Source organism: Malaclemys terrapin, chromosome 1 (assembly GCF_027887155.1).
Source record: "Malaclemys terrapin pileata isolate rMalTer1 chromosome 1, rMalTer1.hap1, whole genome shotgun sequence".
Lineage (NCBI taxonomy): Eukaryota > Metazoa > Chordata > Testudines > Emydidae > Malaclemys > Malaclemys terrapin.
The window spans coordinates 194,066,101-194,133,227 of record NC_071505.1 but is presented as its reverse complement, the minus strand read 5'-3'; the positions used below and the strand labels follow the sequence as shown (position 1 = coordinate 194,133,227).

The following is a 67,127-nucleotide window of genomic DNA, read 5'->3' as shown; positions in this document are numbered from 1 at the left end:
CTGCTCTTGATCTAACTCCTGATTTACTTCTGAGACATTAGACAGACATTCAGAAACTTCATTTACAGACAAACAGCCCTTCTCCTCAGACAAACCTTTGGAGAAACCCTCCCCAGGCAAATCATTGCCCACAATAGACACAGGTTTAAGATCATTCCCGTCCTGTGACTGGCTACCTGGACTGAACAAAGCTTTAACATTTTCTCCAATCAAAAGATCCTTAGGCAATAACTTCCTTACACCAGCTATAACTTCATGCTGAGTACCATTCCATTCAAGGTGGATTCTGGCTAAAGGCACACTTACAGTAAACTCATAGAGGACTACAACATTCACACTCTGATTTGGTAAGTAATCTTCCTCTTTGACAAGATCTGCTTTAACAAGAGTGATGTTAGAAGCCATAATTTGCCCTAAACAGCTTTTACCATTGACTTTTACACACACTATGAATTTTTCATTACCACTCCCATACATAGCATTGGCACCCTCTACTGAACACACAGTAACAGCATTTACATAAAAGCTGGCAGTGTTGGGGTACATTTGGTTACACCCAGACAACAACATACTAACATTGTTAGAACCTGGACTTTTAAGAGGATACAGTTTCTGCTGTTCTTCCCTTGTGTTTTTGACTTGGAGCTGAAGTCTTTCCACTTTTGCCTTAGCTTCTAGTTCCTGCAATCAAATTTCTGCCAGTTTTTGTTCATGCTCAAGTTGCAGTTTACTTGCTGCCTTTTGCATTCCAATTGCTTCTGCAGCTTCTATAGCATCAGGTAAGGGCTGTGCTCCTGCCTTCTGATTACTGGCCATTAACAGATTTCTCAGTTCTTAATTTGTAGCTTTCTTTCTAAACCTTATCCCCTTTTCTGAACACAAATTTTCCAGGGCTTTTTTGTCAAAGCCCTCATATGCTCTTTGCTCACCCATTGCAACTGCTCTTTAACCAACCAAACTCTCAATCCCAAAATTCAAATTTGGATAGCATGGGGTTCTGACCCAAAGCTTAATTGACCCAGTTCTGTGGATCCTAGCACGACTATGCCACTGTGACGACCCAACTGAGAGTATCAATTCAGGATAAATTGCTTAAAACAGGGCAGTTACAGCCCAAGGCTGGGAGTTTTCCACCTCTAAGGCAAACCGAACCAGCAGGGACAAAGAGGACTTTGGTCTCACCCCACTGGCTAACCACAAGTCACACAAGCAATTCCCTTAGACACTCCAGTTTCCCAATATCACCACCAGTGCCACTCATTATGGGGACAAATGGTTATGAAAACCAATACCCCAGTAAAAGAAAAAGGGTTCTCCCAATCCCAAAGGACCAAGCCCCCGACACAGGCCAATATACAAACCAGATCTTACCCACAAATCACGCCATTGCCAATCCTTTAGAATCTAAAATCTAAAGGTTTATTCATAAAAGGAAAATATATATATATATATACGAGAGCTAGAATTGGTTAAATGGAATCAATTACATACAGTAATGGCAAAGTTCTTGGTTCAGGTTTGTAGCAGTGATAGAATAAACTGCAGGTTTAATTAAGTCTCTGGAATAAATCCCCAGCTGGGATGGGTCATTCAGTCCTTTGTTCAGAGCTTCAGTTTGTAGCAAAGTCCCTCCAGAGGTAAGAAGCAGGATTGAAGACAAGATGGAAATGAGGCATCAGCCTTTTATAGTCTTTTCCAGGTGTAAGAACACCTCTTTGTTCTCACTGTGGAATATTACAGCAAAATGGAGTCTGGAGTCACATGGGCAAGTCCCTGCATACTTTGCTGAGTTACAAGGCATATTTGCCTTCTCTCCATCGGTCAATTGTATAGCTGATGGTCCTTAATAGGCCATCGAGCAGGCTAGGCAGAGCTAACACCAACTTGTCTGGGATGTCACACAGAAGCATAGCATAAGTTTGAAATACAGACAGTATAGAGCCAACCTTCATAACTTTAACTACAAAAATGATACACACATAAACAGAGCATAATCATAACCAGCAAACCATAACCTTGTCTTAGACACCTAATTTGATCCCCTTTATACAAGATTTGGTGCCACTACAGGACTTTGGTTACACCCATGTTCTATACGGTCCCATGTTATGTCAATAACGTCACAGCCAAAAAGGAAGGTTTGGGGGGGGGAGGGAAGAAACAGCACGCACAGGGTGACCAGATCACAGCAGTAAAATAGGACCCGCCCCCTCCCCGCTCGGCCCCACCATCACAACCCTCTTCACCCCCTAGCGTCCCTCCAAGTCAGTCGCCCACCCACCACTCGCCTCCTTTCACGTTCTCCCTCCCCTGCCAGAAACCCACATGCTGGCTTAGAACCCCTGCTGGCTCACTGCTCGCCACTTTGCCCACCCACCGCTTGCCCACCCGCTCGCCCACCCGCTCACCCCCAACTCGCTGCTTGCCCCCCCGCCAAGTATAAAGCCTCATTCAAAGACCCAGGGGGTCACTATATTAAGCACACACCAGTCAATCAATGCAGTACCAAAAATTAAAATACTGAAAATGGATGCCCCCCTCCATCCACTGACTCACCTCCTCACCCCCCATCCAAGTATCAGGGGCAGTAGGTTTGTAGAAATTTTGGTGGTGCCCAGAACACTCAGAGACCGCCCCCCCAAAAACTCTGTCCCCCACCTACCTAAGGCTCTGTGAGGGAGTTTGGGTGGGGGGAAGAGGTCTGGGGTGCAGGCCCTGGGTTGGGACAGGGGATTGGGATGTAGGACGGTTGAGAGGTTGGGCTCTGGGATGGAGTCTGGGGTGCAGGCTCTGGGACAGAGTTTGGGGGCCGGAGAGGGGGTGTGGGCTCTGGGAGGGGGTGGTGGGTGCTGGGGGGAGGGACTGCCATATCTGGCTTCCTTCCTCCTCTTCTGCCTCTCGCCATAGCCTCACTGGGGGTGGGGGATGGGGCTGCCCCTTGCCCAGTTTGCAGGAGTGATAGCTGGGCGGGAGGTGGCGGTTCACAGAGTCAAACACTCACCAAAGCCCCAGCAGCTGCTCAGGTGAGTGAGGTCCACTGCCAATGATCCTGTCTCCTACCGGAAGCCCCCTCAGCATCTCCTCCAGGTGGGTGCCAGGGGAGGGGAGGGCTGCGTCTGAGAAGCACCTATGTGCCTTTGTTCTCCCCCCTCCCCTTCCTGACTTGCAGCAGCCGGCTGCTCGCCCTCAGCCCTCTGCCGGCCAGTGTCTCTGGTTGCCATAGAGGCAGCAGCAGCCGGGAGAGCCACAGCTTTCGGTCCAGCAGGGACACTTGCGCCCCTCGGCTCTGAGTGCCCGAGGCAAGTGCCTCACTCGCCTCGCCCTCGTTATGGCACTGCAATGCCAGCTCAAACAGATGAGCTTTGCAGCATGCCAGGAAGGTCAAAAAATTTAGTCTGTTTCTGACATTGGGGTGAGGGACAGCATTCCGAAAAAGAACTGCCTGTATGGAGAGCCCTCTGCCAGCATCCCTCGTCTTTTGTAACATTCATCTCGATTTGCCCACCCACTAAACCAGATAGTGGATAAAATTTTCAAAAGTACCTAAGTCACTCCAGACATTTCCAGAAGTGACTCAGGCACTTGAGGCCAGATTCTTAAAGGTGTTCAGATAGGTGCTAGAACTAGGGGTGCTGCCCCATCCCCTGGTTTGAAGTGGTTTCCATCATATACAGGGTTACAGTTTGGGTTAATGGCTCTCAGCACCCCCACTATATACATTGTTCCAGCCCCCTGGATATTTAGCTGCCTAAAGATGCAGATAGGCACCTGGTAGAGCTTTCAAAATGGCTGTGTCCAACTCTCACTGAAACTACTGCAAGTTAGGTGTTCAGATTATGTGAAAATCCCATTGGTTACCTACTTGCTTTATAAATCTGACCGGCAGAAGCGTAAATACCATTGACTTGCAATGATACCTAGGCCCCCAAGGCCCAGATGCTCAGGAGGTATGTAGACACCTAACTCCCATTCATTTCCATGGGAATTACATGCAGAAATATCTGCGAAGGGCAGGGCCCCAGTATCTAAGTCGCTTTTGAAAATGGAACTTAGCCTCCTAACTCCCCGTCTACACTTTGATCTTTAGGCGTAAATTCCAGTTTGAGGAGCCATACCCTTGCTAGCTCTGATGGAGCGAGAGTGCAACAGAAGGAGCTAGCTGCCCTGAGTATGAGCCCTTCCAAGAGGCTGGGCACCTACTCAAAGCTGTTACCCCTTCCCACCACTCACACTGCTACAGCTACACTCGATTTTTAACATGCTTGATCAGAGTGAGTGCAGGTATGTCTCCTCGAGCTGGGAATTACAGCTCCAGGGGAGACATACTTTTAGATGCTTTTGAAAACTGTACCCAGTTTCCCCATGAATGAGGCAGATGTGTATGAGTGACACAAAGATAAAGCAAGATTTTTTTAATAAGGAAAGCGTATTTTTCCCCACTCTGCTTCCACTCAGATATGGCTGATCATTTTTAGCTCACGTATTACAAAAAAAATCTCCTTCAGGTTGGAAGCAAATTACTCCCTTCCCTCACCCTGCTGATCTTAGCTATTCTCCACAGAGCGGCTAAGGCCTTGGCTACACTGGCACTGAACAGCGCTGCAACTTGCTGCACTCAGGGGTGTGAAAAAACACCCCCCTGAGAGAAGCGAGTACAGCGCTGTAAAGCGCCAGTGTAATCAAAGCCTGCAGCGCTGCACGCTCGCTCGCAGCGCTGCAAGCTACTCCCCTCGGACAGGTAGAGCTGAGAGAGCTCTCGCAGCGCTGGCAGCGCGACTACACTCGCGCTTCACAGTGTCCTGAGTGTAGCCAAGGCCTATGCAGGAGAGAAACCCAACATGTCCAAACCCATAGTCCCAGGAGAGCACCAGTTCTCAAACTGTGGGTTGAGACCCCAAACTGTGGGTCGCAACCCCTTTTTAATGGGGTCGCCAGAGCTGGCGTTAGACTGGCTGGGACTCGGGGTAGAGGGGCGCAGGTTACAGGCCTCCCACCTGAGACTGAAGCTCTTTGGCTTTGGCCTCCCTGCCTTGAGCCGTGGGGTGCAGACTTTGGCTTTCGTTCCCCACACACACACACACACACACACACACACACACTCGGGGTGGGGGGCTCAGGTGGGTTCTGGCTTCAGTCCCTTCTCCTGGGGTCATGTAGTAATTTTGTTGCCAGAAGGGGGTTGCGGTGCAATGAAGTTTGAAAACCCGTGTTGTAGATCCATAAGGACCTAAGTGGCCTTTCCAACGCTCCCATGTGGGCATCTAGTCTGAGTCACAATCTAGAAAAGAGAAACCTTTGTTTAAGTTTTATCCCTAAAAAACCCCTAATTTACAAGTATCAGGATTATAATAATTAAGGTCCTAACACTGCAAACACTTAATGCCAAATACAGTGATGCATTTGCTACCATAATTAGTCCCACTTTTTTTGCAATAGGCTTGGTGTTAAGGATTTGCTAGATCAGGCCCTGAATGTCAAATTGTTTATACCTCTTCCGGGCCTGTACTGTTTAAAAATCTTAAAATTGTATTCGGCTATTGATATGCACGTGTATTCATGCTAACAGGAGTTACTAATGCTGATAGCAGCACAGTCTCATAATTGCTTTTCCTGTGGCTGCTGTTTGAAGTGTAGTCCTGCTCTTATCCATTAAAGGGCACTGAAGGGAGACGAGCTGCCCTAAGAACTGCTATTTATAGTACGTTTTCAAAAGTTTGTTCACATTTCAGTCATGTCATCTAAAGCAACGTTTCTCAAATGCGGCCACTGTGGCCTCATGCAGCCACCAGGGGCTTTTCATGCAGCCATGACATCCTCCTGGGTGGTGATGGGAGGAGCAAAGCATCGGCCCCTCCCTCCTTGTGGCTCCTGGTTGCATCACCCTGTACCGCCTCGAGAGAGAGGTGGGACACAATGCTGCAGGAGCCAGGTGAGTTCTTGACCCACGTTGTGGAGGGCAGGGGGTTGGGTGGCAGACTCCAGCAGTGGAACTTCAGGAAGCTGGCCATGCGGCCCTGGGTTCCAACTGTGGGGCAGCAGGTACTGACACACACACACCCCAGCTCCAGTAGGGTTGCCAGGTGTTCGGTTTTTACCAGAACACCTAGTCGAAAAGGGACCCTGGTGGCGCCGGTCAGCAAAGCCCGGTCGGTGGTGCTGCAGGACTAAGGTAAGCTAGTTCCTGCCTGTCCTGGCACCGCACTGCACCCCGGAAGCGGCCAGCAGGTCTGGCTCCAAGTAGGGGGGCCACAGGGCTCCACGTGCTGCGTCCGCCCCAAGCACTGGCTCCGCACTCCCATTGGCCAGGAACTGCGGCCAATGGGAGCTGGGGGGCTGGTGCTTCTGGGTGAGAGAACCGCGCAGAGCCTCCTGGCCCCCCCGCCTAAGGGCCGCAATTGCTGGCTGCTTCCGGGACGCAGCGCTGTGCTAGGACAGGCAGGGAGCCTGCCTTAGATTCGCTGCACCACTGACCGGGAGCCGCCCAAGGTAAGCCCACATCCCAACCCTCTGCCTCAGCCCTGAACCCCCTCCCATACTCTGACCCCCTCGGCTACACCCCCCAGCCCAGAGCACCCTCCTGCACCCCAAATCCCTCATCCCTGGGCCCACCCAGAGCTCAGACCCCTAGCCAGACCCTTCACCTTCCTACACCCCAACCCTTTGCCCCAGCCTGAAGTTCACTCCTGCACCCCAACCCCCTCACCCCTGGCCCCACACCAGAGTCCGCACCTCCAGCTGGAGCCCTCACCTCCACACATATACCCCAACCCCCTGCCCCAGCCCCGAGCTCCCTCCCATACCCTGAACCCCTCATATCTAGCCCCATCCTGGAACCCACAGCCCCAGCCCAGAGCACATACTCTCTCCCACCCCCCCTCCTTCAGCCCAGAGGCCCCTCCCATACTTTGAACCCCTCAGATCCACCCCCCAGCCCGGAGCCCCCTCCTACACCCCAAATCTCTCATCTCTGACCCCACCCCAGAGCCCGGACCCCTAGCCAGAGCCCTCACCCCTTCCCACATCCCAACCCACTGCCTCATCCTGGAGCCCCCTCCTGCATCCTTAACGCCTCATTTCTCATCCCACCCTAGAGCCAGCACCTCCAGCCGGAGCCCTCACCCCCTCCTGCACCCCAACCCCCTGAGCCAGCCCGGTGAAAATGAGCAAGTGAGTGAGGGTGGAGAGAGCCAGCAATGGGGGGGGGGCACTTCTGAGACGGGGCGGGGCATGGGTGGGGCCTCGGATGAGGGGCAGGGCAGGGCCCAGGCAAAGGTATTTGGTTTTGTGCTAGTAGAAAGTTGGCAACCCTAGGCTCCAGCCACATGGCCCTGGCCTCTAGCTGTCGGGCTTCAACCTCCGGCCCTGGTTCCAGCTGTGTGGCAGCAGGCGCTGGCTCCCGACTCCAGTCCCAGGCTCTGGCCACAGGGCAGCAGATGCTGACCCCCAGCTCCAGCCGCGGAGCTTCAGTTGGCCTCTGGCCCCCAGATCCGGCCGTGCGGTGACAGGCACTGGCCCCGGGCTCCAGCAACGTGGCCCTAGCTCCTGGTGCTGATCCTCTGTCCCAGCTGCATGGCAGCAGGCGCTGACCCACAGCTCTGTTCCCGGGCTCCGGCCATGTGAGGGTGGGAGCTGGCTCCAGGTGCCAGCCCCTGGCCCTGGCCCTGGCGGCACGCAGCGAGCACTGGCGCCAGCCACAAAACAGCAGACACTGGCTCCTGGATCCAGCCACACAGCACCCAGCTCCGGGCTCTGGCCGTGCAGCGGCGGGCATTGGCCCCAGACGCTAACCCACAGCTCCGTCTGCAAAGCAGTGGGCTCCCATCCCTGGCTCTGGCCATGCAGTTCCTGTCCCCAGCTCTGGGTTCTGGTTGCGGGCACTGAGCCCCAGCCCTGGCCGCATGGCAGCAGGCACCAGTTTTACCAACAAAAGTGCTAGTGCAGACATAGGTTTGCAAACCTGATGAAGATGGAAAATCATCTTGTAAGTAACTGGCTTGTCCTCCTCCACCTCCAAATTCTCCTCATACCCTCCATTTTTCTTGTGTTTATCGGATTTTTTCCTCCTCTTTCTCATGTTCCTTTGAACCCTTTAGAAATCGCTTTTACAAGCCATGTAATTTTTTTGGGGGGGAGCCTCCATATAGTCCACCACAGGGCTCAGTTTAATGGATGTGTAACATTTTAAAATGCACATTCTAATGCGCAGTCTCTTTCTGAGAAGAGTTGAATAAAAGCTTTTTTGCCACAAGTGTAATTTTTTCTACGCGCCTGTTTTTCCTCCCCAGGAGAGATGGGCAAATTGTCATGATAGAAACTGAAAAGCACGTAGGCTCCCTCGTTTGTAAAACACTTCTGATGAGAGAGGGAGCACAGAAAGGGAAGTAGGCACTTACCACTCTTTAATACTGGACATTAGTTTAATTAGCTCAGTGAGAGAAGAACCAGTCTGAGAAGTCATGCCCTGAAATGTCAGGGACACTACACTTCTCCGTCAAATTAAGGAAACATCATTAGCAAATGCATAGTTGAAATTGCATTGAGATTTGCCCTAGAAGCAGGATTAAAATCCCTCAGTTTCCTATGTGGAATTTGGTTTGGAAATGTCAACTGCACACTTAAGTGATGGGAGCATTAGAAATGTCTCCAATGGACAGCTCCACATTTGGAAATGTACTTGTCTCCAATAGGAAATAGGAGAAAGTAGAGAGCACATTAAAGAGTATGAGCTAAAAGATATGCACACCTACCAGTTTTATAGGCTCTGTACCATGATGTCTACGCAGCCCTGCCTGCTGATATGCTGATAGCTGATCAGGGTTAGGCAGAGTCATGACTGTTCCTCTTCCCCTTCTTTCCTTCTCCAGCTCCATTACTCCTTACCTCTATCCCTAACGAAAAGCAGTAACACATGTAACAAAGCTACACCCATTCTTCACCATATTCATTTGCTTGTATTTGTATACCCTTATCCACTACCCTTCGTCTGTCTGCATCTTTTAGCTCTGTAAGTACTGCAGAGTAGAGACTGTCTGTTTTCTGTTTGTACACCACCCAGCACAATGAAGTGTCAGTCCCACGTAGGCCTTCAAGTGCTATTATCTCATAAGTAATGGCTGGAACATTTTAAAATGTCCTACTCACTGTTGCACAAGAAAGAGCAAAATATTTGGCTACATATTCTACATGGATCCCAGATTTTAAAATAGCTGGTTTCCTGATTGAGGCAAGAGGTATTTGCTGTCTAGAAAACAATCTTTTTTTTCATGTCACATTCCAGTCAAGAATCTGCATATATGCAAATGGGCTGGAGAAGTACTTCTGGTACAGGGTTAAGTTCACAAATACCAGTATGTGGATAGATAATAACTGTATTCCATGGTTAACAGGATCAATGGTGGTCTTGTGGTAAATGAACTGCCCAGGATATTGAGAGAGCTGATTTCTGTTACTACCTGTGCCTGTGTGACTTTGGACAAGTCTCATGAAACCATATTTTCAGAGTGCTCGCAAATTTTGCATGCCTTAATATTGGGTGCCTGTAAGGCATTCGCGGTGGTCCCTCCATCCATCTGGGAGGGAGGCCACGCTCCCTCATTACACTCTGAAAGAGCACAATTCAGGGGTGAATTAGCATCAGGTTCTCTGCCACTGGGCAGGGTAATCCAGTACTGGGTCTAGGGGCCCCAGTCCTCCAACTGGACTGGGCATCAAACAGTTAGAGGGCTCTAGCCTACAGTCAGGGTAGAGCAGGAGTGTCCACAAGCCCCGGGCCTCCAGCAGGGAAAGCTAGCAAGCAGTTAGGCAGCCTTGGCTGCTGGTATTCAGGACAGAGCAAATAAGGGATCCATTAGCCCAGGCCCTATAGGGTGGGCAGCAAAGTCAGAAAGCTCAAGCCTGGACTCAGGACAGTGTTGTAACCAGTCTATTCGCCCAGGCCCTCAAACACGGCGGGGCAGCAAGCAGTCGGGGTCCTGGCTCTGGTGGACTGCCAACAAACGCAGGTGGTGGCAGGCCCACGCGACTCCACTGCATCCCAGCCCAGGGCCCTAACCATGGCAGAGTGGTTTGCCACTAGGTCAGCGGGGAAATCCAGCCACAACCTGCTGGCCAGCTGTCAGTCAGCAACACAGTCAAACTATATTTGTGTCCCCTGGGCTACTTCCTACACTCCAGTTCAAAGGGGGGTCCCTGGGTCCCTGGGTCGTCATCCGTCTCGCCGCGGTAAACGGTGAACAGCAGCCCCAGCAACTCCTCAAGGTCTCCGGTGACCAGCAGTTCTGGCAGTCCCTCAAGTTCTTGGGCGCTGCAGTTGCTGTCAAGTCCGAGCTCCAGCAGCAGATGAGAGACGTCCTTCTCCTCCGGCAGCTCCTCTCTAACTGAGCCGGAGGGCTGGCGTTTTATATGTCTGGTTCATGTCCCACCCCTCTGCTTCCAGCTGGGTGGGCCTGGGTGTCCTGGCTCTTCCCATCGGGGGGAGGCTCGCGGCTGTCCGTCCATTCATCTCCAAGGGAGGCCATGCCTCCTCGCTACAGTGCCCAAATTGACAAAGGTGGAGCTAGATTTCCAAGCACCCTGCTGCCACTTTAAGTGTCCAAATCAAACATTTAGCGCCGCTGGCATTCACAAACTACCTGCCCAGCTGTCACCTAACACCATAGGCCTCTAGAGCCCTTGGGCACCTACATTTCCACTGGTAAAGTTCTCTAGGCACCTAATTATCTGCATCTAGGCATGCACACAGCCACCTAAATCCTGACATCACTGAGCAGCATGGCACCTATTTCACACTTAAGCCCCAGTGAGATTTATAAACTAGTCATACCTGTGCCTATCTCACCTGTGAGACCAATGCAGTAGGCATGCCCAGAGACTGCCTAGCAGCACTCCTAACAGATTGGGTCCTGCATAAAACACAGCTGAGGAGAAGGTAATGGTGTTGTCCCCCTGCCCCATAGCCAGTGGTTGGAGCACTCATGGAGGAGACCGGGGCTCAGACCCCCCACTCTGCCTGATACAGAGCAGGGACTGGAACTGAGACTACCTCTAAGCCTGTTTTCCCTGCCAGATTAGGACTTCGGTACCCTGTCTTGTTGAGCCAGACACCCTAGCCTGCTGCAAACACAGACCCAGGCATGAACCATGTCCCCCAAAAGCTGCAGACTTAACTGAAAACAGCTTAAGAAGTGCTCCTGTCTCTAGCACCCAGACACCGAGCTCCCAATGGGATCCAAACCCCAAATAAATCTGTTTTACTCTGAATAAATCTTAGGCCTGGTCTACACTACGGATTTAGGTCGACTTTAGCAGCGTTAAATCGAATTAAGCCTGGACACGTCCACACGACGAAGCCCTTTCTTTCGATTTAAAGGGTCCTTTAAACTGGTTTCTTTACACCACCTCCGACGAGGGGATTAGCGATAAAACCGGCCTTTGCGGGTTGGAATTGGGGTAGTGTGGATGGAATTCGACGTTATTGGCCTCCGGGAGCTATCCCACAGTGCTTCATTGTGACCGCTCTGGACAGCACTCTCAACTCAGATGCACTGACCAGGTAGACAGGAAAAGACCCGCGAAGGTTTGAATTTCATTTCCTGTTTGCTCAGCGTGGAGAGCACAGGTGACCACGCCGAGCTCATCAGCACAGGTAACAGTGATGGAGTCCCAGGATCGCAAAAGAGCTCCAGCATGGACCGAACGGGAGGTACGGGATCTGCTCGCCATATGGGGAGATGAAGCAGTGATAGCTGAACTCCGTAGCAGTAAAAGAAATGGAAAAGTATTAGAAAAGATCTCCAAGGCCATGAAGGACAGAGGCCATAACAGGGACATACAGCAGTGCCGCGTGAAAATTAAGGAGCTACGGCAAGCTTACCACAAAGCCAGAGAAGCAAACGGAAGGTCCGGGGCAGAGCTGCAAACTTGCCGCTACTACGCGGAGCTGCATGCGATCCTAGGGGGTGCAGCCACCACTACCCCAACCGTGTGCTATGACTCTCTCACTGGAGAAACACACAGGGAAGACGGTTCGGGGAACGAGGAAGATGAGGATGGAGGTACTGTAGGTAGCTCACAGCAGCAAGGAAGCGGAGAAACTGGTTTCCCCAACAGCCAGGATATGTTTGTGACCCTGGACCTGGAACCAGTAACCCCCGAACTCACCCAAGACCCTCAGGGCACACAGGAGACGTCTGGTGAGTGTACCTTTGTAAATATTTGTAAACATTACACATGGTTTAAAAGCAAGCATGTTTAATGATTAATTTGCCCTGGCAATCGTGGCCAGTACATCTACTGGAAAAGTCTGTTAACGTGTATGGGGATGGAGCGGAAATCCTCCAGGGACATCTCCAGAAAGCTCTCCTTTATGTACTCCCAAAGCCTTTGCAAAAGGTTTCTGGGGAGGGCTGCCTTATCCCGTCCGCCATGGTAGGACACTTTTCCACGCCAGGCCAGTAGCACGTAGTCTGGAATCATTGCATAACAAAGCATGGCAGCATATGGTCCCGGTGTTTTCTGGCATGCAGACAATATCCATTCCTTATCTCTCTTTGTTATCCTCAGGAGAGTGATATCATTCACGGTCACCTGGTTGAAATGGGGTGATTTTATTAAGGGGACATTCAGAGGCGCCCGTTCCTGCTCTTCTGAACAGAAATGTTCCCCGCTGTTAACCACGCGGTGGAGGGGAGGGGTGAAGTGATCATCCCAGAGAATCATGTGTGTGTGTGGGGGGGTGTGGTTTACTTGTTTGTGCCGCATGTTAACCGGGAAACCGCAGCCCCTCCTTTTACATTGAAAACCCATTTTAAATGGACAACCCAATTCATCCTTGATATGGGAAATGTGCTGCTGTTTGCAACCTTTCCCGCATGTTAAGAAGGTTAAAAAAGCCAAAACACTGTGGCCTACCATGGCTGCCTGCAAGCCGAAATATGCGACCTTGTAATGAAAGAGTGTACCCATTGTTCTCTAAAATGTGTCTTTTTTAACCACCTCTCCCTTCTCCTCCACCAGCTGCAAATGTTTCTCCTTCGCAGAGGCTAGTGAACATTAGAAAGAGAAAACGTAGGATGAGGGACGATATGTTCACGGAGCTGCAGATGTCCTCCCACGCTGATAGAGCACAGCAGAATGCGTGGAGGCAGTCAATGTCGGACATGAGAAAAGCACAATATGAACGAGAGGAGAGGTGGCGGGCTGAATGGCGGGATGAAAAGAGCAAGTGGCGGGCTGAAGACGATAGGTGGCGTCAGCTTGCAGACAGACGGCAAGAGTCAATGCTCTGTCTGCTGGAGCATCAAACTGATATGCTCGAGCATATGGTTGAGCTGCAGGAAAGGCAGCAGGAGCAGAGACTGCCGCTACAGCCCCTGTGTAACCAACAGCCCTCCTCCCCAAGTTCCATAGCCTCCTCACCCAGACGCCCAAGAACACGGTGGGGGGGCCTCCGGCCACCCAGTCACTCCACCCCAGATGATCGCCCAAGCATCAGAAGGCTGGCCTTCAATAAGACTTAAAGTTTTAAAATGCAGTGTGTCTTTTTCCATCCCTCCTCCCCCACCCATCCCAGGCTACCTTGGCAATTATCCCCCTACTTCTCTGAGGAACTAATAAAGAATGGATGAATGTGAAAAAACAATGACTTTATTGCCTCTGCAAGCGGTGCTCGAATTGGGGAGGGTAGGGTGGGGTGGGGTGGTTGGTTTACAGGGAAGTAGAGTGAACCGGGTCGGGGGGGGGGTTGGAGGGTTCATCAAGGAGAAACAAACAAAAGTTTCACACAGTAGCCTGGCCAGTCACAAAACTCGTTTTCAAAGCTTCTCTGATGCGCACCGCGCCCTGCTGTGCTCCTCTAACCGCCCTGGTGTCTGGCTGCGCGTAATCAGCGGCCAGGCGAGTTGCCTCAACCTCCCACCCCGCCATAAAGGTCTCCCCCTTACTCTCACAGATATTGTGGAGCGCACAGCAAGCAGCAATAACAATGGGGATATTCTTTTCGCTGAGGTCTGAGCGAGTCAGTAAGCTGCGCCAGCGCGCTTTTAAACGTCCAAATGCACATTCCACCACCATTCGGCACTTGCTCAGCCTGTAGTTGAACAGGTCCTGACTCCTGTCCAGGCTGCCTGTGTACGGCTTCATGAGCCATGGCATTAAGGGGTAGGCTGGGTCCCCAAGGATCACGATAGGCATTTCAACATCCCCAATGGTCACTTTCTGGTCCGGGAAGAAAGTCCCTTCCTCCAGCTTTCGAAACAGAGCAGAGTTCCTGAAGACGCGAGCATCATGTACCTTTCCCGGCCATCCCACGTTGATGTTGGTGAAACGTCCCTTGTGATCCACCAGGGCTTGCAGCAGCATTGAAAAGTACCCCTTGCGGTTTACGTAGTCGGTGGCTTGGTGCTCCGGTGACAAGATAGGGATATGGGTTCCGTCTATGGCCCCGCCACAGTTTGGGAATCCCATTTCAGCAAAACCATCCACTATTGACTGCACGTTGCCCAGAGTCACTACCCTTGATATCACCAGGTCTTTCATTGCCCTGGCAAATTGGATCACAGCAGCCCCCACCGTAGATTTGCCCACTCCAAATTGATTCCCGACTGACCGGTAGCTGTCTGGCGTTGCAAGCTTCCAAAGGGCTATCGCCACTCGCTTCTCAACTGTGAGGGCTGCTCTCATCTTGGTATCCTGGCGTTTCAGGGCAGGGAAAGCAAGTCACAAAGTTCCATGAAAGTGCCCTTACGTATGCGAAAGTTTCGCAGCCACTGGGAATCATCCCATACCTGCAGCACGATGCGATCCCACCAGTCTGTGCTTTTTTCCTGGGCCCAGAATCGGCGTTCCACGGCATGAACCTGCCCCAGTGACACCATGATTTCCACATTGCTGGGGCCTGTGCCTTGTGAGAGGTCTATGTCCATGTCAATTTCCTCATCACTCTCGTCGCCGTGCTGCAATCGCCTCCTCGGCTGGTCCGGGTTTCGCCTTGGCATGTCCTGGCTCTGCATATACTCCAGGACAATGTGCGTGGTGTTCATAGTGCTCATTATTGCCGCGGTGATCTGAGCGGGCTCCATGATCCCAGTGCTAGCTATGGCGCCTGGTCAGAAAAAAGGCGCGAAACTAGTATCTGATGGACCAGGAGAAGGAGGGAGGACGGGAGGGAGGGAGGGCAGAGTGACGACATGGCGTACAGGTACAGGAACAGGGAATTAAAATCAAGAAAGGTGGCTGTGCATCAGGGAGAAACACAAACAACTGTCACACAGAATGGTCCTCCCAAAGATTAAACTGAAAACCCTGGGCTTAGCAGGCCGTTGATTTCACGGAGGAAGGGGAAGCAAATGAATACAGAACAAATCTATTTTTTACATCTTAAGCTGGCAGCCGACGGTGCAGCATGAGTGATAGCCTCTCCAGTATGATGATGACGGATACCAGTCATAATATACCATCGTCTGCCAAAAGGCAAGGGGCTGCTGCTGTGTAGCAATGCAGCCCCACATCTGCCAGCCCCACGTCCACCAGCACCCATCATCGCCCTCGGCCTCTTCTGAGTGCTTAGCAGACAATACTGGGCAATTGGCAGAAAATAGTATATTACGATTGGTAGCCATCATCATCGAAACAGTAGCATGTCTGCCCAGGTGGCCATAATTGACAGCCACTCCAGTACGACGACGATGGGTACCAATCATAATATACCATCGCCTACCAAAGGGCAAGGGGCTGGTGCAATGCAGCCCTACGGCTGCCAGCCCCACGGCTATCACTCATGCTACACCGTCTACCGCCAAAAGGCAGTTAGCAGCTGCTGCTGTGTAGCAATGCAGTCCCACGTCTGCCGGCACCCAGAGGACATATGGTGACGGTGAGTTCAGCTGAGCTGAGCGGGCTCCATGCTTGCCGTGGTATGTTGTCTGCACAGGTAACCCAGGTAAAAAGGCGCGAATCTATTGTCTGCCGTTGCTGTGACGGGGGGGAGGGGCCTGACGACATGTACCCAGAACCGCCCGCGACACTGTTTTGCATCATCCGGGCATTGGGATCTCAACCCAGAATTCCAAGGGGCAGCGGAGACTGCGGGAACTGTGGGATAGCTGTGGGATAGCTACCCATAGTGCAATGCTCCGGAAGTCGACGCTAGCCTCGTACTGTGGACGCGGTCCGCCGACTAGAGCACCTAGAGCATTTTATGTGTGGACACACACAATCGGCTGTATACAACCGATTTCAATAAAACCGGCTTCTATAAATTCGAACTAATTTTGTAGTGTAGACATACCCTTATATAGGGTAAACTCATAAATTGTCCGCCCTCTATAACACTGATAGAGAGATATGCACAGCTGTTTGCTCCCCCAGGTATTAGTCACTAACTCTGGGTTCAATAATAAGCAAACGTGATTTTAGTAAATATAAAAAGTAGGATTTAAGTGGTTCCAAGTAATCACAGACAGAACAAAATAAGTTACCAAGCAAAATAAAACAAAAACACGCAAGTCTAAGCCTAATACATTAAGAAACTGAATACAGATAAATCTCACCTTGAGATGTTCCAATAAGCTTCTTTCACAGACTAGACTCCTTTCTAGTCTGGGCCCAATCCTTTCTCCTGGTACAGTCCTTGTTTCAGCTCAGGTGGTAGCTAGGGGATTTCTCATGACTGCAGCCTCCTTTGTTCTGTTCCACTCCCTTATATAGCTTTGGCACAAGGCGGGAATCTTTTGTCTCTCTGAGTCCCCATCCCTCCTTCTAAATGGAAAAGCCCCAGATTTTAGATGGATTCCAGTACCAGGTGACATGGTCACATGTCTTGTGAGACCCCAAGCCTTCATTCTTCCTGGCCTGACTCACAGGAAGGCTTGCAAGTAAGCAGAGCCATTTACAACCAATTGTCCAAATTGATGGAAGCCATCAAGATTCTAAACCACCATTAGTGGCCCACACTTTGCATAATTACAATAGGACCTCAGAGTTATATTTCATCTTTCTAGTTTCAGATACAAGAGTGATACATTCATACAAATAGGATGAACACACTCAGTAGATTATAAGCTTTGTAATGATACCTTACAAGAGACCTTTTGCATGAAGCATATTCTAGTTACATTATATTCACACTCATTAGCATATTTTTATAAAATCATATGGAGTGCAATGTCACAACCCGTGCCTATCTCACCTGTGAGACCAATGCAGTAGGCATGCCCAGAGACTAACAGATTGAGTCCTGCTTAAAACAGCTGAGGAGAAGGCAATGGTGTTCTCCCCCGGCCCTTTAGTCAGTGGTTGGAGCACTCATGCAGGAGACCAAGGCTCAGACCCCCGCTCTGCCTGATTCAGAGCAGGGACTGGAACACAGGTCTCCCACCTGAATACCTTCATCCATGAGCTGTAGGATCAGCTAGAGTGAGGTGCTCTCAGTCACTTCTGTTGAAGCTCTTCCATTTTATATAAAATACTTAAATAGTCTTTGGAGAAGGGTTTGGAACCCGGGTCTCCCAAAAGAGTATGATAACTACTAGGCTACAGAATCACTCATTCTCTCTCTCTCTGGCCCAAAGGCTATTTAAGTATTTTATACAAAATGACCTGGCTTAAACACCTAATTCCATTTGAGTGGTGCGGATTTAGGCCTTACCCTTCTCCACGACATTTCCTTCTGGCTGGTTTAGGCAGCTACACACTCAGCTGGCTGGCTTCTGTGAATCACTTGCTTAGCTACCTAACTACCCATGCATTATATGGGGAACCTGGGTACCTAACTCCGGGCTGTGAATTCCACTAAGTGGCAGCATGCCTGAAAGTTAGGCGTTGCACTGCGTGTGTCCTCCTTGTGAACCTAGCCTCTGGTGCCTTATTTTCAAAGGACCCAAAGTTCCCGTTGAAGTCAACTAGAGCTGTGAATTCTCAGTACATCTGAAAGTCGGGCACTAGTGATCTAGATCTACAAAGGTATTTAGGCTCCATGGAGGTTAGGTCCTAAATACCTTTGAGGATCTGGGCCTACGTGTCTCAAATTGAGCACCCAAAAATTTCAGAACACAAAATTAGCCCAAATCTTATTTCTTGCTTCAAGTCTTTTTCCTAATTTTCTCTTGATTGTTAGCACAAAGTCATAAATTTATGAAAATTGCAATGGGCCTCCATTTAATGGCAGAGTGTAGCTCTATTCTAGAATCATTATTCATTCCGACTTTCACACAGGAAGTCATGGAATTAAACCTCATTTGAATAAAAAGCCTTCCAGATCATATAGTTTTTATCTGGCCTAAATAAATCTGCATGCCTGAAAGTAGTTGTCTGCTACCTTACTCCCAAGACAACTTCTTAACTGCATTCCATGTCTTCCCTTTGGTCAGTGCATTCAGTCTTCCAATGGCATTAATTTTGCCAGCTAAATCTCATTACAATTTTTTAAAGTGTCATAATTCAGGGGATATGCAAAAGATTAGTTCAGCAGTGAGTCATCCAACTGTAAATAAAGAATAATATCTATCACAGAATCAAAGAGGAAGCAATTTTGTTGGGTGTAGAAGGCATGTAAATAGAAGAAGGACATTTTTAGTGCACTTCTGATGCACTGATTTCCCTGAGCAATGTACTCTTTAGCTTTACATTTAAAAAGTGTTATCTAAATTAGATAAAAATATTTATCTCAGCACTGTCAAGTTTCCCAGTTGCTAGTCTGGATATCAGTCAATGTCTTCTAGGGAGATTTTGTAGCAGTCTGCTATGACAGTGAAAACATCATGATCCATAACTTGTTTTTCCTAAGGGTTGGGGCCTCGGAACTCGTCTTGGGCTTCCCATTTCACCCTATTTCTTCAAAGGGCTCAAGTGGAGAGCAGATGTTACATCCACAGGCAAGCAGATACGATAAGATATGAAGTCATACTCTCTCTAAATGGTCAGTTCTTTTGCAAGGTTGGCAATTATGAAAGCTATAAGTACCCATACCTTTTGAAAACTGAAGACTCTTATTGGAATTAATTGTGAATGACCCACAGGACACTGATTGTAGAGCATGATATTGTCATACGATCAGACAGCGTGTTTGAAAATGTTTCAATCTATCTTCGTGCAGTTTCCATGAAATGCAGCCTCATGACTGATGCCTTTTTGCTCCACTGAGGGGTCCAATCAGACTAGGGTAGGATCATAAGTTAGAAATGGACAGCACCTGTGCTTGGAAATCCATGTATGAAAGGCACTGTGTTCATGCCAAGGATTTTATGACTGAATCAGATCCACCTGCAAGAGGATGGCATAGTCCTCTGGGAGAGGATGTTGCTGATACTCAACTGATATTTTGGTTACGGTCAAGCAGAAGCACCTAGGATCAATGTTGAGTCTTGCACTCCTCTGATGGGGGAATATGGTAAGTTTGTTTATTTCAATATTCAGCGGTTTGCTTTTTGTACAAAATAAGAATCCCAGGAAGCTGAGAGAATTGCTTTTAAAAATTAAAAATCCACAGGCATCACTCCTGATCTAGTGAGCATTTTTAAAACATTAGTGAAAGTGTCCCTAACTCTTTTGACACATGTTGCAGAAGGCGATCCTTCTCAGTTATACCTGTTCTTGGGAAAAATTCATCAGACACTGACAAGGTGTAGGCATATTGGGGGGGTGAGGAAGGGCCTGGCCAAGGCTTTCCTCTCCCTTGGCTATCCTGAGCCCTTGCAAAGACCAGTAGGGATCACTGCAGCAAGGATACACCAATTTAGGGGAGCAATCAACTGTGCCAGGAGCATCACTGGCTCCTACAGTCTCTGATTGGATGAGGCACAAACTCCTTTCCCTCTCCCTACATCAGCGTAGGGATGTACGTGAACTAAAAGTAATTGGCTCTGAATCCAAATACACATAAGGGGATCTGATGTGTGAGAAGGTGCTATTTCACAACATGACTTTGCAGAGCAGAGCTGCACAGAAAGTGCCAAAGTAACGTTATGCTGCTTCTCCTCTTCCTACCACAGAAGAAAGCCGCATTACTCATGAGCCAGACGAATGCCTCCTACTAGTGCATGAAGGCTCAATTTATTCTTTTTATTTTTTTATTCTCTTGCTGAAACTTTACTAACAAACCACATGTAAAAGCTGCAGGTCCCTTACGGGTGAGAGTCAAACATTTACTTACACAGCTTTTCCAGTGATGGCAATTAAATTAAACATGAAGAGAACACTGCTGCTTGGAAGTTTTACAACCCGAAGGTGTAAATCACACCACATAACTAATTTATGACATTTCATGCCTTACAACTCCTCACTGGTGCTTTGTAAAGATTAGGAGGGATCTGATTTCTATCTCCTTTTTGGGACAACAGAGTAGGAAGCTGATGTCTGTAGTCTTGGGTTGTGATCCCTGACCAAAGTCACAACTGAAACAGGATCAGGCTAGGTCAAGACTCAGAGGCAACAAAGGATGTAGCTGATTCACTTGGTGACACTCTGTGTCAGCATCAAAAGGAGCCTGCTGAAATATTCCTATGAAAGGGGGTTTTCGGTTGTTGTTTTTTGACAAAACTTGCCCGGTTTTGAGTTTGTGAAACAATGTAACAGCCAGATTTTATGAAAATCTGAATTCGTCCAATTAAATTCTTCAGTGAAAAATTGTGGGAGGTTGTTTGTTTTGTAATGAGGATGACCCTGAAACTGTTGTTTTAAACATTAATCTTTTGAATCTCAGGCTGGCTTGGTTGGTTTTGAGTAGTTACATAATGAACATGATATTGGTTCTGGCTCTTTAAGCAGAAGGATTATCCATTGGCTAGGCCGCTAGCCTGGGGTTCTGGAAACCTAGATTTAATACCCTGCTCTGCTACAGACTTCCTGTGCGGCCTTGGGCAAGACCCGTCTCTATGTGCCCCAGTTCCCTCTTTGTGAAATGGGTATAGTGTACTTCCTCGCAGTGGTCTTGACAGGATAAATACATTCCAAAAGATAGTGAGATAGTGAGATACTATCTCACAGTGAGATACACAAGGGCCATCTAAGTAGCTCAGAGTTTTGAGTCTGCTCAGCGTGTGGAAGACTTATTTAGGCTCCTTTTCTCAGAGGGCAGTATTAACCTAATAAACAAGAATAACAACTATCCTGAGAAGGTGTCTCTCACATCCCAGGTGAGTGCCCTAATCACTAGGCCAGAAGGTTTTCAGCTGTGAAGGTTTGCGTGTGCATCTCTCTCTCTCTCTCTCTCTCTCTCATGAGAAGGGGGCTGACCTGGTTTACGCTCCCAACTCCAGGACAGGCTTCACAGCTATGAATGCCAAATGGCGATAGGTGCCTAACTGCCTTTGAAGGGTTCCTACTGGCTAGCTTAGGCAGCTCCCCACTCAGCTTGGTGGCTTCTGTGAAGCTCTTTGTTAAGTGCCTGACTCTCTCCTGCATTGTATAGGGAGCCTGGGTGTCTAACTCAGGGCTGAGGAGTCCTCTAGGTGGCAGGGTGTAGCAGCACCTAAGTCCCTTTCTGGATTTAGCCCCAGCCTCTCTGCCTCAGTTCCCCACCAGTAAAATGGGGATAGCAGCACCTCACCAGGGTGTTGTGAGGATAAATATATTAACAATCAGGACTTGCTCAGACACTGTGTTGATATGTATTTATAGGGTGCCGAAGATGGAGATGGAACATCCTCTTCTGTCACTTGAAGTTCCAAGGCATCTGATTCTAAGATTCCAGTCTTAGCCTAGCTCTAGTCGTAGCAGCCTTTCCTTGGACATTTAACAATACTTTTATTGATAAGACATAGAAGTTATTCAGAAAAATAGTTTAGCTTCACATTTCCATGATGCTTTCTGCAAACAGTGTAATTTTTTACCCAAATGTTTTGTACCACAAAAAAGCATATTGTGGTGGCAGTTACAGTGGCAGTATCATATACTGTCTACTCTGGAAATAAAGTTATCCTGTTCTTGGCCATGGGAATTATATGCTTGCATTGGAAAAGAAACCTATCTCCTATTAGAGCAGTGGTTCTTAACCAGGGATCCGGGACCCTCGGGGGCCACGAGCAGGTTTCAGGGGGTCCATGAAGAAGGGCCAGTGTTTGACTCACTGGGGCCCAGGACAGAAACCCGAAGCCCCATCGCGTGAGGCTGAAGCCCAGGGCCCTGAGCAACTTAGCTTCACGGGGGCCCCTGTAGAATGGGGCCCCAGGCAATTGTCCTACTTGCTACCCACTAGCGCCGGCCTTGGCTTTTATACGTAGAGAACCAGTCATTGTGGCACGGGTGGGCCATGGAGTTTTTATAGCACGTTGGGGGAGGGGAGGCTCAGAAAGAAAACGTTTGAGAACCCTGTATTAGAGGACCTCTCCCCCAAGGTATTTTAGAGAAGGAAAGACATGACTCTTTGTTTTTAAAATAAATAACCCTTTTAGAAAAATGAATTTCAAAGCATTGGTTGCACTCTCAAGTAGAAGACAACTGGACACACAAAAAGCTGTAATAATCTTTTATTAAAATAGTATCATACATTAAGTTTTGTTACTTTGATATTTATATGTTCTATGCAAATAATGTAAAGACTGTCCTACTTTTTATATCAGCCTTAAAAAAGTTTCAGGTGCTAATTCAAGGGGAGAATAGACATATTTAAAACAATCACATTTTGTTACATCAAATACCCTATATACAAATAGCCTTTTTGTTCATTCCGCTTTTACATATATGTCCTGAGTATAATTATAACAATTGAGGCTGGGGTTTTGAAAAGAGACTGATGGAGTCAGTACCCAAATCCCATTAATATGATGGCGGCACCTCATTCTCTTCAGCCCCTTTGACAATCTCAGCATAAAGGGAAATGTGATGTTTGAGTTTAGAATTTTGCAGGATTTACTAATTCCTCTGAATTCAAAAATACACCTTCTATTGAAGGGGGAATATAGCATGTTGAAATACATTATTTATTTACCAACTCCAATATTCTGTCAGCACTGTTGATTTTTTCTTTCCATTGGGCTCTCAATTAAGCCCTGTATGCATGATTTTAAATGTGAAATGTATAATAGAAAACTAATGCAGTGATCTTAAAGGTTCAGAAGTTAACCTATGGAACTTAAGACCCTGCTCCTGCAACAGGCTCTGAATAGGTAGATCTGTACACCTGTGCAAAGCCCCATCAACTTCAGCAGTGTAAAGGATTTCATGCAGATGCATGTCTCTGCTCACACAGAGCTCATTACAGGAGTGTGGCCTAACCTTGTTATAATGTGTCAGGGAATGGACTTTGGACTGTAAACTTTTAATGTTAGGAAACAGAGAAAATGATAGAGAGAACCAACTGATAGGTAAGCATTCCCTGCCTTCTGCTGACATTACTGTAAGTGTTCGTACTGAGACAAAGCAGTTTTGTTGGTTTGTGCCCTGCAAGAAAATCCAGTGTTTGCAAATAAATACCAGCAAATTTGCAGAGGGGCAAGAGATTAAAATATTTATCAGTGTCTCTTTGACTGTACAAGTCCCCAGCCTAACTTCAGTGGCCAAGTTTTGCCTGACTAAAGGCTAGGGTTACCACCTTTGAAATGCAAAAAAAACGGCACCACCCAGAAGACAATTCTGCACATCCTGCCCCCAGTAGCCATTTACAGTATCTAGTGAGAGAGCACATATAGATAAGATTGATAACATCATTTTCTTACTTAAGCTGCAGAAGTGGGAACACTGCAGCATCTTTAGCTGGACACAGAAACTTTTAACATTAGACATCCGAGTGTAATGTGGTGATATTAATGCAAATCTTTAGACACATGTAAAAAAGGCAGATTAAATTATTTTTCTGGCACCTGGCAAATCCATAAAAAAAGGGCCAGGCTAGTCAAATACTGGCCAGGTGGTAAGCCTACTAAAGGCTGGTCCTGTAGCTTTTTTGTGTCACTTTGTTAGCTCAGCTATTTCATACATCTGGGCATTTTTCATCCATTGAGCTCTCCAGTGCATTCCAGTAGATCAGCAGGTCATGAGGTTTCACGTGATGGCATGTCACAATTTTCTTGAAGTGCCAAAGAGAGAACACAACCCTGCTTGGGAAGAATGTCGGTTCTGAATGAAGTTCCTCCAGATTGATTTTTAGTTTAGCAAGACACAGTCCTATGAAAACATCCTCCAGTTTAATAAACGGGATACTTTCTGAAATATTATAAACTTGACTAGCAACATCAGTGGAGAAAACATAACCAGTCCCTGAACAAAATGGAGGATACGTGCTTCCTGGATATTCATCTTTACTCACATACCATTTACTACATCTATTTCTTATTGGGAGCTCATTCGTCTTTAAAAAGCCTGTGAAGAATCTAGTACTTCTGTTTTTTCTTAAAAGAAGTTCAGTCAGGTAAAAGATATTGACAAACATATCTGAGTCAGTTTTCATCACAAACCTGGATTGATGACAAAATTTGTGAACCCATTCAATTCCCATCATTGTCTTTAAAGTCAAATTGTAATATGTGTCTATAAAATCCTTCTGGATAATATCTCTGTAATTCTGACTTTCAGCAATAATACCAGTTTGATCATTTTGATTCATGGTGGTTCCCAGAAGAAAATATGTCACAATGCGGTTGCCAGCAACTAGTCTGTGTTTCCCCCATGTTTGACGGATAGCCATCCTAGCTTTATTTTGGCCATGTGACGATGTCACAAGGAGTACCAGGAACGGAGGAGTCCTACTGCAGTCTATATCTGGCAACTGCAAAAACTTTCCACTCTCTTTTATAAAAGTCAGTGACGTGGCCTCTTCCTCCTTTAAACAGAATATACCGTTTTCAATCAAATACAAACAAGTAGAGGTCAATACTACAATTAAAAACAAAATCATTTTGAATCTCTTCAAAGCCATCTGAAGGAAACAAAAACAAATGGTAGATTAGAAAATAATCTTGCTCCTTTGTATACCAAACACTGTGCTATTGCTTGGGGATTTAAGGGTGTTCTCCCTTCTGTGGGACTCAGCAGAGCTTAGCCTGTCCCCCAACAAGATCAACACAGGAAGACCCACTCATGTCAAGGGCATCCATGCAGATACGCCAGACCCATCACAAGCTCTTTGCCTCCAACATGACATAGGAATATGACTATCAGAACTACACTGCCAGGAACTCTCCCACCAGCTAGTTCTCCAAGAATGCATCCCTAAAGAGAGAACTCTACAACATCGATTGTGGGAAGCAGGCAGGAGTTTTCCACAGCCCTGATGAGTCAGGATAGTAGTAATCTCTTTATACCTTATTTCTCCATTCATTTTTGACAGATGACCATGCCCTGAGTTCGCAAGCATGGGCCACTTAGAAGGCTAAACTAGACCAGTAGTCTCTCCTTATCTCCACCCCGCCATTTATAGTGGGAGCTGCATATCGATTCAGAAGTTGCTCCTATGCTTTCCTCCCTTTCTGGGGTCCCTAGGGAACAGAGTTGAGGTCTTGGTGGCCATTTTGAAAAGGATCAGCAGATAAGTTGAATTTTGTTTTTCTCTGTGTTGGTTCAAATTATTAAAACACAAAAAAGGAGGACTTTGCATTTTACTCCCCTTTTTGGAGGAAAGATGTCATAAAAAAAAGTTAAACAGAATAATTCATGCTTGTAACAGAAGAATATTCTTTGGTGATCTCTTAATCACTCTTATCCACTCAGTGCAAATCTTAATAGATAGAACAAGCCAGAAGAGCCACAAAGTCTTAGTGATGATCAAATAAAACCCTTCTACATTCATAGTTTAACTCCGAGTTTAACTCAATTATAATTGAATTATTTGCATATGTATAACAGGTGTGTCGCCAATATCCTTTGAAAATTGCAGTCACAAAATAAAATTTTAGAACAGCAACGAGTTTTAGAACAAAGGGAAAAGAGGGCAGAGAGAAGAGTATATAGAGTTATTTCTTCTTATGACCTTAGATAGTGCCATTCTCTAGCAGTTATTCTCAGCTCAAACTAGAGGTTCTTTCCTAGAATGTGGGGAAGAGAAAAAAAAATGGTATTAAAGAGACAGCTCTTTCTCTTTTTCCCCACGTACTCTTGATAGGGAAATTAGCTTGATCTTCTAAAATTAAAGTGTTGGGCTTCTACCCATGCAAGGAATTAAAAACATACATGGTGGCACATGTACAAAGGCAAGTTTACATACTTCAGAGGCGCGGGTTCCTTGGGAGCTTAATCCTCTGGCTAGGATTGTTCTGTGTAGAATGTCCAAAACCACTTCAATGTCCTTCTTTTACTCAAATTCAGATATGTACGCAGAACTTAGTCTCTGTGAATAACATGAAAATATCTGGTCACTAACATAAGTGTCCTTAAAGTTCTGAATACCTGTTCTTGTTGCCAAATCCAACTCACTTTACTCACTAGAATGGTCCCATTAATTTCAAGGAGACTTCTCACATGCATAAGGCAAACAAGATTCAGCTATTGCTTTATTATAGTTCATCTCCAGTCTGAGGCCTTCAGTGAACTATACATTGTTGAACTCAACTCCATTATTACTAGATAAATAGATTTATCCTCACAACAATCCTTTAAGTATCATTAGCCCGATTATACAGACAGGGAACTGAGGCTCAGAGAGAGATAAAGGTTGTTATCCTGAAAGTTGTTCCCTGCAAATGGATCCAGGCACCTCTGTGGGGTCAGTCCAACTCAGTGGGGCTCCATCAAGGTTCAGGGGTCTGCCCACACAGACCCAGTTGCAGATGTGTGGCCTAAATATCTAAAGCTGTGGCCACATAATATTTTCCGGCACTTTATAAAATTGTGGTTTACCCAAATTTACACAGAAAAACTGGGGGAGAGCCAGAAAGAGAATCCCCCTTTGCTGAGTTTGCATCCAATGCCTTAACCACAAGAGCATCCTTCCTGCTTACAAGTGAACAGGGGGAATCTGGAAGTTAAAAAATACTTAATATTAAACTAGGCAGCTTCCAAAACCACCCTGTTTGGGCTCATCTTTAGTTCAGTATGCTAGAGTTCTGTTAGCCTTCCTCACTGACAGCCGAGCTGCTGCTACCTTTCAGTGCCATAAAGCAGATATTGAAATTCCTCAAACTTCCAGCTCCTCTCAATGTATAAATTTTCTGTCTTGCTCAATGCATGCACCAGTGTTATATAGCTCAGTTTGCTGCATGGGGTACATGGGAATCAGAAGGGTCACAATGAAGTGAAAGATTGGTTATATGGTAGCATCCCTGCTCCATGCAGCCACAACTTGCTCCTTGTGCTATGGGCTATGGCTTGCCAGAAGGGGGAAGGCATCAAGGAACAGCCACTACATGTAAGAAAAACACTGCTACACATGTAACATGGTCCCCTAGGACTCCACTGTGAGTTACAGTACAACTTCTTTCACAGAGTACAGCTGTAATTCTTTCACCATGGCTTCACATACCACAGACGTTTGCCTGTTCAGAGTGTGGGGAGCCAGCCATTGGGCCCTTGCAAGTAGAGATGGTTGAAAACATCAATTATTTTTTGCAGGAAATTTAGAAAAATCCTCTTTGTCTTCCCTAAATTTCCTGGTTGCGGGGGAGTGGGACAGTTTTTATTTAAAAGGTTAACACTATGAAGCCAAAAACCAAAATATTCCATTTTCAAAACACATTTTTGGCAAAATGTTTCAGTTTTCAGTAAAAATGTTTGGTTTTCAAAAAATTAAATTTTTTTACCAAAATATTTTCAGATTTGACCAAAATGGATTTTCATTTTAGACATAAAGCCATTTTCAACCTAAAAATAAACTTTGGCCAATTTTTTTCAGACCCGTCTACTTGCAGACCCTATTGTCATTGATCGGGGTGGGGAAGATGACCAATGGAAGATGTCCCCAGATGTGTACAGTGTGCACAGGATTTTCTCATGGATCTTTGGGTTCTGAATGATTGCCTGGCCATACCGCTGCTGTAGTGACACATTTGCAGAGACTGCCTATGCGAGCCTGTGCTGTCTAGGTTTAGCCTCTTCAAAACCATGAATTTGTATAGGTAAAACTTCCCAGTCCACAGCATTTTGCCCAGAAAATGGAGGACATAGGCCTTGCTCCTTTCCGCCATGCACCTCCCTAAGAGTCCTTAATGGGCCTGTGTACCTGCACTATTGTGAATATTTTTCAAACATTAGCTGAGGCCCATGTGCCTATACAGAGTACTGAGCCATATCTTTCAACCTTACATCTATAACCCACACATCTCCTGGGTGTGGTGCTCTGTCCCCTCTAGTGGCACTGAGACCACTTAAAGATTAATGAGTCTACTACAGCCATATCTAAGGGCCTTGTGGCTTTTAGCTCATGCAGTAGATGCTCATGCACTAAGCTCCGGAGACCCCACATTCAATCCTGATCACCAGCGCCTGGGGTCTGTCAGTGTTACATGTGTGCCATAGTTAAGTGTGGTTTCCTTCAAAGTCATAACAGGATATTTTCAATATTCACCATATTAAGACTGGTTTAGGAGAAATACTCCTGGCGGAATTCTGCACCACAGTATGTGTGCAGAATTCATGTCCCCCACATATTTCTTTGCTTCCCTGAAGAAAACTGGCTTTCTGACAGGGAAGCAAAGGGAAGCTGCAAGAGCAGTCACGCACCACTCCCTAACTGTGCAGGTACATCGTTTCAGGCACCCGGAGCAGCCGGCAGAGAGGTAAATTATTGTGGGGCTGGAGACACCCCAGCCAGTGGCTTCTAATCTGAGCCAGGATCAGTTGCTAGTCTCATCTGGGCTGGCAGCAGGAGAGGGCAGGACTTCCTCTTTCCTTGCAAGGAGTGGCTGGGGCTGCGTCAAACCCACCCACAGAAACCTCCCCCAGCTGCAGGAAGCTCAGCATCCTCCCCTGCTTTCGGCCCCCATTGCTCCTCAGCTGTGGGGGGAGGGGTCACTGTATGTGGACCCGCTCCCCCATCCACACAACCCCCATGCATCCAGACCTCCCATACCCAGACACCCCTGCCAAGTTTCACCTGGTACATCCAGAACCCCCCTAGTCCTCCATATGCAAACCCCACCCTACTGAACCTCAACCCCTGCATCTGGAGCCCCACTTCACCCAGACCACCTGCCTCCAGACCCCCACCCCTGCACCCAGACCAATCCCCCTGAGCTCCCTGCACTCAAACCTCCACCCTGATGCACCACCCCCTGCACCACCCTGAGCCCTCGCAGCCAGATCGCCACACCACTGACCTCCAACTAGCTGCACCCAGACCCCCACCCCACAAAGACCCACTCCCCCAGCACCCAGACACTCCCCCACTGAGACCCCCACACCAAGACCCTTCCACTGAGCCCCAACCACCTGCACCTGGAAGCCCCTGCAGAATCCCATTGTCCCTGCACCTGGAACTCCACCAATGAGCCTCTGTGCATCCAAATCCACCCACACCTAAACCCCCCACACTGAGCCCCTCTACACTTGGATCCTGCCTGGTTGAGCCTGCCTGCCCCACACCTGGTGCACCTGGCACGGAGGTGCAGGGCCCCAGGGTGTTTCTGGGGCAGTACCAGGCCTTGTGCCGTGTCAGGGTCGTGTGCAGCCTCACCGCTGAGTCCGTGTCTCAGGGGTGGTGGGGGGAGGCTGCAGGGTGATCTCCCACCTTTGTGCAGCCAGTGGCCTGTGCTCCCTACTGCCATGCTGGAGCCTCTGCATTTATTTATTGACAAATAAAACTTGCAGAATTTTGAAGAATTTTAAAATATTGTATGCAAAATGTTTCATTTTTTGGCGCAGAATTTTTAAGTTTTTGGCACAGAATGCCCTCAGGAGTAGAGAAAGGAGCATCTTGTGTTTAAGGCACTGAACTAGAATTCAGGAGAGATGGCTTCACTTGGTGTCCCTTGAATAGATATGTGGACAGAGTTGGCACCGGGGTTTGTTGCAGGGATTAGTTCCTGGGTTAGTGTTTTTGTTCTCTGGTGTGTAATATGACATTATCATAGGACCTGGCCGCATCAGCCACACCATCAGGGGTTTGTTCACCTGCACATCTACCAATCTGATATATGCCAGCATGTGCCAGCAATGCCCCTCTGCCATGTACATTGGCCAAACTGGACAGTCTCTATGGAAAAGAATAAATAGACACAAATCAGACATCCAGAATTGTAACATTCAAAAACCATTAGGAGAACACTTCAATTTCCCTGGACACGCAATAACAGACTTAAAAGTGACAATTCTTCAACAAAAAAAACTTCAAAAACAGACTCCAACAAGAAACGGCAGAACTGGAATTAATTTGCAAACTGGACACCATCAAATTAGGCCTGAATAAAGACTGGGAGTGGATGGGTCATTATAAAAAGTAATTTTCCCTCTGCTGATACTCACACCTTCTTGTCGACTGTTGGAAATGAGTGACATCTACCTTGATTGCATTGGCCTCATTAGCACTACAAAAGTAACCAACTGTTGAGAATAGACCACTTCCACCTTAATGGAATTTGTCTCGTTAGCACTGACCCCCACCCCCCACTTCCCACTTGGTAAGACAGCTCCCATCTTTTCAGATATATACTGCTTACTATATTTTTCACTCCATGCATCTGATGAAGTGGGTTATATCCCACGAAAGCTTATGCCTAAATAAATTTGTTAGTCTCTAAGGTGCCACAAGGACTCCTCATTGTTTTTGCTGATGCAGACTAACACAGCTACCCCTCTGAAACCTGGTGTAGCAGTGTTTTACTGCTGCGTAGTCCCAAGTGAACGGTTGATTTCATCCCAAATTTTGACAAGTCTTGGGATGAGAGCTTAATCCCTTTAACGGTACACTGCAAAGCAAAACCAAAGTAATTGTCTGTGCCTTTTACTGCTGCTTTGGGGTGCATAAAGATAGCCTGCAATGAAGTGCACATATCCCGCACCTAGTCAGGCCGGGAAGTAAACAGGAAAAAAGAAAGTGAATTAAAAGCCTGCATGGAAAAAGAGAAGCCATGCCCCACTTCCCAAAAAGCTGGAAGGGTTGCCAAGTAACGGACAGATCATCAGGTTGGGGCCATTTAGACAGGGTACTATAGAGACAGAAGATTTAGAGGGGTTGACCCTTAAGGGAAAACAAATATAATAATAGATATTTATTATTAATAGTAGTAATAATAATAATGTTATTACCTTCCTTTGCCTAAGAGAGAACAGATGTGGACAAACACATGGGAGCCAAGACACAAACACAGCTATTATATTCTCCTTGCTGCCTGAGGAAGCTGTGCTGGGCTAGGTGGGAGAGATATATAAATAAATGTTTTAGCCTTTGCTTTGGAAACGTTCCTGTGGTGATCTTATGGGTGATTTCAGCTCCCCTTCATATTACAACAATATGTACCATCATTATTTGTGTTTTCCAAAGATCTTGCCAAGCTTTCCCAGCAAACTGTGCGAAGGAGAGGATACTATGGGCTAAATTTACAAAATAACGTAGGCATTGCGAGGCTGCGGGCTTGTCTACGCTTAAAATGCTGCAGCAGTGCAGTTGCACCTGCTCAGCTATGGCGCTTCAGTGTAGACAGGAGGGGTTCTGAGACATGGCAAGGGGAGGGTCCCAGAATCCAGGCTTCAGCATGAGCATAAACATCGGCACTGCTATTTTTAGCCCTCCAGCCTGAGCTAGAGCCACTTGACCCATTTTCTGAGACTCGATGCCGTGGGGTTTTTTTTTTGGTTGGGTTGGTTTTTTTGCCGTGTAGATGTACCCATAGGCTCCCTATCCAATGAATGGAGAGAGATGGGTGTCTAAGAATAGGATTCATAAAAAGCAGCATGCTAGGTGGCTCCCTGGCTAAGCTAGCTAATAGGAGTTGGCAAGGAGAGGGGTTTGTCCTAAGCCCTGCCCCCTCCAAGAGTTCGGCACCTAAGCCCAGGCTGGAAAGATGCACTTCTCTGCATAATAAAACCACCTCCAAAAGCTCTCCCGCCGGCCTAGCGCTGTCCACACCGGCGCTTATGTCAGTGTAACTTATGTCACTCAGGGGGGTGGTTTATTCACACTACATAGTACTGTAGACAGAGCCTACGCTGAATGAAGGAAATAAAAGAAAGTCACAGGAAAATTTTCCATCTTTTTGGCTTTTTGGTTTGAACTCTAGCCAGAGATTCTAATCTGAAGCCAGAGATCCCCAGGGTCTGTCTCCTGGGTCTGTCCTGAAAGACACTTTGAATTGTCAGATCACTACAACTCTGTCACTGTTAGGATTTAGAAAGTCAAACTCATTTGTGTGTATATGTTTGCTTGCTTTTGCGAAGCAGGGAGTTTTGCAAGGGAGTTTGGAAGGGGAGTGGGAAGGGAGCGAGGGTCCCTTGCTGGTTCTATCTGTTTCCCTTTATTCCCCTTAAAACCTATAAACCATACTACATTCAAAACTTCTTGCTTTAAACAACCCCTTCATTAACTAGGAGAAAATGCAGGCAGAAGCCCAGCTGCAGAGTGGGGGCTATCCAGCTTATTGCACTGAGTGCAGAATGTATGATTACCTGCCCTGTGGGCGGGTGGTGTATGTGTGCATTCAGTTCAAGGAGCTCCTGGCCCTCAGAGACCACGTATGGACTTTGGAGGCCAGGGTGGCGGAACTGGAGGAGCTAAGGAGGCAGAGAGGTATGTTGATGAGGCTTTCCGGGACACTGTAGAATTGTCCCACCTCCGGTCAGACAGCCCCTGCGCTGTTGAGGAGGATGAAAGGCCCAGGGAAGCAGAGCAGTCAACAGGAGCAGAGGGAAACCTTCCCATAGTTGGGATCCGCCTTCCAGATGATGCTGGGGTTACCTCTCGCACTGAGGTTACCTCTCCGGGGGAGGGAACTCCAGTTGCTAGGAAAAGGCAGGTGTTAGTAATGGGAGATTCGATCATTAGAAATGTAGATAACTGGGTTTGTGATGACTGGGAGAACCATATAGTGACTTGCCTGCCTGGTGCGAAGGTTGCAGATCTCTCGAGCCACCTAGACAGACTTATGTGTAGTGCTGGGGAGGAGACGGTGGTGGTGGTACATGTAGGTACCAATGACATAGGGAAGGGTAGGAGAGATATCCTGGAGGCCAAATTTAGGCTGCTAGGGAAGAGACTGAAATCCAGGACCTCTACGGTGGCATTCTCAGAAATGCTCCCAGTTCCACGCGCAGGGCCAGGTAGGCAGGCAGAGCTTCAGAGTCTCAATGCGTGGATGAGACGATGGTGTACAGAGGAGGGGTTTAGATTCATTAGGAACTGGGGAAACTTTTGGGATGTGGGGAGCCTCTACAGGAGAGATGGGCTCCACCTAAACCAAAGTGGAACCAGACTGCTGGCACTAAACATTAAAAAGGTTGTAGAGCAGTTTTTAAACTAGGAGATGGGGGAAAGCCGACTGCTGCAGAGGAGCATGTGGCTCGGACAGAGACTTCTCTTAGGAGAGAGTCTAATGATAGAGAATCTCCAGGTTATAGTCAGGAGCAGAGGATGGAGGAGGATAATGTAAGGGCCAGATCAGATGATAAACATTCACATAAAAAAGAATCTGACACATCAGAAAAGGGCAGACAAATAAACAGTGACAGGTTTTTAAAGTGCTTGTATACAAATGCTAGAAGTCTAAATAATAAGATGGGTGAACTAGAGTGCCTTGTGATAAAGGAGGATATTGATATAACAGGCATCACAGAAACCTGGTGGACTGAGAGCAATCAATGGGACACAATCATTCCAGGGTACAAAATATATTGGAAGGACAGAACAGGTTGTGCGGGGGGGGAGTGGCGCTATATGTGAAAGAAAATGTAGAATCAAATGAAGTAAAAATCTTAAGTGAATCCACATGTTCCATAGGATCTATATGGATAGAAATTTCGTGCTCTAATAAGAATATAACATTAGGGATCTATTATCGACCACCTGACCAGGACAGTGATAGTGATGATGAAATGCTGAGGGAAATTAGAGAAGCTATCAAAATTAAGAACTCAATAATAGTGGGGGATTTCAATTATCCCCATATTGACTGGGAACATTTCACTTCAGGACGAAATGCAGAGATAAAATTTCTCGATACTTTAAATGACTGCTTCATGGAGCAGCTGGTACGGGAACCCACAAGGGGAGAGGCAACTCTAAATTTAGTCCTGAGTGGAGCACAGGAGCTGGTCCAAGAGGTAACTATAACAGGACCGTTTGGAATTAGTGACCATAATACAATAGCATTCAACATCCCTGTGGTGGGAAGAACATCTCAACAGCCCAACACTGTGGCATTTAATTTCAGAAAGGGGAACTATGCAAAAATGAGGAGGTTAGTTAAACAGAAGTTAAAAGATACAGAGACTAAAGTGAAATCCCTGCAAGCTGCATGGACACTTTTTAAAGACACCATAATAGAGGCCCAACTTCAATGTATACCCCAAATTAAAAAACACTGTAAAAGAACTAAAAAAGAGCCACCGTGGCTTAACAACCATGTAAAAGAAGCAGTGAGAGATAAAAAGACTTCCTTTAAAAAGTGGATGTCAAATCCTAGTGAGGCAAATAGAAAGGAGCATAAAAGCTGCCAAATTAAGTACAAGAATGTAATAAAGAAAAGCCAAAGAGGAGTTTGAAGAACGGCTAGCCAAAAACTCCAAAGGTAATAACAAAATGTTTTTTAAGTACATCAGAAGCAGGAAGCCTGCTAAACAACCAGTGGGGCCCCTTGATGATCAAGATACAAAAGGAGCGCTTAAAGACGATAAAGTCTTTGCGGAGAAACTAAATGGATTCTTTGCTTCATGGCTGAGGATGTTAGGAAGATTCTCAAACCTGAGATGGCTTTTGTAGGTGACAAATCTGAGGAACTGTCACAGATTGAAGTGTCACTAGAGGAGGTTTTGGAATTAATTGATAAACTTAACATTAACAAGTCACCGGGACAAGATGGCATTCACCCAAGAGTTCTGAAAGAACTCAAATGTGAAGTTGCGGAACTATTAACTAAGGTTTGTAACCTGTCCTTTAAATCGGCTTCTGTACCCAATGACTGGAAGTTAGCTAATGTAACGCCAATATTTAAAAAGGGCTCTAGAGGTGATCCTGGCAATTACAGACTGATAAGTCTAACGTCGGTACTGGGCAAATTAGTCGAAACAATAGTTAAAAATAAAATTGTCAGACACATAGAAAAACATAAACTGTTGAGCAATAGTCAACATGGTTTCTGTAAAGGGAAATCGTGTTTTACTAATCTATTTGAGTTCTTTGAAGGACTCAACAAACATGTGGACAAAGGGGATCCAGTGGACATAGTGTACTTAGATTTCCTGAAAGCCTTTGACAAGGTCCCTCACCAAAGGCTCTTACATAAATTAAACTGTCATGGGATAAAAGGGAAGGTCCTTTCATGGACTGAGAACTAGTTAAAAGACAGGGAACAAAGGGTAGGAGTTAATGGTAAATTCTCAGAATGGAGAGGGGTAACTAGTGGTGTTCCCCAAGGGTCAGTCCTCGGACCAATCCTATTCAACTTATTCATAAATGATCTGGAGAAAGGGGTAAATAGTGAGGTGGCAAAGTTTGCAGATGATACTAAACTGCTCAAGATAGTTAAGACCAAAGCAGACTGTGAAGAACTTCAAAAAGATCTCACAAAACTAAGTGATTGGGCAACAAAATGGCAAATGAAATTTAATGTGGATAAATGTAAAGTAATGCACATTGGAAAAAATAACCCCAACTATACATACAATATGATGGGGGCTAATTTAGCTACAACAAGTCAAGAAAAAGATCTTGGAGTCATCGTGGATAGTTCTCTGAAGATGTCCACGCAGTGTGCAGAGGTGGTCAAAAAAGAAAACAGGATGTTAGGAATCATTAAAAAGGAGATAGAGAATAAGACTGAGAATATATTCTTGCCCTTATATAAATCGATGGTACGCCCACATCTTGAATACTGCGTACAGATGTGGTCTCCTCATCTCAAAAAAGATATACTGGCACTAGAAAAGGTTTAGAAAAGGGCAACTAAAATGATTAGGGGTTTGGAACGGGTCCCATATGAGGAGAGATTAAAGAGGCTAGGACTCTTCAGCTTGGAAAAGAGGAGACTAAGGGGAGATATGATAGAGATATATAAAATCATGAGTGATGTGGAGAAAGTGGAGAAAGAAAAGTTATTTACTTATTCCCATAATACAAGAACTAGGGGTCACCAAATGAAATTAATAGGCAGCAGGTTTAAAACAAATAAAAGGAAGTTCTTCTACATGCAGCGCACAGTCAACTTGTGGAACTCCTTAGCTGAGGAGGTTGTGAAGGCTAGGACTATAACAGCGTTTAAAAGAGAACTGGATAAATTCATGGTGGTTAAGTCCATTTGTCAGAGGGTGCGGATGGATGGCAGGAGAGAGATCACTTGATCATTGCCTGTTAGGTTCACTCCCTCTGGGACACTGGGCATTGGCCACTGTCGGTAGACAGGATACTGAGCTAGATGGACCTTTGGTCTGACCCGGTATGGCCGTTCTTATGTTCTTATGTTCTTATGCTTTAACCTGTAAATAACTCTATTTCTTTTTTCCTAGTTAATAAACCTTTAGGTTGTTTATAACAGGATTGACTACAGGCATTATTTTTGGTGTAAGATCTAGGATACCCTTTGATCAAGTGACTGGTCTCTTGGGACTGGAAGCAACCCGAATGTGCTGTGATTTTTGGTGTAAGTGGCTATTTATCACTAAATCAAGTTTATCTGGGTGGCAAGATACACTGGAGAGTCTAAGGGGACTGTCTGTGACTCCATGGTAAGACTGTTCTAGTGATCCAGGAGTTCACATTTGTCACTGGCTTGGTGAAATTTAATTATACAACACACCATCAGCTTGGGGTGTCTGCCCTGTTTTTGACAGTCTGCCTGAGGTGAGCATTCACAGTCATGAGACACTCCAGACAGACAATGGTGTTTCCCATGCTCATAGTGCAGGTTTTCTTGATCCTTTAACCTGTCCAATTTTTCCACTATTTTTTTACAATTGTTCTTTAATATATTGTATTTGGTTTAAACTCAGTGTAGTGGTCACTGGGCCTGGGAAGTGGTTGGTGAGGAGAGAGTACCCCAGAATGGGGACACTGTAGCCACTGTCCTGAGCGGCCCAGGATGAAACTGGGGGTTAAGCCACCCAGGGATCCTGGGCCCAGCCTTATCCGGGTTACAAGGACTCTGCCGCATAGGACAGAGAAAAAGAAGTCCTCAGGGTCAGGCAGGCATCTCAGTAAAGAGAGTTGGGGCAGGGACTTGGACCCTTGTGCCATCCGATTCCATCGGGGTAGTATAGAAGCCAGGAAGGTTCCCTACTTTAGCAGTACCATTCCCCTCAAGAGTGATGAGGAAACTGAGGTACAGGAATGTGTGTAGCTGTTTATTACTTTGTCTAGGTCTGTATACTTCTTGTGCTAGATAAAGAGTGATTGGTTTTTAGAACACAACAAAGTCTGTGTGTTCAGTTATCAAGTGTCCCTAAGGATCTGAGCTGTAAACCAGAGTAATCACAACGTTGGAGCTTTGGGGAAAAGTTGTGCTTAAGCTACTGAGAAGTCTGGGGGTGTCAGCACTGGTCCTGGGGGCCTAATGCAGGTGGGTTCCATGTTGATGAAGGAGTAACGTGATCGAGAGCCTATGTCCAGGAAGTGTTCCAGAGAGGCCAAGAAAAAAGAGAGCGCTGCTTACCCAGACCATGAGAAATGTAACAGCACACAAGTCTAACATGTTAGGACCCAAACACAGCAACCTCGTGTAGTTCTAAGAGGGTGCTGTGACACCTTAGCACACCCACATATAATGCCCTGGGCATTGTTTCCTGTTAAATATAGCTTTACAATGTTCTATTTATACGTTTAAAGGAACTGACCCTCTAGAAAAGGTGTTCTGTTAAACCAAAGGGAAAATTGAAGACTGTCATCTGACTTGGAAGCACTTCCTTTAGGCCCCATTAATTATTACATTTATTTATACTGTACCAGAGGTGTAAGGTTGCCGGGCATACAGGATCAGGGAAAATATTCCAGCCATAGGGAGAGTCTAGAGTCCTTGTGAGAAAAGGAGACCAAAAATGTCAATTTAAAAAAATATTCTACTCAGTTATTCTGATGCAAATCTAGAGTAATGCCCTGAATTCAGTGGAGTTACTTTAAATTGGCACCAGTGTTACTGAGATCAGAACATGGCCTAATGAGCCAGCTACATCACCTTTGTGTGCTTTGGGGAACTTATTTCCCCCTCTCTGTAGTAAAAGATAAAAAACTAACAAGAGACTCAAAAGTCTTATGACACAAAAAGTAGAAGTCTGTTGTTAAATATCAAACAGAAGGGCAGGTCCTCATCTGATGTAAATCAGCGTTGCTCTGTTCACCCCAGTTTACACTAGCTGAGGATCTGAATTAAAATGGGGTTACTATTTACTACAGAAAGTGTCTGTCTACTTTTGTTTTTTTCTTAAATGGAAAAACTCAAAAAACTTTCATTGGGGCCAAGAGCTACCAGTTCTCCTCTATCCACTATCTATTGAATGGAGCCAAAATGTCAATACAAGGTTCATAACTGTGTGTTAATTTAGGGATAGAATTTCTGCAGAATTCTTCATCGTGCAGTTGCGCAGAATTCCCCCAGGAGTAACATGGATTGGATGCTTGTGTGAATAACAAATAATCCAGAAATACCTCAAAGAAGATTTTTTAACCTCAAGACTTTGGAAGGGCCTCATGGTATAAACCAACCTCTAACTAGTAGGAGCTAGGAAAAATCATTTGCTATGGGCAAATTATTCCATAACAACGTAGTGTCAGGTTCTTGCAATTTCCTCTGAAGCATCTGGTGCTGGAGACAGGATCCTGTACTAAACAGATCCTTGTCTAATCTGGCATGGCAATTTCTGTATTCCGACTGCCTAACCCAAAACCCACTGAAGTCAATAGGAGTTTTTCCATTTACTTCAATTGGCTTTGGATAAGGCCCCTAGTGTATTCTTCATATTCACACTTGAAATTATCACGTCTCTTTCAAAATTCTATAGCACTTCATTGCAACAGCTGAAAATAGCTATATTAAACAGACATACGTAATATAGCAGAGTTTAGGACATACTGTACAGTACGGTGTCAAGTATCAGGGGGTAGCCGTGTTAGTCTGTATCTACAAAAATAACAAGGTGCCACCAGACTCCTTGTTGTTACTGTACAGTACGTATTCAAGAACCAGGGTCCTGCATAGACTCCCTTACTAATGTAAGATTCCCAAGAACTTGGTGGCTTTTGTAGCTTAAAGGTGATAGTACTGCATTGTCTCTTATGGTGATAGCTGCATTAAATTCTTTATGACGTAATATTGCTCTTAAAACAGCACTTGTCCCTTTTGAGGTTTGTGTTTACTATCTTTTGGTGAGTAGGATGTTAGCAATATCCGTGTTCTCGTTACCTTATCGTCTGAGATTGCATCACCATGTGCCATAAACTTAATACATTTCACATTGTATATAGTGGAACCGCTCTTTCTCTTTTTAACTGACCTGTGTGAAGACAGTCAACTGCATTGGATTTCCATAACTAAGTATGTGGCCGATAGGATCAGAATTTAGCGTATTGTTCTAATGTTCTGGAGTGTTTCCAATTCAAAACAAGCTTCCGAATTGTTTCTTAACTTGCCATAACCCAGAGGACTAAAGTTAATGTGATTAGCTTTATACAAAAACTAAATAATTTGCTGTTAAACTTGCAGGGTCCAAGCACATAGGTAAACATAGGCATAGGCGCCAACTCCATAGGTGCTCTGGGGCTAAAGTAACCATGGGGAAAAAATAGTGGGTGCTCGGCACCCACCAGCAGCCCCACGAATCAGCACCTTTCCCCCCCTCCCAGCACCTCTCACCCGCCAGCAGTCTGCTGATAGTTCCTCCCCCTCCCTCCCACACCACGGATCAGCTATTCAGCAGCGTGCAGGAGGCACTGGGGGGGGGGATGAGGAAGAGCAGGGGCAGGAAGAGGCGGGGTTGGGCCAGGAAGAGGCAGGGCGGGGATCGAGCAGCCCCCGGGAACAGAGGAAGTCGGCACCTATGAACATAGATATGACCAGGGAATAGAGTTTATACAGAGAGACACAGTAACGACTTGAGTCAAGTTAGTAATAATAGTTCTCTTTTTCTAGCTACATAGGGTCAAATTAAACACTTACATAAGTAGTCCCTTTGAAGTCAGTGGAACTACTCGTGTGTGTAAAGTTACACACAGGTAACTCTTTGAAGGATCAGGCCCTGACAATAGCAAACAATGACATTTTATGCTTTGTGTGAGTTATTTTTTGTCTGCACCTAGTTGGATACAAAAATCAGTTTAGTAGGTTGCACATCTTCTGTGAGTCAGAAGAGCTGGATTCTATTCTTGGCTGTGCCACTGGCTTGTTCTGTGACACTGGGTAATTCACGTAACCATCCTGGGTATTAATTTCGCTATCTGTAAAATGCTTTGAGATTTTTTGATGAAAAGTACTATCTATGGGCCAAAGTTTATTTTTAATATTGAGAAATGAATGGCTAAACAGTCCGCATTGGAAAAATATTTATTCCCTTTCCGTCTCACTTTTTGAAGATTAAGAAAACAAAACAAACTACTTATATAGGGCCCAATTCTGCTACTTTTATTCATACTGAATAGCACCTTCTGCTATCAGCAGTCTCATTGCAATCACTGGGACTGCTTGCAGAGTGAAGTACTACTACCATCATGAACATGGATCACAGGATTTGGCCTTCAATTAAATTCTATATTGTCTGGCAATAAGCACTTTATTACAGAAACTGGCACACAACAAGTACAAAACCAACATGGATAAATCTAAATCTAAACAGCATAAATTCATCTTGCTTTTGTAACCTGAAGGTTTCTAGATTTTGCCCCTGACAGAATGGCAAGGGGACAGAACCCCAGGAGGAGGGACCAGGGTAGGACTGTTATAGGGGTAGGTGAAGGGAGGATTTTATTTCAGAGTAAGAACAAACCAAAAGCCTTGTTTCTTCTTCTGGTGTTTACTCTGTTTAGTGTCACACATGCTGGCTATCATACTGAAAGTACTTTTTCCAGTTGTGGTTTTGTTTTTCAAACAAAAGATAAAACTGTGTCATAAATGTTTATATGGCTGTAAATATATGAAAACCCACTATTTAAAACAAAGTTGAAATTACATAACAATGGCTGTGCTCTCCCTCTACCAGGCTGATACATGTACGCTGGATCTTACAGTAATCTGATTGCTATAAAGCAGGTTTTAGAATGGCCACTTGACCCAACAGAATTTCTCCAGTCCAACTTCCTGGCCAAAGGAAGATTGCCTCCATTAATACATTTTCTTTTTCTTTTCTTTTTTTTTTAATGTTTTTATATTTTGGAAGATATCCCATAAGTAGTAATTATTGCTACATCACTGAGAAAATAGAAGCTTATACATAGGAAGAAATAAGATCAAAATGTCCTTAATAATTAAAAAAATATATATTAACACTTGAGGGAAAATCATAGAGTCATAGAACTGGAAGGGACCTCGAGAGGTCATCTATTCCAGTCCCTTCACTCAAGGTACGACTAAGTATTGTCTAGACCAGTGGTTCCCTAACTTGTTCCACCGCTTGTGCAGGGAAAGCCCCTGGCGGGCAGGGCCAGTTTGTTTACCTGCCGCATCCGCAGGTTCGGCCGATCACGGCTCCCAGTGACCACGGTTCGCTGCTCCAGGCCAATGGGAGCTGTTGGAAGTGGCAGCCAGTATGTTCCTCGGCCCGCGCCGCTTCCAGCAGCTCCCATTGGCCTGGAGCAGCGAAACACGGCCACTGGGAGCCACGACCGGCAGAACCTGCTGACGCGGCAGGTAAACAAACCAGCCCAGCCCGCCAGGGGCTTTCCCTGCACAAGCGGTGGAACAAATTTGGGAACCACTGACCTAGACCATCCCTGACAGGTGTTTGTCCAACCTGCTCTTAAAAATCCCCAATGATGGAGATTCCACAACCTCCCTAGGCAATTTATTCCAGTGATTAACCACTTTGACAGTTAGGAAGTTTTTCCTAATGTCCAACCAAAACCACCCTGGCTGCAATTTTAGCCCATTGCTTCTTCTCCTATCCTCAGAGGTTAAGGAGAACAATTTTTCTTCCTCCTCCTTGTAACAACCTTTTAGGCACTTGAAAACTGTTATCATGTCCCCTCTCAGTCTTCTCTTCTCCAGACTAAACAAACCCAATTGTTTCAATCTTTCCTCATAGGTCAGGTTTTCTAGACTTTTAATAATAACACATGCATCCGAAGAAGTGGGCATTCACCCATGAAAGCTCATGCTCCAATACGTCTGTTAGTCTATAAGGTGCCACAGGACTCTTTGCTGCTTAATCATTTTTGTTGCTCTTCTCTGGACTTTCTCCAATTTGTCCACATCTTTCCTGAAATGTGGCGCCCAGAACTGGACACAACACTCCAGTTGAGGCCTAATCAGCACAGAGTAGAGCGGAAGAATTACTTCTCGTGTCTTGCTTACAATATTCCTGCTAATACATCCCAGAATGATGTTTGCTTTTTTTGCAACAGCGTTACACTGTTGACGCATATTTAGCTTGTGTCATAACTATAAAGGGAAGGGTAACAGCTGTCCTGTGTACAGGACTATAAAATCCCTCCTGGCCAGAGACTCCAAAATCCTTTTCCCTGTAAAGGGTTAAGAAGCTCAGGTAACCTGGCTGGCATCTGACCAAAGGACCAATAAGAGGACAAGATACTTTCAAATCTGGGGGGTGGGAAAGGCTTTTGTTTATGTTTTTTGTTTGGGAGTTCGTTCGCTCTTGGGACTGAGAGGGACCAGACATCAATCCAGGTTCTCCCCATCTTTCTAAACAAGTCTCTCATATTTCAAACTTGTAAGTAAATAGCCAGGCAAGGTGTCTTAGTTTTACTTTGTTTTCTCAACTTGTAAATGTACCTTTTACTAGAGTGTTTATCTTTCTTTGCTGTACTTTGAACCTAAGACTAGAGGGGAGTCCTCTGAGCTCTTTAAGTTGATTACCCTGTAAAGTTAATTTCCATACTGATTTTACAGAGGTGATTTTTACCTTTTTCTTTAATTAAAAGCCTTCTTTTTAAGAACCTGATTGATTTTTCCTTGTTTTAGATCCAAGGGGGTTGGATCTGTATTCACCAGGAGTTGGTGGGAGGAAGGAGGGGAAATGGTTAATTTCTCCTTGTTTTAGATCCAAGGGGGTTGGATCTGTATTCACCAGGAGTTGGTGGGAGGAAGGAGGGGAAATGGTTAATTTCTCCTTGTTTTAGATCCAAGGGGGTTGGATCTGTATTCACCAGGAGTTGGTGGGAGGAAGGAGGGGAAATGGTTAATTTCTCCTTGTTTTAGATCCCAGGGGGGTTGGAACTGTATTCACCTGGAGTTGGTGGGAGGAAGGAGGGGAAATGGTTAATTTCTCCTTGTTTTAGATCCCAGGGGGGTTGGAACTGTATTCACCTGGAGTTGGTGGGAGGAAGGAGGAGAATGGTTAATGTCTCCTTGTTTTAAGATCCAAGGGGTTTGGATCCGTATTCACCAGGGAATTGGTGAAGGTCTCTCAAGGCTTCCCAGGGAGGGAATCCATTGGGATGGTGGCAGCGGACCAGAGCTAAGCTGGTAGTTAAGCTTAGAAGTTTTCATGCAGGCCCCTACATTTGTACCCTAAAGTTCAAAGTGGGGATACAGCCCTGACAGCTTGTGATCCATTATGACCCCCAAATCCCTTTCCGCGGTACTCCTTCCTAGGCAGGGCCGGCTCTGGCTTTTTGGCTGCCCCAAGCAAAAAAAAAAAAACAACCCGGGACAGCCAGAACGACAAAGCAAAAAAAAAAAAAAAAAAACTTGCGGCGCGGCCAGAGCACGGGTGCAGGGGGACCGGCTGGGAGGTGGGGGAGGGGGAAGGAGCGGGCGGGAGAGAGAGAGAAGGGGGCGGCCAAGGCTACAGCAGGGGCGCTGCCACGTGGCCCCTCCCGCTGCGCCGCCTCCTGCCGCCTGCCGCGAGGGCTCCGCTCTGGTCGGTGGGGAGGGAAGGAAGAGGACTGCCCTGCAGGGCGCTCTGGTTCTCCGCGCAGCCGCCCCCTACAGGGTGGCCGGAGTGGAACAAAACAAAACAAAAAAGTGGCCGTGCCGCCCTAGGATTGGGCAGAATGCCACCTCGAACAATCTGCCGCCCCAAGCACCAGCTTGCTCAGCTGGTGCCTGGAGCCGGCCCTGTTCCTAGGCAGTCATTTCCCATTTTGTATGTGTGCAACTGATTGTTCTTTCCTAAGTGGAGTACTTTGCATTTGTCCTCATTGCATTTCATCGTATTTACTTCAGACCATTTCTCCAGTTTGTCCAGATCATTTTGAATTTTAATCCTATCCTCCAAAGCACTTGCAACCCCCGAGAGCTTGGTATTGTCTACAAACTTTATAAGTGTGCTCTATACTAATAATACTACCATATAATATTTAAGTGGTAAAATATTTCCTCTTGAAAGTTACACACAGTCAAGCTGTATATTTATTTTAAAAAATAAACAAGTCATTATCTGTATGAAATTTTAGTTTGTATTGACTTCAGTAGTGCTTTTTCTGTAGCCTGTTGTAAAACTAGGCAAATATCAAGATAAGTTGATATGCCCCCTGGAAGACCTCTGCGTACCCCTAGGGGTACGTGTATCCCTGGCTGAGAGCCACTGATCTAAACCAATCCAATTAAAATCAACCCCATCATCACTATTTTTCTTGGTATGTTGATTTTAAAAAGTTACAGCATCTTCATACTAAACTATATATCTATTTGTTCTCAACAATAACACAAAGTTTAACAGACTTGAAAGTGGCAAATCTTCAACAAAAAAACTTCAAAAACAGACTTCAACGAGAAACTGCAGAACTGGAATTAATCTGCAAACTTGACACCATCAAATTAGGCCTGAATAAAGACTGGGAGTGGCTGCGTCACTACAAAAAATAATTTTCCCTTTGTTGATACTCAGCCCTTCTTGTCAACTGTTGGAAATGGGCCACATCCATCCTAATTGAATTGACCTCGTTAGCACTGACACCCCACTTGGTCAGGCAACTCCCATCTTTTCATGTGCTGTATATTTATACCTGCTTACTGTATTTTCCATGCCATGCATCTGATGAAGTGGGTTTTAGCCCATGAAAGCGTATGCCCAAATAAATTTGTTAGTCTCTAAGGCGCCACAAGGACTCCTCGTTGTTTTTATTTAATGACAGTAGATGTTGAGATTCAAAAAGTTAAAGCTTTATAACTGCTGAAACACAAACTGTCAACATTAGATGTCAAAATGTTTGCCTTAAATCAAATTCTTAAGTTCTCAGGCAGCATTTTTCTTTCTATGACTATCTGTAAAATTGATTATTATCGATGGAAATTGTTTTTCTTCGGTTTGTGTGTTTATGATGAAGTTGATGTTTAACAACATGTACCATTAAAAATCTAATCCTTCCAAGCCTATAAATAGCTCTTGCTTCATGAAAAATTATTTATTGCATCCTCATTTACAAATGCTTACGGAAAGCTGTGCTGACATCTAGTATTGAATTTTTATAATTAATCATTTAAGTGAAAAAGGAAAAACATAAACATGATATTTTTAAAAAAAGATGAGGGGCTTTCTCTTGTTACTTGGGAGTGATCTAAATGGATATAAACAACAGTGAAAAGAAAGGATACACAGAGCTGCAAATATATATTTGAACAAAAGAGAACATATTAGCGATTGACATGTTACAGACATTGCTATCAAATTTCTGAGACGATCAGTAAGATTTAAGAACAACCCAATGAGTTTTCAGTCATGTGCATTGTTTTTAAATCGGAATATCTTCTGGAAGGTTTCTTTTCCCATTTTAGCCACTTTCAATGCCCATGTAAGAAACATCAACGCAGTACCCCTACCATTCTCTGCCCTTTCACACCATGCCAATTCTTGGCTTGTTTGTTTTTTAGTATTTTGAGGGGTGTTGGTTTCTAGTGTATAATTTTTTTAACTTTGTCTTTTAACTATCGTATATATGTGTGAGAAGGGGAGTTTGGTGCTTTTTAAGGGTAATGATCCTGGAAGTTGTCCAGTCTATTCATACAACTAGCATGGCGCAGACAGTGGCTATGCAGGCTTCCTTTACTCCTCCATTCATGTGCCAAACCTACACCTGGAGGGAACACTTCCAACTATTCATTATGGCTAAGTAGTGCCAGGCAAACATTAACAAATACACTCACAGGCCCTGAACCTGTAAGATCAGACTTGTGCTTACTAATGTAAGTAGCCCCAGCTTCAAGGTGACTGCTTATGTGCATAAGAGGCCCTGTGATTGTTTTCTTAATGGTTTGCCTAGAAGTAGGGGGGAGGGGAAATGCCTTAATAGTTGGAAGCATATCCTTCCAGGTGAGGTTTCAGGCAAACTGAGGAAGCAGTGAGGGAACCTGCGTTGCTGTTGCCTCTTCTGTGGGTAGGTAGGACAATTTTCAAGACCACTATGGCACCTTTCAAGAGCAACACCTACGCACTCTTATCAGTTAGATTATTTATTTATCAACAGTTTAGGAATTCTCAATCAATATATGGCACTCACGCTGAATGTTAAATACTGTGTGTATCTTCTTGCTTAATTTTATACATAACTATAAATACTTTAAAAATAGCTAATGTAACAATTTTTAAAAATACTTGAACATCTGCAGATATTCCGTGCTGTGTCAGGACCACATGCTGCATGCTTTGTTCATTCTCGCAAACCCACTGATTTGTGGGGTATGACTTAGGGTGTAAATACTTTGTGGCCTGAAAATTTCAACCAGCTCTAATGAAAAACAAATTGAAAAGTAATTGCGATAATTATCAGTTATATTTTTCTGTGTCATGGAATGGTGACAGTATTGCAAAATGGGGACAGCATTTGTGCATTTGTGGGATCTTAACTCTGAATTTCCACACCTATGTAGTTTACTAAAACTTTAGGTCAGATTTATCCTGTGTTAAAGGAGTTATTGCACAGATTAATTTCGCCCACTACCTTTAACTGAAAATTTTCAGGCCCTAATATTACATATTTTTATAATTACTTCACACTTATAAGGTTTTTCTGATATAACTGATCTGTCTTCATAACCTTAAGCTTCTTGCTTGGCAATTATAATAAAATCTTGCGAAGAAATAAAGGTGAGTAGTGCTGGGTGTTAGAAGTAGGGTAGAGCAAAAACAGCAGAAGAACTACCACCTTGTCAAAACCCAGAGCCTTTGTCATTCATACCACCAGCCCTGGAAAACAGTATTCCACTAGGCACTAGTACTGATGACTGTTGATTGGAAAAATCAATTTCTTCGTGGTGGGTTACTGAGAAAATGGATGGGAATAATAAGAAACAGCCATTGACTGTAAACTGTATGGTTTGAAATTACTTAGCAGTGCCCATTGAGCCAGTTAGCCATGATCCTCTGATCTACTCAACTCAAATCTCAATACCGATTTGATCAGCCAGAACACAGGTATTCATAGACTGTAAACTCTTCGGAGCAGGGATCGTGTTTTATATGTGCTTGTACTATGCACAGTCCTGTTTCAATTTTTAGAAATTTCACCAGAATAAATTAGACTGAATTTTATAGCAACATATATTTATGTTGTTAGCAAAACCCTTTTCTGAGATGCAAGAGAGGCCAGTTTGGAAATGGCGCTTGAATAAGGAAATAGGCTTTGATGAGATGTAAGTGACAAACCACTTCTTGAGTCACCTCCGGTGAAACAAACCCTGCCAAATATTACACCTCCCATCTCTACTTTGCATTTTCTTTCTGTGTAGACACATGAAGAACATTTTAAAAGCAACCAGACAGAGTATTTAATTAACCTGCTGCAAATGCAGTGGCAGTGCTTTTACAGAAATTATATAAACAAGTAAAGAAGATCTACAGAAATTCTGGTTTTCTCTGACACAAATTAAAACAGGAAAAATTGCTACATTTATCAAGTTTTCTTAAATGTTGTTACACATGTTAAAATATTTGTCATGGGTAGATCAAATACCTAGAGGCTTTAGTCTTGCTGTGAGACCTGCAAAACTGCAACAAGGGTTGATGTTCTTTCCTTTTGGAAAAAAAATGGTAAACTCCTCCTCTGTGGCTGGAATAGCTCCATTTCCTTTCTTTACGAATTCCAAAATGCCACCATGGAAATGCCAACTTAAATTTCAGTTGCTTATTCTAATTAAGAGGCAGATACAGCAGGTGCGATTGGCAACTCTCGCTTTTGCATCTCAGAAAAGTGTATTCTTAAAAACATAAGTATATATTGCTATAAAATTCAATCTAATTTATTTGGTGACATTTCTAAAATTGTAGACTTACACTGAAGATTTTTTATTAAATTTGTACCTTTGAATGAAGAACTGAGAACCATGAATTAAGAAAATTGGAGTAAGGAACCAACTTTAGACACCTGCTAGAGTTGTGCTAAGACTTAAAGTATTAATAGGCAGAGTACCTGCTGTCCAGCTGTACCTCTCATCATTTTAGCATGTGAAAGGGACATATTTTAAAATCCTAATGCAGTCTCTCATGCAGCATACGGTCCTTTCAACAGAGAAGGGTATTTCTGTGCTGCCATAGGGTATTTTTCTACAAGGCATCATCACTTCCAAACTGTCATCTGCCTAAGCCCTGGTTATTTTTTGCTGTTCTTCCGGAACCCACAAAGTATTTACACCATCATTCATTACCTTATGCTCCATCAAATGCAAATGTAGATTCTCTGTGGTCTCCCTCATTCTCTTCACTCACTTTCTTCCACTGGTGGCCTTCATTTTAAAACCATCAGCTGTAGGGATATGACTTTGGCTCTTATTTCTTGCTCTTCTCTTCCTTCCTTCCTTCGCCTCCGTCTCCATCAAAAGTAATAAGATTAATCTGCACTTCTATCCATCTTAAGATGTATTCCAAAATGAACACACCCTTGTGGGTTGAGCATTGCAAAAGACCTCACAATCTACTTATAGATGGGTTACCCAAGCAAGCAGAGTTCCTGAAACAATAACACAGGCAGGACCTAAGTAACTAACATGCATTTATTATTGGACGAAAGTACAAATGCAGTTCTCCTCCTGCAGCTCATGCTGCTGTCAAAAATGTTCTGCAGGAAATACACAAACACATGAACTTCCTCTCCAAGTGTGGTGATTCAATCGTATATCCTGTGGGGGTTTTTTGTTGATTCGTTGTTTTTTTACCCACTTGTTTGATCTTATGTAGAACTTCTGAAAGTTTCTGAACACTTTTAACAGGATCTTATTCTGCACTAGGAGTCTCACCTAAAGTACTCCCTGCCGGTAGCCCAGAAACCTGTGGGCCCGCATCTCAGAGTTACACTGTTGACTCATATCACCCTTGTGAGTTGAGCATTGCAAAAGACCTCACAATCTACTTATAGATGGGTTACCCAAGCAAGCAGAGTTCCTGGAACGATAACACAGGCAGGACCTAAGTAACTAACATGCATTTATTACACTGGTCTACAGTTTGAGAAGTCGTCTGCTTCAGAGATAAAATGTGCTATTTATTATGTATTTTGATGTGCTGAATTCAAATATGACAATTAAAACAACTGATTGGCTACTATTTCTAGGATATTTAAGTTTTTACATTTTATGTCTATGTATATTGTGTAGATAGTAGAGTTTTAAACATAAATTGTAAACCTAGGTCTTTTCATGTGTTTATGGTTGCTTTACATGTTAATATTTCACCTGTCCTGTTTATGTAACACTTTAAAAATCAGCAAAAGGGTTATATAAATAAAATGTATTATGAAACAAAAGGCAGAAAACTATAAGTTTAGTCCTATTCAGTGTCTACTCGGGGCTTCTTGCCTTGTCTCTTGTATTCATTAAATGGAGCATCTCTTGTCACTGTCCAGCAATAGTCTGCAAGCATTGATGGGCTCCATTTGCCCTGATAGCGTTTCTCCATTGTTGCAATGTCCTGGTGAAATCGCTCACCGTGCTCGTCGCTCACTGCTCCGCAGTTCAGTGGAAAAAAATCTAGATGAGAGTGCAAAAAATGTATCTTTTGTGACATGTTCAACCAAGGCTTTTATATGCCTTGAGGAGGTTTTCCACCAACAACCTGTAGTTGTCTGCCTTGTTGTTTCCAAGAAAATTTATTGCCACTAACTGGAAGGCTTTCCATGCCGTCTTTTCCTTGCCACGCAGTGCATGGTCAAATGCATCATCTCAAAGAAGTTCACGAATCTGAGGACCAACAAAGACACCTTCCTTTATCTTAGCTTCAATTAACCTTGGAAATTTTCCACGGAGGTACTTGAAAGCTGCTTGTGTTTTGTCAATGGCCTTGACAAAGTTCTTCATCAGACCCAGCTTGATGTGTAAGGGTGGTAACAAAATCTTCCTTGATTCAACAAGTGGTGGATGCTGAACACTTTTCCTCCCAGGCTCCAATGACTGTTGGAGTGGCCAGTCTTTCTTGATGTAGTGGGAATCTCTTGCACGACTATCCCATTCGCAGAGAAAACAGCAGTACTTTGTGTATCCAGTCTGCAGACCAAGCAAGAGAGCAACAACCTTCAAATCGCCACAAAGCTGCCGCTGATGTTGGTCATAGTTTATGCACCTCAAAAGTTGTTTCATGTTGTCATAGGTTTCCTTCATATGGACTGCATGACCAACTGGAATTGATGGCAAAACATTGCCATTATGCAGTAAAACAGCTTTAAGACTCATCTTCGATGAATCAATGAACAGTCTCCACTCATCTGGATCGTGAACGATGTTGAGGGCTGCCATCACACCATCGATGTTGTTGCAGGCTACAAGATCACCTTCCAAGAAGAAGAATGGGACAAGATCCTTTTGACGGTCACGGAACATGGAAACCCTAACATCACCTGCCAGGAGATTCCACTGCTGTAGTCTGGAGCCCAACAGCTCTGCCTTACTCTTGGGTAGTTCCAAATCCCTGACAAGGTCATTCAGTTCACCTTGTGTTATGAGGTGTGGTTCAGAGGAGGAGGATGGGAGAAAATGTGGGTCCTGTGACATTGATGGCTCAGGACCAGAAGTCTCATCCTCTTCCTCGTCTGACTCAAGTGAGAATGATTCTGGTGCATCAGGAACCGGCAGTCCTTCTCCGCGGTGTACTGGGCGTATAGCTGATGGAATGTTTGGATAATGCAGAGTCCACTTTTTCTTCTTTGACACACCTTTCCCAACTGGAGGCACCATGCAGAAGTAACAATTGCTGGTATGATGTGTTGGCTCTCTCCAAACCATTGGCACTGCAAAAGGCATAGATTACCTTTTCCTGTTCAATCACTGGCGAAGATTTGTTGCACAAGTGTTGCAGCATATGTATGGGGCCCACCTCTTGTCCTGATCTCCAATTTTGCAGCCAAAATAAAGGTGGTAGGCTTTCTTAACCATAGTGGTTATACTGCGCTTTTGTGATGCAAAAGTCACTTCACCACAAACATAGCAGAAGTTATCTGTCCTCTTCACACAAGTACGAGGCATCTCTGCTCACTTTGGCTAAACAGAAATGTGTCCCTTTGCAAAATCAAACACTGACAAATAAGAGAGCACGACACTGTATGATTTCTAGAGCTGATATAGGGCAATTTGTTCAGCAGAGTAATGTAAGCTTCGTTATGATTGCATCATCCATGACTTCTAGGAATAACATGATGCAATTCATATCATGTATGACGCAATACCAGCTTCAGATTGCATCATTCATTATTTTGCCTAAAAAGCAAGTACTGTCCAAACCCAGTCATAGATTTATTCATAGATCCAGTCAAAGATGTATTTTTGTCATTTCTGGTTTAAATTGAGATCCCTTCCCTTTATAACTCACTTATCCTCCGCCATTCCCAAGTCAAGGGTCGTATATACTGACCCAATAGCATATCTTGAAAACTAGAGCCAATCAACAATTTTAAGCATCATTTTCGTTCTCAGTGACCCAGAATTAGTAAAGTTTGACATCATTTATTTCAGAAGCATTTTGGCTGTAGAGCAGTATTATTGGACAAAAGTACAAATGCAGTTCTCCTCCTGCAGCTCTTGCTGCTGACAAAAAGGTTCTGCTTTTTCTTCATGCAGGAAGTACACACACACCTATGAACTTCTTCTCCAAGTGTGGCAGTTCAATCGTATATTCTGTGTGGGGGTTTTGTTGGGTCGTCGTTGTTGTTTTTTTAACCAATTGCTTGATCTTATGTAGAACCTCTGAAAGTTTCTGAATACTTTAAACAGGATCTTATTCTGCAATAGGAGTCTCACCTAAAGCACTTCTCCCACATTCTAAATGTAAAAGGGAATTTTTAGTGTTTCTCACTGGCTCAGTCTAAAGGACCTTCACAGCCTGAACCACAAAACTCAACTACCTCCTTACATGGCTGAAATACTAAGGGCTGGTCTACACTTACATCGATCTAATTATGTCAGTGTCTACACTACAGCCTTCCTCCCACCGATGTAAGTGCCGTACTACACCAACATCATACCTCCACCTCACAAGAGATGTAAAGCTTATGTCAGTGTAGTTACGGTAACGCAGTGTCTGTGTAGACACTGGGTTACTTACATCAGCTGTTGGCTATCTTGTCAATTTCATGGCAGGAGCCATAAAATTGATAAGAAAGCCAGGCAGCTGGACCCTGCTCCCCACTGGGAGCCAAAGCAAGAAGCCCAGGTGCCCCCCCCCCCCACAGGCCACTCCCTGCCGGTAGCCCAGAAACCTGTGGGGCAACTGGGCTCCCAGGATGGAGCTGCAAGCGGAGCTGAGAGACCAGAGATATGCTGGCCGCCACTTCCTGCTGCCCCCATTGGCCTGGAGCGGCAAACCACGGCCAGTGGGAGCCGCGATCAGCCAAACCTGCAGATGCGGCAGGTAAACTGTCCCAGCCCACCAGGGTGCTTACGCTGGCGGGCCACATGCCAAAAGTTGCCAATCCCTGTCATAGAGGGTGACGTGGTGAAATGACACCATAGTGTCTTGTGTGAGAGACAGGACATAGAGATGATAAGGGAATAAATGTGCATGAAAGGTGTCTATGTCCCCAAGAAGTTGCCAAACAAAGTGAGTGTGAGCATGTAAATGTGGTACTGTGGGAACAACCCATGTGCTCCTTATCATCTCTCCACCGACATACACCCCACTACGGAAAGCTCGGAGGGCAGAGGGACTTGACAGGGCCATTCTCTTTCTCCTTGATTCAGGGTTTCCTATTTCCCCTGGAGTGGAGGGAGAGTTTGAAGTAGCAAGGTCTGCCTCTTTCCCTCTCAGTCCCCTAGGGAGAACCAGCAGGGACAATATCATCCTGTAGAAAATAATCCAGTAGAGGTAGCTAGGAGATTCCCAGTTTGGACAATTCTTCTTCGCCCCTCAGCTATTAGTGCTGCTTCACCTGCTGGTGGAAAGGCCTAGAGCCTCATAAATCCCTTAGACAGATACAGCTCCCCTTGTTGCTCCCAACTGAAATTCTGCTGCCTGATGTGTCATTTCCCCCAGACAGTGCAGAGGCAGGAGGAGGGGGAACTCTATGAGGAGCTGAATTCCCTCAACCTCTGGAGAGGGCATGGAGGGGGAACATTCTGCTTTCTGAGGAACTAATGCCTTCCCTCTGCCACGAGCTTCCTTGCATCTGCTTCCCTGACTCCTCTACACCTTCTCCATCTTCCCTCCTCCCCACTGTATCCCTTTCTAACACCTTCATACTGTGGTCCAGCCAAATTCATGATGCATTTTCAGGCTTGAAATGTAAAGCAATCCCTTCTAAGAAGATTTAATAAATTCATTCACTATTTGAAACATACATTTGATGCTGCCTGTAATAGATATTTACAGTGCTTTGAAATTAGTTTATAAATGGTGTCCATTATGAGTCATTTCATGAATTAAAAGTGTCCTACCTGTTAGTGAGGCAAATAGGATAAAAGTGACTGGGATAAATTTCTGGAAGTTATCCATTGGAGCATTTTCTCCTGAAACCTAGGACAAAAAGGCATGCAATTATTATTGGATAGTTATAAGGAAGCTACACAACATAGAATTGTTGAGGAAATCAGTAATGTATTGCTGCTGGTTTTTATAACGCTCTAGCATTTAAACATTTGTCCCTGTTGAGAAGATTAAAGGTGTCAGGGAGACCCTTTAATATAATGAAAATGGATCATGGGCAGCTGGGAGAAATAATTCTGAGTTGTCTGCAATCAAATGTGTACTCAGAGTACATCGTCCTTGCTGCTACTAGTGTTCTGGCAGACTAAAGAACTCTATGGTCACTCATGTAACTGTCCTCTCTAAAGTAATTGGATGGGGTTTGATTCATGCCTGAGGCTACCCATGGGATGTGTTTAATCAGTACAGCTCCAGGCTCCCTCAGTACATTTCCGCTCTGGCCAGCACCACACACTTTTAAAGCTATTCTGGCTGGCTCTGGGACCCCCAGCATAGTGGGTTTTGTGGGAATAGTGCTCCTCTGAAACCCCTTCTGTGTGGGCTTTGTGCCATTGCGTGTCCTCTGCTAGAATCCACACTGGTTTCAAGACCATTTTATTTCCTCACAACAAGGCTTGGCAGAATTTGAGTTTTGGGTTTGGTTTTGTAATTTTCATGGCTAATATCAATGTTTATTTTTAAGCATTTTTATTTGTATCAATTTAAATTTTCACAGTTGCACAAATTTAAATGTAAATTTTCAGAGTTCTGGGAAATTATGGGGGGAGTAACAACAGGAAGGGGCAGACAATAACTATTTAATGACAGTAGACATTGAGATTCAAAAAGTTAAAGCTTTATAACCGTTACTACACAGATTTACACCTTGGGAGGCAGGCCAGTCCTCACTCACAGACAACCTGCCAACCTTAAGCATATTCTCACCAGCAACCACGCACCGCACCATAACAACTCTAACTCAGGAACCAACCCATGCAACAAACCTCGATGCCAACTCTGCCCACATATCTACACCAGCAACACCATCACTGGACCTAACCAGATCAGCTACAACATCACCGGCTCATTCACCTGCACGTCCACCAATGTTATATATGCCATCATATGCCAGCAATGCCCCTCTGCTATGTACATTGGCCAAACTGGACAGTCACTATGCAAGAGGATAAATGGACACAAGTCAGATATCAGGAATGGCAATATACAAAAACCTGTAGGAGAACACTTCAACCTCCCTGGCCACACAATAGCAGATGTAAAGGTTGCCATCTTACAGCAAAAAAACTTCAGGACCAGACTCCAAAGAGAAACTGCTGAGCTCCAGTTCATTTGCAAATTTGACACCATCAGATCAGGATTAAACAAAGACTGTGAATGGCTATCCAACTACAGAAGCAGTTTCTCCTCCCTTGGTGTTCACACCTCAACTGCTAGCAGAGCACCTCACCCTCCCTGATTGAACTAACCTCGTTATCTCCACACTGATATATACCTGCCTCAGGAGATTTCCATTACTTGCATCTGAAGAAGTGAGGTTCTTACCCACGAAAGCTTATGCTCCCAGTACTTCTGTTAGTCTCAAAGGTGCCACAGGACCCTCTGTTGCTTACTACACAGATTGTCAGTATCGGCTGTCAAAATATACAAAGTAAAGATCCTGAAACCAAACTCTAATAAGTTCTCAAGCAGCATTTTTCTTACTTGCCTATTGGTAAATTTTGCTTATTACCAATGGAAATATTATTTTTCTTTGGTTTGTGTGTAATCAACATTTATTGACATTTACCAAATAAAAATCTGCGGCTTCCTAACCTATGCATATTGGTTCTGTTTCCAGAGAATTACTGACCATGCAAAATACAATGAATATTGGTTAAAACATGATTTTCGAAAGCACTGATATTAGTCTTATTACTGCCCAATACAGCTGCACACAAATCCCATTCACCTGTCAGTTATATATTAATAGTTTTATTTCCCTGCAGTTACAATATCATCTACATTTCTTATATTCCCAGCTGTGACAGGGCTACAATATAGCTGATATTTGCATCTGTGCAGATAAGGTGACACTTGGCACACAAGGCAGCTACACAACCCTATCTCTATCCCTGCAGAGAACCAAGAGGAACTGGGAATACATCACGGTACTTTACTTCCCCCTACAAAAAATTGCTATTTTCTCTGTGCGCAATACAGCTCCTACTCAGAATCTTTATTCACACAGTTCAACAAGACTCTCAGTACGCTCTGTGTGGTACCATTGATCCTGAGACTACTAGCTGCTGACTGACAGAGACAACAGGACACATTGAGCTGCGTTTCCTGGTTTCCATTTGTGCAGTCACAATAAAAGAGGCTATCCGTACATTAGGGTATGTCCTAATTTAATTTTTCTGCACTTTACTCTGGTCAGAAAAGACAAATAGCCCCACTCCCAAAAGCAAACTTCTGCTGGCATCCCAAAGAGGGCAGAGTTAAGGTTGTATGGATTGTCCTGTGTGAGAGTACAACCTTAGCACTGCATTTCCCGGGTCACATCTCCATGTGAGTCTGTGAGGCTCAACTCACAGAGACATACTTATGCTAGCTCTCATCAAGCTAACCTACTAAAATAGTAGCGTAGGTGCAGTGGCACAGGCTATCCACCTGAGCATAAACCTGTCCAGACCCCGTGAGTATGTACGCAGGGCAGCTAGCCCATGCCACTACTTGCTGTTGCCCACGTTACCACGGCTACACTACTATTTTTAGTGCACTAGTTCAATGAGAGCTAGTGCAAGTATATCTACTTAAGCTGGGAATCACACCCCAGCTCCAAGTAGAGATGCTGCTCAATCCTAGTTTCCTAATAGTTGTAGTTTGTTTTATTGTAACCCTAACATTTATAAGGTGTACAGTAACTCCTCACTTTAAGTCGTCCTGGTTAACGTTATTTCGTTGTTACGTTGCTGATCAATTAGGGAATGTGCTCATTTAAAGTTGTGCAATGCTCCACTCTTTTGTTGTTTGGCTGCCAGCTTTCTCCACAGCTGGCAGCCTCCCTACGCCCTGCCCGCCCCCCACCCCCACCCCACAGCGCCTCCCGCCCACCAGCAGACCCCAGGGATCAGCGCCTTCCCTCACCTCCCCCACCTCCTGCCCGTGGCAATCATCAGGCTTGCGGCATTTTGGAGGCAGGAGGGAGGGGAGAGGAGCAAGGACTCGGCACGCAGGCTCCCCCTTCCTCCCCTGTCTCCCAAATGCCACAAGCCAGATGATTGCCCCAGGCAGGAGGCAGGGGGGAGGAGCGAGGACTTGGCGTGCAGGTTTCCCCCTCCCTCCCCTGTCTCCTGCCCAGGGCCGGCCCCAGGCACCAGCAAACCAAGCACCTGCTTGGGGTGGTACATTTTCAGGGGCGGCATTCCAGACAGCCTTTTTTTTTTTTCCTCTCCTTTCTTTCTTTTTGCACTTGGGGCCGCAAAAGCCTAGAGCCGGCCCTGGCAGCAGCAGCGCATCCTGCATGGGGGGCGCCGTGGTTCACGTTGGGAAGCAGCGCCCGCACCTTATGGCCGGGCAGGCTCCGAGCGCGGGACACTCAGGCGCACGGAGCCGCCTGCGGGTGCCACAGGGCGGCCGCCCCCCAGCACCGCAACTGGGGCTGGGTGAAGTGGGCTGAGCCACCCAGGGACTGCGGCAGGGCAGCCAGCAGCAGCAGGGCCATAGTGGGGACCGGTGCCCGGGGCGCTGCCGTGCAGGACCCGCGTCCGGCTCTCCGGGGCTCCGCTCCCTCTGGGGCTGCCCTGCCCCGGCTCCTCAGCCCCCTGCTGGGTAGTCCCCCGGCTCTGCCGTTCCGGGTCCCGGCCAGTCCTGGAGGTGGGAGCCCTGGCTGGAGGGACCCTGAGCTGAGGCGCGGCCCGGGAGCCCCGCTGCTTACTCTGACCCTGCCAGCGTCGAACCGGCTGGAGGCGAGGGGGGAGCAGGCGGAGTCAGCACTGGTGGGGGGAGCCCAGGGCTGGGGCAGCAGGGGGTGCAGGTGGGGTGGAGAGCCCAGCGCTGGGGCGGCAGGGGGTGCGGGTGGAGGGGAGAGCCCAGCTCTGGGGGGACGGGGGTGTGGGTGGAGGGGAGAGCCCAGGGCTGGGGCAGCAGGGGGGGTGCGGGGGGAGCCCAGGGCTGGGGTGGGAGGGCAGCCAAAAAATTTTTTGCTTGGGGCAGCAAAAATCCTAGAGCCGGCCCTGTCCTGCCCCAGGCAATCAGCTGGCTTGCAGCATTTAGAAGGGAGGGAGCGGGGAGGAGGGAGGATGCAGTGTGAGAAGTAAAGGGGGAGGAGGTGGGGGGAAAGAAGAGGCAGGTTAAGGATGGGGGCTTGGGGGAAGAGGGGGAGTGGGTGGGCTGAGGGTTGAGCCCCCGCCCCTGGTGCTTGCAGAGTAGGGGAAGCTGCAGCTGCGCAACGTGCTTCTCCTAGCCTACAGCACCTTCAGCCTCCTTGCCTGCCTCATTGTCTCCAGTGCCAGTGGGCTGTGCCTGTGTGGGGTAAGGCAGGGGCACCTCCTAACTATAGTACAGTACCTGTATTAAATTACTTGTTTAAAATGTATATAATGCTTTTTGTCTGGCAAAAAAATTTTTCCCTGGAACCTAATCCCCCCTATTTACATTAATTCTTATGGGGAAATTGGATTCGGTTAACATCATTTCACTTAAAGTCGCATTTTTCAGGAACATAACTACAACGTTAAGCGAGGAGTTACTGTATGTCGTGGCTTGCACACTTTTCACTTTAGGGAATTAAACTCATGCATTCAGGAAGAGGATGAGAATGAAAGGACACTATTTTGTGGCCACAACCTTTACTCCCTGGAACAAACTTCTGTTGCCTTTAAATAGACCTTGCTTTGTGACACCCAGATCCTTACTCTGGAACCTGTACAAATTAATAGCACAGCAGTGACATTGTGGGTTCCCTATAAAAATGGTTTATTTCTCCTTGCTTTTAAAAGCAATACTACATGGGGAAAAAAGCTGGCATGACCATTTTATTTCTCTTGAACAAATCCAGTACCTTGCTATGTTACAGTAAGAGCCTGTATTTAAGGGACTGTATTAATAACAAATAGGGATTTAGTGATTATAGCTGTGTGGAAAAGGCAAATTTCTGCCTCAGTTGAATTTGTAGCACTTCCTAGGATCAAGACCCTTAAAGGAATCTGCAGGATGTATGTGGCTCCCTCCCCCACTGGAACTATTTGTGCTGTGGTTACCTCTTGCAAAATAGCTAGAACCCTGAAATCGGGTCCTGGCAGGTGAAATAAATAAACAAACAAACAACAGAAACACCTTTTCAGTTCGTTTAATTGTAATTTAAAGGCTAGCTCGTTCTCACATTTTGTGTGGTGAAAAGTCCGTTATTAAGCAGCTGAAAAAGACAGGATCCAATTCCTAATAAAATGGAACTTTTCTCTTTCTTTTGCAGCATTTATTCTCACCACACAAAATCTGGCAATATTTGCATGTAATTAGCTCCAGTATTAATAGAAATAATAGAGGTAACTCTCCAGGCCAGGAAGTAAATCAAAGTTATTAACTTGCACTTTCTGTTGTACCCTTGCAACTAGAGAAAATTCCATGATTTCAGATTTTGTTTTCCTTCTGAATTGGAATAGAAACAAAATTATAATTTCCTGATTAATTAAATTTTCAAAAATGAAAATTCATTTCTGGTCAATCAAACTATTTTGTTTCAATAAAATCAAAGTGTTTCATTACAGTTTTGACTTTTTAAAAATTTTCTATTCTATTGCCATTTATAATAGAATATAAAATATAAAATATTGAAATGAAAAATCATTTTGAAATTAAAAATCAAGATGTTCTGTTCTGATAAGGGTGAACAAAATGTTTTGCCATTATTCAAATGCTTCATTTCATTTTTTTTCTATATGAAATGTCGATGAAATTAATACATTCCCACAGAAAGTCTCAATTTTGATAGGTTTCAGGGTAGCAGCCGTGTTAGTCTGTATCCTCAAAAAGAACAGGAGTACTTGTGGCACCTTAGAGACTAACAAATTTATTAGAGCATAAGCTTTCGTGGACTACAACCCACTTCTTCGGATGCATATAGAGTGAAGTGGGTTTTAGCCCACGAAAGCTTATGCTCTAATAAACTTGTTAGTCTCTAAGGTGCCACAAGTACTCCTGTTCAATTTTGATAAAACAGCATTTTCAGCCAGCATACCAAATAGCTGGAAAACTATCAACCAGCTACTTGTATAACCTTAATATTGCATAGTCGTTAAGGCTAAATTTTGCTTTAAATCTCTTGTACTGGCAGATCCTGTGCCTGCTCCTGCACCTATTAAACTCAATGTCAAAGATGAACACTTTTAAATAAATAGGAGCAGGATCTGGCCCCCTACATTCATGTGGGGCCTGAGTCTCCAATGCTGTGAAATTTGTGTAGTTGTTTACACCAGTGCTGACTGGGTGTAAAATGTGCTTATTCCATTCTGGCAGCATTTTACACCCACTTTGCACCCACCATGTACTGAGGTAAATGACCCCATGTGGTGCAGAACAATGGAGAATCAAGGCTGACACACACAAATGAGTATGAATTGAAAATAAACATGGAGTTTAAAGCTTAGCTCAAGCTCCATACTAGCAACTGAGTGTAACATAAGGTTAGCTTTTGGTATTCTAGGAGCTTCTTAGTTGCTCCATGAATAAAGACTGAACACATGTAAAGAGAGGTTACACAATGAACACTGACCCACAGGAACCTTCCTACCAACACTACAAGAAGAGGAACTCTGCGTGGACTCCTCCTGATGGTCGAAATGACAGACTGGACCTCTACATAGAGTGTTTCCGCAGACGTGCACAGGCTGAAATTGTGGACAAACAACATCACTTGTCCCATAACCTCAGCCGTACAGAACGCAATGCCATCCACAGCCTCAGAAACAACTCTGACATTATCATCGAAGGGGCTGACAAAGGAGGTGCTGTAGTCATAATGAACAGGTCAGATTATGAACAGGAGGCTGCCAGGCAACTCTCCAAGACCACATTCTACAGGCCACTATCCTCTGATCCTACTGAGGAATACCAAAAGAAACTACACCATCTGCTCAAGAAACTCCCAGCTACAGTACAGGAACAAATCTACATGGACACACCCCCAGAACCCCGACCAGGGGTATTCTATCTGCTACCCAAGATCCATAAACCCGGAAACCCTGGACGCCCCATCATCTCAGGCATTGGTACTCTGACAGCAGGATTATCTGGCTATTTGGACACTCTCCTCAGACCCTATGCTACCAGCACTCCCAGCTATCTTCGAGACACCACCGACTTCCTGAGGAAACTACAGTGCATTGACGTTCTTCCTGAAAACACCATCCTGGCCACCATGGATGTAGAAGCACTGTATACCAATATTCCACATGAGGATGGACTACAAGCTGTCAGGAACAGTATCCCTGATGAGGCCACAGCAAGCCTGGTGGCTGAGCTTTGTGACTTTGTCCTCACCCACAACCACTTCAGATTTGGGGACAACTTATACCTTCAAGTCAGTGGCACTGCTATGGGTACCCGCATGGCCCCACAGTATGCCAACATTTTTATGGCTGACTTAGAACAACGCTTCCTCAGCTCTCGTCCCCTAGTGCCCCTCCTCTACTTGCGCTACATTGATGACATCTTCATCATATGGACCCACGGAAAGGAGGCCCTTGAAGAATTCCACCTGGACTTCAACAATTTCCACCCCACCATCAACCTCAGCCTGGACCAGTCCACACAAGAGATCCACTTCCTGGACACTACAGTACAAATAAGTGATGGTCACATAAACACCACCCTATACCGGAAACCTACTGACCGCTATACGTACCTACATGCCTCCAGCTTCCATCCAAGACACATCATACGATCCATTGTCTACAGCCAAGCCCTAAGATACAACCGAATTTGCTCCAACCCCTCAGACAGAGACAAACACCTACAAGATCTTTATCAAGCATTCGTAAAACTACAATACCCACCTGGGGAAGTGAGGAAACAGATTGACAGAGCAAGACGGGTACCCAGAAATCACCTACTACAGGACAGGCCCAACAACGACAATAACAGAACACCACTGGCCATCACATACAGCCCCCAGCTAAAACCTCTCCAGCGCATTATCCACGACCTACAACCTATCCTGGAAAATGATCCCTCACTCTCACAGACCTTGGGAGGCAGGCCAGTCCTTGCTTACAGACAACCCCCCAACCTGAAGCAAATACTCACCAGCAACTACACACCACACCACAGAAACACCAACCCAGGAACCTATCCCTGTAGCAAACCTCGTTGCCTACTCTGTCCCCATATCTACTCTGGCAACAGCATCAGAGGACCCAACCACATCAGCCACACCATCAGGGGCTCATTCACCTGCACATCCACTAATGTCATATATGCCATCATGTGCCAGCAATGCCCCTCTGCCATGTACATTGGCCAAACCGGACAGTCCCTCCGCAAAAGAATAAATGGACACAAATCGGACATCAGGAATGGTAACATACACAAGCCAGTAAGTGAACACTTCAATCTTCCTGGTCATTCTATCACAGATTTAAAAGTCACTGTCATTGAACAAAAAAACTTCAGAAACAGACTTCAAAGAGAAACAGCAGAACTAAAATTCATTTGCAAATTCAACACCATTAATCTGGGCTTGAATAGGGATTGGGAGTGGCTGGCTCACTACAGAAGCAGCTTTTCCTCTCCTGGAATTGACACCTCCTCATCTATTATTGGGAGTGGACTACATCCACCCTGATTGAATTGGCCTTGTCAACACTGGTTCGCCACTTGTGAAGTAACTCCCTGCTCTCCATGTGTCTGTATATAATGCCTGCATCTGTAGCTTTCACTCTATGCATCCGAAGAAGTGAGGTTTTTACTCACGAAAGCTTATGCCCAAATAAATCTGTTAGTCTTTAAGGTGCCACCAGACTCTTTGTTGTTACAATGAACACTAAGGCTCTGATCCTGCACTGAGCCCTATATGGGAGGACCCATGTGCTCACAAGAGCCTTACTGAAGTCAGTGGGGCTCTGCGTGTTCTGTTCTGTTTTATTCTATAAAGGTTGTTGTGCCACACTCATCACCATAGTATTTGAGTGCCTTCCGGTAGTGCATTAAGTGGCATTACTAACTTCTGTGGACATGATGACACACCCAAGCAGCACTCATTGCAGGCTCAGGACCTAAGTTACAGCTGAAAAGTGAATACAAGAGCAACATGTTACCACACTCACTGTTCCCAGTGTTAGTGTTTTTTTAAAGCTGTATTTCAGACCCAATTCCTTATGCCAGAATACTTAGCAGTTAATTGGTAACACAGTTGGAAAATCGAAAGCCTTTTTCAAATGCCATTTCTAACCCCAGGAAATATTTTTAAAACTAACTCCAATTTAGATTGATTCTGATTAAATTATTTGATTTATTTATAAAAATAAATTATAAAATCATTAATCCATTTTAAACTAATAAATACAGATGATGTTTTCTTACCTTCGCTGTGAAGATTGTCTTTTAAAAGTCTTGGATAAATTCTCAGATATTCTCACATGAACAAAAATCTACTATCAGTGGCACCTGGATGCACATAACACCTCATACACACATACACACTGAATGACTCTCAAAAGTGTTGATTTCTCTTTGCCAGTCTGCTGGACGATCTTAAAGAAACTGTTTCAGTGTAGTTTCTGTTCCCTGCTTTTCATGGCTGTGCTTTGCAGTGACAATGTAGTTGTGATAAGATAAGGTTAGATTCCAAAATCAATGTGCATATTCCTTTATTAATCATTAACAAGCACTGCGAAGAGAATTAAGTAAATGCCTATGATGTGGATCCAGGAACAAACTGCACATAAATCTGACCTGAGGGTGATGATACTGACTGCCATTACTAAGGCCTGCTCAGTGACATTGCCTAGGATGAACTATCAGATCATTCCAGTGTGAGCACTAGCACTTATTGTGATTATTAGTAACTCCAGAGTTACCCCCAGGGATTTGTTGAGGTTTATTGCATTTACATCAGAGTAAAGTAGAACAGAAATTAGCCTTTACTTTGAAGTATATTTTTCAAAAAAGATAGTCAGAAAATTTCCCCTTTAAAATGTTTCTGATAGAAAATACAGTTTCTGCAAAATCAAAATTTTCCCTGGGAAAAATTTCAATTTTCCTGATTTTACATTGGGAAAACCTAAACAAAATCTAAATAGTAGGTCAGGGTGACCTATATCAAAATATTTCTCACAAACTTTACGGCCAGAAGGGACCATCATGATCATCTAGTCTGACCTCCTGCACATTGCAGGACACAGAACCTCACCCACCCACTCCTGTAATAGACCCCTAGCCTCTGGCTGAGTTACTGAAGTCCTCAAATCATGGTTTAAAGACTTCCAGTTACAGAAAATCCATCATCTACACTAGTTTAAACCAGCAAGTGACTCGTGCCCCATGCTGCAGAGGAAGGTGAAAAACCCTAGAGTCTCTGCCAATCTGACCTGAGGGAAAATTCCTTCCTGACCACTAATATGAGGATCAGTTGGACCCTGAGCATGTGGGCAAGACCCACTTGCCAGACACCTGGGAAAGAATTCTCTGTAGTAACTCAGAGCCCTCCCCATCTAGTGTCCCATCACCTGCCATTGGAGATATTGGCTGCTCGTAGTTGCAGATCAGCTACATGCCATTGGAGGCAGTCTTGTCATACCATCCCCTCCATAAACTTATCGAGCTCAGTCTTGAAGCCAGTTAGGTTTTTTACCCCCACTGCTCCCCTTTCAGTTTGTTAAATCAAAACCTTTCTGGTCAGTTTGACATTAATCTGTTTTCTGAGCTATCATGGTGCCTCATGGGAGTTGTAGTTTGGGTGCATCATGCTCCCATTCTCTGCTATGGGCTGGGCTCCCTGGCTTTTCCTACATTTCCTATGCTCACCATGATCTCCTATCTGGTTGAATCAATGCAATGCATCACGGGAGTCACGTGATCACAGGAGATATAATCCAGGAGGAGACGCTGTCCATAAGAAAGAATGGATGTTTGAGGCACCTGAACTACAATTCCCATAAGGCACGGCAGTAGCTCAGATAAACACAGATTAATGTCAAATTTACCTGAAATGAACTGAAACATTTTGATTCAGGAATGTTAAAACATTGCATTTCAATATATCCACAAAGTTTTTTGGAACTTCCATGGAAAAAAAATCAATATTTCAATATTTAATGAAATATTTGTTTGAAATATCATAATTTCACATGGTACACAAATTCAGATTTTTTACTAGCTCTCATTTTTTACTTTTCTTCACTTTTCCAAACACCTCTGTTGCTCTGCCTCTGATATCATAGTAGAAAAGTTGAGGTTTAAAAAAAAAAAAAGTCTTATCCTCTCAGCCAATAAGCCTAATTAACTGCATAAAAGTATCAAACGTGTACGTTTATGAACAAGTATGTTTCTAACTGTCTGAAGCCAGAGGAGGAGTGCAGAAGTCACAGAGACCAGCTACCATCCTGGATTGCCTCAGTAGAAAAGGACACCTGGACAACTTAATTGATTTATTTAGCTGTTGGTTGGAAGGAAATTCCATTCCAAAGGGAGTCTGTCCAAAGCTCTCAGAGCCCTTGACAAACACTTAAAAACACAATGTAGCAGCTGCAAAGCATAAATTAGCCCCAACGGCAGCGCTGCTTCTTTCCACTCTACCATACCTCGAGAAATCACCACTGGTGTGATTAGTGCAGCTTCACACCTCCACCATACTGTCCCATGAGACAAATACCCCACCTCAGCCAATGCCTTAGAGGTGGAAACTAGCTATATTTGCACCCGAGGCAAAAATTGCGCGGTCCCGTCCCCCCCCCGTGCTGCCCAGCCTCCCCCCCCGAAACACACACCCACACCCAGCGCCACCCGGCCCCGCGGAAACAATCCCCCCCAGAGCCGCCCGCCCCGCAGAAACAAACCCATCTTCCACTCTCCTGGCCTTCCCAAACTGCTGACTAGATAAAGCCATCAGCTCACAAGGCTGCCTAGGCTCATCCAGACTTTCCTTACCAGGCACATTGCCACTCCCAACAGATAAACGGCTGCTCTTCTCACTGCCCTGAGCTACTTCCAGCAAATCAGTTACCCTTTTCAGGTTCACTTTTACAAGCTGCACTAGCCAACAATCCATCACCCATCCAAAATCTACCCTTTCCTTCCTCAGTTAGGGCTTTCACCTGACCATCCACTTTAATCTGCTCCCGAGAAACATTTTCCTGACCAATGAGATCTTTCTGCTCTTGATCTAACTCCAGATTTACTTCTGAGACATTAGACAGACATTCAGAAACTTCATTTACAGACAAACAGCTCTTCTCCTCAGACAAACCTTTGGAGAAACCCTCCCCAGCCAAATCATTGCCCACAATAGACACAGGTTTAAGATCATTCTTGTCCTGTGACTGGCTACCTGGACTGAACAAAGCTTTAACATTTTCCCCAATCAAAAGATCCTTAGGCAATAACTTCCTTACACCAGCTATAACTTCATGCTTAGCACCATTCCATTCAGGGTGGATTCTGGCTAAAGGCACACTTACAGTAAACTCATAGAGGATTACAACATTCACACTCTGATTTGGTAAGTAATCTTCCTCTTTGACAAGATCTGCTTTAACAAGAGTGATGTTAGAAGCCATAATTTGCCCTAAACAGCTTTTACCATTGACTTTTACACACTCTAGGAATTTTTCATTACCACTCCCATACATAGCATTGGCACCCTCTACTGAACACACAGTAACAGCATTTACATAAAAGCTGGCAGTGTTGGGGTACATTTGGTTACACCCAGACAACAACATACTAACATTGTTAGAACCTGGACTTTTAAGAGGATACAGTTTCTGCTGTTCTTCCCTTGTGTTTTTGACTTGGAGCTGAAGTCTTTCCACTTTTGCCTTAGCTTCTAGTTCCTGCAATCAAATTTCTGCCAGTTTTTGTTCATGCTCAAGTTGCAGTTTACTTGCTGCCTTTTGCATTCCAATTGCTTCTGCAGCTTCTATAGCATCAGG

General features: G+C 45.2%; 1 protein-coding gene across 8 annotated transcripts; it reads right to left on the bottom strand.

Annotated features, from left to right (window-relative positions):
* Positions 1-22,445: 22,445 nt before the first annotated feature.
* Positions 22,446-63,782, bottom strand: LOC128848989 (beta-1,3-galactosyltransferase 5-like). 8 transcript variants are annotated; one of them, XM_054049320.1, is made up of 7 exons: positions 63,559-63,782; positions 53,952-54,030; positions 48,744-48,905; positions 31,105-31,206; positions 26,132-26,254; positions 25,898-25,952; positions 22,446-24,847 (listed from the first exon to the last, which is right to left on the bottom strand). In XM_054049320.1, exons 6-7 carry the CDS (start codon positions 25,910-25,912, stop codon positions 23,903-23,905), a joined length of 960 nt encoding a protein of 319 aa, XP_053905295.1. In that variant the 5' UTR covers positions 25,913-25,952; positions 26,132-26,254; positions 31,105-31,206; positions 48,744-48,905; positions 53,952-54,030; positions 63,559-63,782; the 3' UTR covers positions 22,446-23,902. The 8 variants fall into 8 exon arrangements, 7 of the variants coding, with proteins under 7 accessions (XP_053905295.1, XP_053905277.1, XP_053905327.1 ...); XM_054049302.1 differs by lacking the exon at positions 31,105-31,206; XM_054049352.1 differs by lacking the exon at positions 31,105-31,206 and having other exon boundaries at positions 22,446-24,751.
* Between the last annotated feature and the right edge of the window lie 3,345 nt (positions 63,783-67,127).